Raw genomic sequence first — 72089 nt, forward strand, 5'->3', positions numbered from 1 at the left:
GTAAGCTCTTTACAGAACTCTTTCTAATGGCGAAGAACCGGGTAAGATCATTGTATTACAATCTCCAAATATGCTTCCTCAGTATCCCACCTTCTCTTTGCTGATGACAATATGGTATTTTGTCAAGCCAACATGTATGACTACAATAATCTGGTGGATATCTTAAAAACCTTCAGTACTCCCTCTGGTCAACTTATTAACTTTAACAAGTCTATGATTTTCTTTAGCAAAAATACTGATGAGAAATTGAGTACTAGTACAAGCATTATTAGGGGAGTTCTGATGATTTATTTTGGAGAGAAAAGAAAATCTTGGATCTCCCCTCTTTACAACCAGAAACAAGATCACCTCATTTAGATCCTTTGTGGATATACCATATAACAAAGTGGCTGGGTGGAAAACTATTCATCTCAATCATGCTGACAAAACAACCCTCATCAGCTATGTTATTTCAACCTAATGTATATATCAAATGAATTGCTTCAAACTTACCAAGAAAACTTTCAAAGACATCAACAAGTTTCAGAGGGATTTATGACGGGAAAAGAACCCTGGCAGTCGAAAGGCTACTATCAATATGCCGGAGATTCTATATGAGAATCAAAAGAACTAGGAGGTCTGGGCTTCATGAACATGGAAGCTTTTAGTAGTGCTGTGATCGCAAAGATGGGTTGGAGATTTACCCAAGACAAAAACTCTCTTTTGTCTCTCATTATGTCAGTCAAGTATATAAGAAACAAGAATATCCTCAACATGGATACCAAGGCCCATGATGGGGAATATTGGATCGATAAAGGACTATTAGGAGGGATTGAAAATATTCAACAATATAGGTATTGGCAAGTTAGAAAAGGTGCTGACATAAAATTTGGGAAGACAAGTGGATTGGTGATGAAAAACGGGGGTCTAACAACCACACCAAATATTTCGTTCAGCAATCTGTATGGACTAACTTCAATATAATTCCAACAGAATCAACTAGACAGTCATCAATCAAGGAAAAACATCCAAGAGTTATATCTCAACTTTTTCAATACAATCTGCAATCGAACAGATAGAAATCTGTGAGCCCGATTGATATGAGAAATAACTTGAACGGTATCAAAAACTAATGTTCAAGTGTCAATCAATTTCAATCAACAACCAAAGGTCGGATTTACCAATTGATTGAACCACGCACAACCTGTGATATTTCAATTATATAAACAAATATAAGGCGGAAAAGAAATAACACATACGCCAGAAGTTTTGTTAACGAGGAAACCGCAGATCCAGAAAAAACCCGGGACCTAGTCCATATTTGAACACCATATTGTATTAAGCCGCTACATACACTAGCCTACGACAAGTTAACTTCGGACTGGAATGTAGTTGTACCCAAACCAAGCCTCACATCGACTAAGGTATAGTCGCTTTCTTTACGCCTCTGAATCCCAGCAAGATTCTACGCACTTGATTCCCTTAGATGATGTCACCCATAACTAAGAGTTGTTACGACCCAAATTTGAAGAGTTTATAAACAAATCCGTTTCCCACAGAAAAGTCTATTCTGATAGATAAATCTGTCTCCCACGGAAATACCTACGAAGTTTTTATTCCGTCATTTGATAAATCAAGGTGAGCAGGAACCAATTGATAATAACTTAACTATATGGTAGTATAACAAGTTATTGTGGAATCACAAAGAATGGGAAGAAGATCTTTGTCATTACTTTTTATATCTTACCTTTCAGAGATAAATCTCGAGCCAATCTTATAGACGATAGTACTCAGTACGATAGAACAAGTAAGATCAGAACACCCGACCAAAAAGAAAATAGTTGGGTCTGGCTTCAAAATCCCAGTGAATCCTTTAAGTCGTTAACATATAATGGTTTTAGGAAAAACCTAGGTTAAAGGATAATCAACTCTAGTACGCAACTAGTATCACACAGAAGGTGTAGAGATTCGGTTTCCCAGTTGCTAGAGTTCCCCTTTATATAGACTTCAAATCAGGGTTTGATAGCTTTGAAACAAAGCAATCAATATTCACCGTTAGATGAAAACCTGATTTAAGATTCAATCTAAGTTTGCTTAAAACCAAAGCAATATCTCTCCACCGTTAGATGGTCTTAGCTTATTACACACAAATGGAATATACCTTTATTTAGATATGGATAACCATACCTAAACGAGTATATTGAGTTGGCTCAACAATAGTTAACCGAAGTTATCCATATGAACAATTTTCTATTAACCACATTCATCTAACACTTCTATATCAAATGAATCTAATTGTGTTACTCATAGAGTTGGTCAATTGTTTATATTCTCATAGAAGTATACAAGACACAATTGAAACAAAATCGGATTGATTCAAGAGAATCAATTCATGAACATTAAGCCATGGTTTGCAAAGATTGCATTCCTTAATTTATAGATGTATTTGTTCATGAGTATGAAATCATATTTAACCGATTTTATAACTTAAACCAAATTAGTTTGCAAACGGGTACGCAAACTTAAGTTCCGGACATTGGTATTATCCGACAGTTCGCAAATGGGTATATTTACTGTCGTCCCAGACCTAACTCAGGTAAAACCGTTCGCATACTGGTATGCATACTTGGTTTCCGGACCTGAATCATACCACAACATTTTGCATACTGGTATGCATACTGGTATGCATACTGTGTTATATCCAGACAATGGTTAATTATTCTAAACTCCAATTTCAATCATTGAAACATCCTTAGAAGACGACAATAACTGTCTCACACAAACTATTAGCTTACAAGTAATTTTCAAGTGATCGAATGATCAATACAAAACATTCCAAGTCTACATCAAATGACTGTCTCACACAGATCATGTAAGATGTTTCAAGGAAATTGTCACATTATCATCTTTTGACTTATTATTTAGTTTCCAACAAATATATTGTTTCCAACTAAACTCGTCAAGAATAATGATGAACGTAGCTAAAGCAAAAAGCTTCCAACACATATTTAAAGAAAGATATAAGCTAGTTAAACTCAACTCGAATATTAAATGTGTATAATATAAAGTTTATATAGCTATACGACTTAGTCTCAATAGGAGATAGAATAGAATAGACTTCTGAGTGATAGATAAGTTTTAGTCTTCACATACCTTTTGTTGATGAAGTTCTTCCTAATTCTCCTCATTAGATCTTCGTCTTCAATCTATGAACGTCTTGAAGTCTAAAGCTCTACTACACCTTCTATAAGTAGACTAGAAATCAAGACTTATAGTTTTGATCACCTAAACTTGACAAACAAGCTTGAGATAACAACGCTTGCGAGTTCGACCGAGTAGTTCTCTAACAATCTCCCCCTTTGTCAATTTTAGTGACAAAACTATCAATACATATGGATTACAAAATAAATAAACTTTGTAGCATCTCATCCAACATGCTTGGTTTCCTTGGTTCTTCGACATTCCTTGAATTCTTCGTCACTCCAAGTACTCCAGTGATTCTGAACGTGTTCAACTCAGCATCATTGTTGTTGAAGATCCGTAGCTATAACAATACTCAACAAGATTTTTTTCGCATTGTTATACAGTGTCATAGTATTATTACATAGCATCAAAGTTCAATTGTATCACAACTTTGAAAATAATACTACGATGATATGTATCACTCCCCCTTAGTCAATACTTCATCTCATAATGAAAACCACTCCCCCTTACATAATGATCCGTAAACCATATGTATGTAGTGTGAACTACAAAATAATTCTTCCCCTTTTTGTCAATATAAATTTGAAAAGGCACGAAAACTAACGGGATCATAATGAAATTCTCATGAAGATACTTCATGACTAAAAGAGAACATATCAACTTTGTTTCGATGATTTCACATAGTTGAAACTTAGTGTATTCATCAAGGAGTTTATAAAGATACAAGAAAACTCCTATAATATTCCACAGTCGTACTCCCTACAAAGATTTGGAAATTAAGCACAAGTTCAATTAAGAACTTTCCCCCATAAAATGTCATTCCCGAAAGAACAACAAGAGCGACCTTATTTTTACGAGAAAAGAAGGATTTCTTTGGACAAATTGATACTAAACAGAAATAAACTACTACTATTAGAAACAAATGTGGAATTGAAACAACACTTCACTGAAACTCCAAGCTTTTATTGCCCAAAAGATATTGATAGATCCAGGGGCAAGAAAAAAGCTATAAATCTAATGAAACAAAACAACGCCAATAGACTTCCATAAGTGTTGAAACGTAGCAGTATCTAGAGGTTTGGAGAGAATATTAGCCAATTTTTGTTCGGGAGGCACAATTTCCATGTTAATGATACCATTTTCATATAGATCTCTAATAAAATGATATTTGATGTCAATGTGCTTAGTTCTTGAGTGCTCAACAGGATTCTCAGTGATGCGAATCGCAATAGAGTTATCACAAAAGATCTTCAGTATTCCATTGTCAATTCCATAATCAACAAGAATTTGTTTCATCCACATAAGTTGAGTACAACATGAACCTACATCAATATATTCTTCTTCATATGTTGAAAGGGATACATAGTAGAAACCCCCAGATGTACTCTTTCTGTTTTCCACGCATCCTGCCCAATCAGCATCTGAATAGGCAGTAAGATCAGTGTTGGTATCAAAAGTATAAGATAGACCATACCCGATAGTGTGTTGAATGTATCACATGATCCTTTTTGCAGCTGCAAGATGAGATTCCTTTGGATTATCCTGAAATCTAGCACAACAACCAACACTAAAAGCAATATCAGGTCTAGTAGCTGTGAGATATAAAACACTTCTAATGATAGATCGATAGAGTTTTTGATCAACATTGACTCTTTTCTCATCTCGATGTGGTTTACCAATGGTGGGCATAGGAGTCAGCTTTGGAGTTGACTTATCAAGATCGAACCTTGTAACAAGATCCTTAGCATATTTTTCTTGAGATAAGTAAATTACATCCTTGTGTTGGTGAATTTCTAATCTTAAAAAGAATTTTAATTCACCAACATTGCTCATTTCAAATTCCATTCCAAGAGATACTTGAAAATCTTTTGCAAGTTTCTTGGATGTTGATCCGTAGATGATATCATTTACATAAACTTGAGCAACAACCACATCTTTCCCACTCCATTTGGTAAAAAATGTTTTATCAGCTCCACCTCTCGAAAACCTTTCCTAAGAAGAGAAGTAGTTAGTTTTTCGAACCATGCACGAGGTGCTTGTTTTAATCCATATAATGCCTTTTTGAGCTTAAAGACATGATCAGGAAAGTCTGGACTTTCAAATCCCTTAGGTTGAGCAACATAAACCTCTCCCTTTAAACATCCATTTAAGAATGCGGATTTTACGTCCATTTGAAATAAATTAATCTTGAGAAAACAAGCATGAGCTAATAACAAACGAATGGACTCAAGGCGTTCCACATGAGCAAAGGTTTCGTCATAGTCGATACCTTCAATCTGTGAATATCCCTGAGTGACAAGTCTGGCTTTATTTCTGACGATGTAGTCAAATTCGTCTAACTTGTTCTTGAATATCCATTTGGTACCAACAATATTGATATTGGAGGACAAGGTACGAGCTCCCATACATCTTTTCTTTGAAATTGGTTTAACTCTTCATGCATTGCATTCACCCAAAAGGGATTACTAAGAGCTTCATCAATATTTTTCGGTTCTATTTGCGGTAGATAACAACCAAAATTACAAATATTTTGAAGTTGTCCTCTCGTCTTAGCAGTAGGATCTTTTCCTCCAATAATACTATTAGTATCAAGATTCTTTAATTTCAACCCATAGGTACCGTGGAGGAGCACGTTCTTGTTCAACAGGAATAGCCTGACTAGGGCTTTTCTCCTCGTCACTAGAAACGTCAGGATCAGCAACTGTTGGAACAACTTCTACTGATTCTGGTATTTCCTTGACTTTCTCAATTGTCTCCATTGTAGGAAATTCAGAAGGAGAGTCATCATGATGAAAAGTGCTCAGATCATCAATGATAACATTTGCTGATTCCATCATAACTTGGGTTCTGAGATTAAATACTCGAAAAACATGACTGCTAGATGCATAACCAAAAAAGATACATTCATCGCTTTTAGAATCAAATTTTCCTTTCTGTTCTCGATCTTTCAGAATTGAGCACTTACTTCCAAACACTCTGAGATAATGTAAGTTGGGCTTCTTACCGTACCACAACTCATAAGGAGTATTTAGAGTCTTTGACCGTAGATAGACACGGTTGATCAAGTAGCATGCTGTAAAAACAGCTTCTCCCCAAAACTTTAACGATTAGTTTTTGTTATGGAGCATTACCCTTGCCATTTCCTGAATGTTCCTATTCTTCCTTTATGCAACTCCATTCGCTTGTAGAGTAAAGGGTGGTGAATATTGTTGAATAATTCCCAGTTTTTCACAAAATTCAAACACCTTAGTGTCCTTGAATTCAGTTTCACGGTCGCTTCTAATTTTCTTTAGCTTGCGACCCTGTTCTTTCTGGATTCTATTAACAATAATCTTGAATTCATCAAAGGTTTCATTCTTGTGAGCTAAGAATGCTACCCAAGTGAATCTGGTGTAATCATCTACCATAACTAAAGCACACTTCTTCCCAGCAACAATAGGTTGTTGTATAGGACCGAAGAGATTCATATGAATTAAATCAAGTGGAGCTTTAGTGAGAATATCTCGAGACGATTTATGTGGAACTTTCGTTTGTTTACCCTTTTGACAGGCACCACAGACACCATCAGTCTTAGCATTGATTTTGGGAACACGTCTAACAAGTTATTTGTTGATGATCTTAGTTAGAAGGCGTTAATTGATGTGACCAAAACGTTCATGCCAAATATATGTAGATTCCACCTTAGTCAAATTGCAACAATTACTAAATTGAGCATCTAAGAGATAATAGTTATTTTTACCACAAGTTCCCTGAAAAATTACTTTTCCAGTCTTGTCTACAATGTCACATCCATTCGCATTGAAGATGCTTTGACAGACTTGAAATCCTTATTTTTTGTAATTTCTGCAACAAGATCAGAATTGATCCGCATTTGTTCATCCAACTTCGTCTGGAGATTAACTATCTCTTCAAAACTTTCTCGAAGATCAAAGTTTTTGATATAAATTTCGCAATGAAGACCATCAATTTTCCTTATCCATCGTTGTTTCTCTCGACAAAGATTTTTGATGATTTTTTCTAGATCAAAACACTCAACCTCAACGGTGGTTTCTAGAACACACTCGTAGTTGAGTAGGTCTAATCCTGGTGAAACGTTTATAGAGACTTTATTGTCCATAGAGTTAGATTGCTACAAACACAGACTTATGAGGTCTTAAACGTGTTTGCCTGCTCTGATACCAATTGAAAAAACGGGGGTCTAACAACCACACCCAATATTTCGTTCGACAATCTGTATGGACTAACTCCAATATAATTCCAAGAGAATCAACTAGACAGTCAGACTCAATCAAGGAAAAACATCCGCTAGTTATATCTCAACTTCGCAATACAATCTGCAATCGAACAGATGGAAATCTGTGATCCCGATTGATATAAGAAATAACTTGAACGGTATCAAAAACCAAAGTTCAAGTGTCAATCAATTTCAATTAACAACCAAAGGTCAGATTTACCAACTGATTGAACTATGCACAATATGTGATATTTTAATTATATAAATAAATATAATGCGGAAAAGAAATAACACAAACACCAGGAGTTTTGTTAATGAGGAAACCGCAAATGCAGAAAACCCACGGGACCTAGTCCAGATTTCAACACCAGACTGTATCAAACCACTATAGACACTAGCCTACTACAAGTTAACTTCAGACTGGAATGTACTTGAGGCCTAACCAAGTTTCACACCTATTAAGGTACAGTCGCCTTCCTTACGCCTCAGAATCCCAGCAGGACTCTACCACTTTATTCCATTAGCTAATCTCACCCACAACTAAGAGTTGTTACGACCCAAAGTCAAAGACCTTATAAACAAATCTTTCTCCCACATAAAAGTCTATTCTGATAGATAAATCTGTCTCCCGCAGAAATACATACGAAGTTTTTGTTCTGTCTTTTGATAAATCAAGGTGAACAGTAACCAATTGATAATCCGGTCTTATATTCCCGAAGATTAGCCTAGAAATATCAATCACCTCACAATAATTTAACTATATGGTAGTAGAACAAGTTATTGTGAAATCACAAAGAACGAGACGAAGATATTTGTGATTACTTCTTATATCTTACCTATCAGAGATAAATCTCGAGCCAATCTTAGAGGAGATAATACTCAATACGATAGAACAAGTAAGATCAGAACACGCAACTGCAGAGAAAATAGTTGGGTCTGGCTTCAGAATCCAAATTAAGTGTTTAAGTCGTTGACCTATAATGGTTTTAGGAAAAACCTAGGTTAAAGGAGAATCGACTCTAGTACGCAACTAGTATCACACAGGAGGTGTAGGTATTAGGTTTCCCAGTTGCTAGAGTTCTACCTTATATAGTCTTCAAATTAGGGTTTGATAGATTTGAAACAAAGCAATCAATATTCACCGTTAAATGAAAACCTGATTTAAGATTCAAGCTAAGTTTTCTTAAAACCAAAGAAATATGTCTCCACCGATGGTCTTAGCTTGTTATACACAAATGAAATATACTTTCACTTAGATATGGGTAACCGTACCTAAACGTGTATATTAAGTTGGCTCAACAATAGTTAACTGAAAATAGCCATATGAATACTTTTCTATTATTCACATTCATCTAACACTTCTAGATCAAATGATAGTCAAATGAATCTAATTGTGTTACTCATAGAGTTGTTTAATTGTTTATATCCTCATAGAAGTATTCAAGACACAATTGAAACAAAATCGGATTGATTCAAGAGAATCAATTCATGAACATTAAGCCACGGTTTGCAAAGATTGCATTCCTTAATTTATATATGTATTTTTTCATGAGTATGACATCACACTTAACCGATTTTAGAACTTAAACTAACTTAGTTTGCAAACGGGTACGCAAACTTAAGTTCCGGATGTTGGTCATGTCCGACAGTTCGCAAACGGGTATACATACTGTCGTCCCGGACCTAACTCAGGTAAAATCGTTCGCATACTGGTATGCATACTTGGTTCCCGGACTTTAACAATTAAAACCTTTTGCATACTGGTATGCATACTTGGTTTCCAGACCTGTTTTGCATACTGGTATGCATACTGTGCTATATCCAGATTTTAAACTCCCATTTCAATCATTGAAACATCCTTAAAAGACGACAATAGTTGTCTCACACAAACTATTAGCTTATAAGTAATTTTCAAGTGATTGAATGACCAATACGAAACATCCCGAGTCTACATCAAATGACCGTCTCACACAAATCATGTAACATGTTTCAAGGCAATTTTCACATTATCATCATTTGGCTCATTATTTAGTTTCCAACAAATTAATTGTTTCCAACTAAACTCATCAAGATTAACGATGAACGTAGCTAAAGAAAAAAGCTTCCAACACATATTTCGAGAAAGATGTAAGCGAGTTAAACTCAACTTGAAATATCAAATGTGTATAATGTAAAGTCTATATAGTTATACGACTTAGTCTCAATAGGAGATAAAATAGAATATACTTCTGAGTGATAGATAAGTTTTAGTCTTCACATACCTTTTGTTGATGAGGTTCCTCTAATCTCTGCTCAGTAGATCTCCGTTTTCGATCGATGCACATCGTAAAGTCTAAAACTCAACTACACCTTCTATCCTAGTCCGAGACATAACTATAAGTAAACTATAAATCAAGACTTATAGTTTTGATCACCTAAACTTGACAAAAAAGCTTGAGATAGCAACAGTTGTGAGTTCGACCGTGCAGTGCTCTAGCAGGTGACCCTAGTATTTACTTCACCTAACCAGAAAACTGTCCGGATGATTGTATATATCCTGGTGAAGCATCTCATCACTGACCCTGGAATTTTGAATTATAATAAACAACATAAATGGTTGAACCGGAAGGAAATGCAGGCTATTAAGTAGACAAAGATTTACTCTGGAGATAGTGATGTCATATGTGATTTAACTGAAACAAAAGCTTTGATGTAAAATCTCCCTATACTTCTAAGATTGGGGGAAAATACAATCAGGATTCAAATCTTGCTAAATGGAGTAAGATTTGGAATATGGACACAGCCCCAGCTATAAAACTCTATCTTTGGAAATGTGCCATATAAGATTCTCCCTACTAATGCTAAGACATGTAGTATTTTGCACTATAGTGATCCGTATGCGAAATCCCGCAAAAGCGGGGAGGAAATTATGATGCATCTCTTCCTTGAATGCCCCTTTGATGTTCAAGTGTGGTTTGTACTGTTGAGTCATAATCATGACATTGGAGGAAACCAAACTACATTCCTTAGTTGCCTAAATTCCTAGATAAGGAAAAATAAACAATAAAATGATATTTATGCTACTACTTGCTGGTTCTTTTGGAAAGCGAGATGTGCTTTTAAATTTGACTCAACTATTTTAAATGCGAAGCAAAACGTTAAAAGCATCATCATCCACCTGAGTGACATAAAAGAGTGCATAATAATCCTAACCACACATTAAATAACCATCATTATAAGAGATCTGACACTATTCAATCAACTAGCTACACCTCAACTAACTTGGGATAATATGGAGTCACATAAAGATTGGTAATATCCGATTCATGGCAATCATAATAACTATATTTCTCTAACTTTATTTTCTTTTGCAGGGAAACTCATTGGGGTTAGAGGAAATCTCAGACACGAGGGAATGGATGAATCAAGCAAAAGAGCTCAAGATATTTTAAAATATATAAAATAAATTTGACAGTGGAAGTCGAAGAATAATTTATCCTAGATTTTTTAAAATATCTCTACCAAGAAGCAGTCACCAGTTTTCGGGGTTTTTAAACCCAAAATCCCTCTCCATTTATTTTCCAGATTGATCCACAAGATTACAGGTATCATAATTATATTATACCTTTGGTGTGTGAGAAACTCTACATTTCTATAGATTTATGATCTCGCATGAGAAGGCACAAAAATCCGCCAACTTCATGAGATTTCTAAGTTCTCTCATCTTCACCTTTGTAAAGCTCAAGATATCATCTGCAAAGAGAAGGTGACCAAACATAAAAATGACTTGATTTTTGCAATCTTAAATATATAATCTTTTTCGACTATTCATGATGTAACATAAATGACAGGACATCCATACAAATGATAAAATGAGATGTAAAAAAAGGTATCTTTAACAAATTCCCTGGGATGTGTGGAACACTTTTCCTGATGATCCATGAAGCAAAACAAAAACTGTGGTTATTCTAATATATGAATATCTAAGGTCACACCAACAACGTGTTCGGTTCAGGAAATTCAAAGCCTAGGAACTCAATTCCGAGGGAATAGCTGCAATTCCCTGAACCGAACATAGTTTAGAAACCCATAATCGGATTCTCCAGGAATCCAATTCCCCCGAAAGGGTCGTTTTCCATTGCATCGATTCGAGAATGGAATGGAATTGCTCTTTACGACGGAATTGAAGGTTAATATATACAAAAGACTAAAATACCCTCAAATACAGATTTGATCAAACATCTATCTGGTCAAACATTTAATCCATATTTGATCCAATCATCAGTTGGTTTTAAGATTCAATCAGATTTTCTGAAACCTTCTCTTGGATCTGTAACCTATTGCAACTTATTTGAGGAAATTAAATATCAACAATCCAAAGTTGTTTTCCAAATTTATTGGAGGCTGTTAAAGTCATAATACATAGTATATTCACATGTCTTGGTTCTTTTGTTAGAAAACCTGAAACGAACACCAAATTTCCAGTCAAGGAATTGATTCCCTGTAATCCTATTATTGGAATCGTATTACCCTGTAATATGATTCTTTCTCTTCCCATTCTCCCAAACGAACACGCTGCAAGGTCTAGAAAACCCATTTTTCAGAGGATCTTAATCAAGAAGGACCATTGGACTCTGTCAAAAGCTGTGCTCATACGTATTTTGAGTCCTTGGTATCTCATTTATGTTTTCTTCCGTGTCTTCTTGGCATGCATTATTATATGAGCAATCAAAATATAATCCAAAAAATTTAGGATACTATTCAAAGTTTTGGATACCGTATGCAGATATCTTATCGGATATCTTCTCCTTATTGATACGTATACGGAAATAAAAATATCATATAGGATAATTATCCGATATTCTATAACTGAATATATATAAGTAAAAATACTATTATAATCTAAATTAACTTAAAATTTTGACATGTGCTGATGATTTTATTTGCAAAGAAATGAAATAATGACGAAATCATCAAAATTTACTGGGTGTTACAATTGTAGAATCACGAAAAGAAGTAATTAAACACACACAATCTAATTGGACGTTCTTCATTTTTCTATGGATCTAGTTTCTGGATAATTATCAGATATTATATGATATTCGTTAGTCTTAACAGAGTAAAAACAAAGAGGAATTTCTAACATCCGTCGAATAATTATCGGATACGAACTCGTTAATGTAGATTGTGGAATTTGGATAAGGGTCTAAAGCTAGTATCATTTCAGGACCAAAGTTAAAATTGTACTTTCATAACTGGGGTCTGAGCTAATAGTCGTCTTCAAAGCTCAACAAGACTAAAATGAAAGAGGATTGAAAGTAAAAAATGATCTCTTGAGACAAGTTCAATCCTCATCGCCAAAAGACAAGATCAGCCCTATAGGAAAAAACTCAGCTCTCACGGTAGAGACTAAGCCCTTGGCCCCCAATGCACCCACAACCACGATTTCTAATATACGTCCCCGAGGGACACTGCTGGTCGTGATGCGGTAACTCCTAGCGCACATCCTTTATGAGATACTGCTGGTCACGTAGGTTCTGTAGAGCGTAAAATGTCCCCGTTTGTCTTATGAATTAGAAAAATTATGACTTCAGCATGTCTTCGCGAGATGTAGCTGGTTGCGATTCCATGATTCCTAGTATACATCCTCGACGAGATAATGATGGTCACGCAGGCTCTGTAGATGCATTAAAAGTCCCTGGAGGATTTATGGACCAAAGAGAAGACATGAGTGTCTCCTGTAAGAACGACTCACCCTATTTGAGATCAACGAATGATTCCTGGTACATCACCGCGAGATACACTGGTCACGTCTACTCTAGGCTATGAATCGACTAACTGAGGATTCCGGATAATTCCTAGGACAACCCCAGTGAGATACGCTGGTGACTCTTCCTATGCGCCATTTCGAAAGACTCCTAGAACATTCTTTCGAGATACACTGGTCATGTCATCCCCATTATACGGACAAAATTGGCTCCTACCACATCTATGCAAGACGCTGGTCAAAGAAAAGTGAACCAAGATCTCATAGAGACGTTATCAGGCATGCAAGCCTCCCCTTTCTCTCAAACATGTCCCAGCGGACTTCAGAGAGCGCGAGCCAAATCTCAGACGGCCTCAATCGTGTGAGACAAATATCAGACGACATCAACCGAATAAGCCAAAGTCATATGGCCTCAATCACATTAACCAAAGATGGCCCCATGCTAATCCGATCTGATCCAACTCATCAGAAAAGTCTTATACAAGCATAAGACTCAGGCATAAGCCTCACCTAGGGCTCGGGCTTCTTTCTCAGCATCTCAAATACACTCACGACAAGTAAATTGGGACTGAATTGCACATGTATACCCAAAAATGTGGATAAGATCCCTTGAAATCCCTGTGCTCAACAAAGGGTCCCACAAACAATAATAAAGTTTCCACGTGATAGATATGACTGGCCATGGATAGGGGGAGGCCAATCTCGGCTCCTCTCACACTTTACACACTATTTCTGATGCATCCCCTGTTTTTTCACGTGGCTTTGCCTAGTCACTCTCACAAATCAGATAATATCTCCTAATCCTATCCAATACCGTCTATAAAGAATATTTATCTCTCTCAATATGTCATCACAAAAGCTGACTCAGCCACACATAAATGGGGGGATATCAACTAGGATTTTGGTCTGGCGGTCTACGACACGTGTGAGAAATTCTCGACTTATTTCTTACCGCAGAAGAGCTTAAAGACGATGGAATAAAGAAATAAACTCAGCCTAGTTTATCTCTATATATTTCTGAAAAAATGAGAAAAGTGCTCCGCACGGCAAGCAATCCATGCATATCTTCATAGACCTGAGATTAGAGAATTCAACTATAAATAGATCCTCTACTTCTCCAAGTAAAAACACAACTCTTGGATAACTTCTCAGAGCAACTCTATGATCTCCGTCTTCATCTCTTCTTCAGTCCCTAAGACCAGATCTAACCTCTTCTGCAACTGAAGCAGCCTTTAAATGGCCATTGTGCGTGGTTTAGGCGAAGATTATTCGTGCTCAACCTCCCGTAACACACGTTCAGAAAACTTAGAATCCTACTTTATTCTCTCACTGCTTTTAGGTAACTAGATTTTGCCGACCACAAAGGAAGGTTGTTCACTTAGTTATAAATCTCAATCATGGTCACTATTAGGAAGGAATCCGATTTCATCATTCCAAACACAAAAAAGTTCCTTTGATTCAATATTAGTAAATCTACCTCTGACGTGCTCAAGAGGGTTATTCCCTACCTACACTTTTCTCTCTCAGACGAGCGTTTCACCTTAGTGAATAGATTAGTGCGTCCCGGATCACCTGGATCTCTCCCTGCATAATGAAATGCCCCAATAACCTATTTCTATGTAAATATACTACTTATCCTTGAAAAAATTGGGTAAGGACCAAGGCGAGCTCATGGAAACTCAATAGAATAAAGATCTCAAATCGGCACCCCGACTTATCTGAAAACACTTGTCGAACGACCAGTAGGGATACATCCAAAAAATCTAGATCGAGTACATATTTCCCAAAGAAGAAGTATCAAAACTGGTGAGAATAGCACATACGTGATTCACTCTGCAATCGGCCTCTCCGGAGAAGATATGCACATAATTACCAATAAATTACCAATGGGATAAAAAATTTAATACATATATAACCACATAATAACTAATGAGTCTGAAAACTATGATAAAAAAAATAAGGTTCATGGTTCAAAGTTTTTCTCAACTGAATTCCCTAATAGAAACCAAACAAATAAGGATACTAAACTTAAATATAACAAAATTTACCTAGTGATATCCGCCATTTATAAATACAATAATCAAAAGGTAATCATTTATGCGTCGTATTCAAGTCCAACAATCTTCATTAACTGGGACCAAGTGATATTTTGTCTATGATTCATGCATCCGTTAGAAAAAAATTAAGGTTGATGTCAAAGGTGCATCAAGGTATAATACAGTTCTGTACCATTAATAATCAACATGTGTACAAATATGTACACATTAGCAATCCACATGTGTACAAATATGTTTACATCAACATGTGTACAATTATATGCACATAAAAAATTAACATATGTACTACTGTTTACACCCCAAACATGTATACAACTTTAATCATATATGCAAGTTATGAAGACCAAATAAAAAATTGCAAAATTGTAGCTTAAAAAAGAGTCAACATGTGTATAACTATGTACTACGAGCTCCCTGTTTAATTGTTTTTTCATGCCCTCCATCATTTTTTTTTGTCTTATCACTTCAAATGAAATAATATAAAAATCAAGCTTCACATTTATCGTATTTAACCCACTGTGCATAGAAAAAAGTAGTCATCATAACTCAATTCTAAACGATAACAAAGTAACGAGGGAAAAAGAACTGCAAGTTCTTACCACTTGTTGATGGTGGATTTTCGACAAAGGTCAAAATCGTAAAATCATGATACTGCATGTTTCTGGTACGGCTTCCGGCATGTGACGATTCATATTTTACGAGACATGATGAATATGTTTCTCGAAAGGCCTCCACTAGCTGAGCGTTCGATACCTCTCATTTCATCATGCCCTCTATGTAGAATAACATAATTGGGCGGTTCTCCGTAAGATTGAGAGCTATAACGCCTTCAGGACATCGGTGACTCGTTGTTCCCTGACTACATAGAGAGACTCCTCTCTTCATAGAAGAACGATTGGTCTCCGTAAGATTGAGAGCAATAACGCCTTCAGGACGCCGGTGACACTCACTGTTCCCTGATTATGTAGAGAAACCGTGTATAGATCCAGGTGGTTCTCCGTAATATTGAGAGCATTAACGCCTTCAAGACTTCGATAACACTTGTTGTTTCCTGACTATGTACCTTTCAGAACGGTATGCTGCTTTAACTGGATAATATCCCTTCTGCAATAGATTAATTCTACCATGACATTCACAACTGAGTTCCTAGAAGATAATCTATTTTATCTCATTACTCCAATTTCATGATTGAATCCATGGCTGATCTCATGAAATAGTAATAGATAATTTCATTACTCTGATTCTGTGGTCGAATCCACGATCCCATGGAATAGTAATACTCGTTTTATTATTCCGAATTCATGGTCAAATCCACGACTAATCCTATGGATTGATAATAAATAACCACTCACTTTTATTACTCAGTTTCATGAACTAGTAAGAAATACTCAACAACCGGGCATCTGAACTATCACTGAGTAAGCCCCATAAAATTGGGCAAGTGTACTCAACAATGATGCACGAACGAGCACCCAAATGCACGAACGAGCATTCAAAAATATGGACAAATGAGGAATCCTACACTGAATAGGAGAGAGAAAATATTATTAAAATAATAAAGTGGCACCTATGGGATCGGGCACACCGGCCGGCCGGTCCCCCACGCCCTTTTTCCTTTATTTTAATTATACTATTATTTTCATGAACTCATGAAAACTCCTTTATTCTAGCAATTTTCCTTGTTTGAGCAAAACTCATGGTTTCTCCATATTTTCACGGTTTCATGAAAAATAATAAAAATAGGGAAAGATGTTGCGGGACCATGCAACCTAGCCGTCCGGCCATGCCCTAGCCGTGGCCGGTCCCACACCTTACAATCCCTAGTCTTTCATAATTATTATTTCCCTCATCTCATGAAACTCCTCCGTTTGAGCAAAATATCATGATTTCTTCATATTTTCTCAAATATTGCTCAAACCATGAAAAAGCCAAAAACCCAGATGGTCACATGACCGACTAGGCTACTCACGCCAAATATTAAAATATTATTATTTTCCAAATTTTGATCAAACAAGCAAAAGTTCTACTTGCTCATTCGAGCAAAATCAAGAATTTCAGTCAAAGATCGAACTCTTCTGAAAATTCAAAATATTGCTCAAACGCACATCAGAAAATACCGAAGCTCTTAGTACTGAGACAAAAACATTATGGTGACACCGGCATGCTTCCTTGACCGACCAAGGCCGGCCCTAAGGCTTGCAAGGAGCCGGTCCCACACATTCTTATAATTTTGACCTAATTTGCTCAATTGCTCATATTGGGTCCAAACTCTTTCCAACCAACTTGGAATTTGCTCAAATAACCATCCGCTGGTCCCACGACCACCAAGGGCCGGTTTTTACCTCTTGGTCGGTCCCTCACTTTTCCATAATTAGGTTTTATCACCTAATGCTCAATCAAGCACTATTTCAATAAATGATGAATCCGATATTTAATCATCATTCTTTCACCAACTGGCCAACTAAGGACCTGGTGCACGCTCACTCGAGCACTTGGGCACCACATGGACTCCCTCATTCCATGTGGTCGGTCCCTCCCTCACTCATGACCTATTTTCAACAATTCATCAATTGACGAACAATTTTCAAAAATTAGGGTTTTGAACAAACGCTCCATAAAATCATCATTTTGAGCAAGTTCAAATACTAATAAATTTATGTTGATCCAGCAATCAACATCTGAATTAATTACATAATATTCGATAGTCTTATTATATTAAATTAATATTTTATTAGGTCACGTCACCAATAAATAATTCGTCAAATTGAGCAATACTTGCTCAGTTACTCGAATATTGATCCAACTATCAATATTCAGTAATTTATCAGCAATTTGTCGAATTGAGTAATACTTGCTCAGTTGCTCGAATATTGATCCAACTATCAATATTCAATAATTTATCAGTAATTTGTCGAATTGAGCAATACTTGCTCAATTGCTCGAATATTGATCCAACTATCAATATTCAGTAATCCGTCGCTCAAATATTGATCCAACTATCGATATTCAGGGGATCAGTTGCTCGAATTTACAATATTTGCTCACACGAGCAATATCTAAGAACGTTGTTCAATCCATAAATCATCGAGAATTCGATCACTCATGCTCGATTCAACAAAACTTAGACTCATTAGTCAACAACTGACTAATAAAATACACGTTTGTCATGCAGACTCCACGATTCGTGAGACATCAATCAGGTCACATGGTGGGATATCAATTAGGGTTTTGGTCTGGCGGCCTACGGCACGTGGATTCACCCACGATGAGAAATGTGAGTAAGTCGTGAAAACGGTTGAAGGAGTTAGCAAAGTAGTGGGTGGACGATTAACCAAGTATCTGCACGACCTGGAACTGGTTTCACCACAATTTCCCACTTCCCCACTCTTTCACTCAAGAAACCGTCACACTTACAAGGATCAAGGTGTTTACTATTCTGACAATATAAATAAGTATCTGAATCCATGATTGAAAGACATCATCCGTCTACACATAATTTCTCGAGAAATTACTCTCAAGAATTCTTCAATCTCCCAAAACTTATTCGAACTCATCAATTCATAGAAAATTTGCAGAAACCTTCAACACATCCACAATCCTTGATCATCATTGATCCCACACAACTCTCAGCTTCCCTCCTAGAGATCAACCCATCTCCCTCTTTGCGATCGAATTGATTCTGGAACGACCATTGACTTGGTTTAGGTCGGAGTCCTACAGATTGATCTCTCGAATGTAAGCACTCCCTTTGCAGTGCATCTGTGTGAGATTGAACAGTTTGCTCGGTTGAGGAGTCTCGACAACACGCTCGTCTCTTCAATTCCCTAAAAAACCAGCGAACCGTTTTCCCCCATCTACACCACTGTATTATTTATGTTTGTTTTAAGCCCCTTATTTGGACTCTCAGAAGGAACGCAAAAGAAATGAATTGTCTTATCACTTCCAATGAAACAAATTAAAATCAACCGAAACAATAAACAAAAAATGATTCTGACTATCTTAAAGTCAAAAATAAACTTAAACAAACCAGTGTACAAATATGTACACCTTTACAGAAACCTAACAAATTCTAGCATCCATACCCATAGGATATGTCATCAATTTATTACAGGGAATACTACACCTCTACAAAAACCTAACAAAATCTAGCATCTGTACCCACATGGAAGGCCATATATTCATCACAAAGCATTTATGTATACAAACATGTATACATCTACAGAAATATAAGAAAATCTAGCATACATACCCATAAAAGAGGCAGTGCATTCATAATAGAGCATACTAGTAGAAAAATGTGTACACATCTACATAAAAATAACAAAATAATGCATTTATTCAAACAAAAAAACACATGCATTCAGAGAATTTCAGTGTAATAATATGTGCACATCTACCAAATAGAGCATCGATTCAAAAAAAGCCCGTATAATCATTGAAAACGCAGGGGTACCAAGTACACCACTAATTTTTTCGTTCGACAACCTGTATGGACAAAACCTAATACAATTGTAAGTAGACCAACTAAATGATCCTTGACAATATGTATATAGAGTTTATATCTTTAACCTATTTTCAATCAATATGTATACAGATAAAGAGTCCGTGAACCTGGTTGTTAAGAAGAGTACTTGAACGATCTCAAAAATCAATATCTAGGATCAGTCTCGTAATCGCTCACGTATCTACTAAGATTGAATATGTACAACTTGCGTAAATCAAATTATAAAGATAAATAATATAATGAGGAAAACGAAAAACACAAGACACCAGAAATTCTGTTAACGGGGAAACCGCAACTGCAGAAAAACCCTGGGACCTCGTCCAAATTTGAACACCAAACTGTATTAAGCCGCTACAGACACTAGCCTACTATCAGATTCCGGACTGGAATGTAGTTGAAACCGAATCCGACCTCTAAGTGATTCATTTACAGTTGCGCTCTTTATGTTTTTTGAACCTCGCAAGGCTATATGCAAGTTGATTTCCTTAGATGACATCCTTTGCATCTTAATAGTTGCTTCAGCCGAAGTGAAGACTTTTGATACCAATCCGCCTATAACAGATAATCCTATTTGATTTCCGATTAGATCAAAGATCAAGGTGAGGAAATTTGTTTGCAATAGACAAAGCTAGCAAACCTCACAAATTCGTAACTTAAGACTTCTGAAGAGCGGCCTAGATTCTTAACCACCTCTCAAGAACATTCTTCAAAAGATCAACTAAGATAAGTTTTCAGATATATATCTTAAGGAATCACAAAGTCTGAGACGAAAAGAAATTTGCGATTACTATCTATCTTGACTTAAAGAGATTATGAAAACCTCGATAACATAAACTATCGAAGTAAAGATACTCGGGCTTGGATTCACGAATCCCCAAAGGGAAGTTTTTTATTCGTAGATCTAATTATGTATTTCAGAGGAAACCTAGATCTATAGTGAACGACTCTAAGAATCAACTAGGACACAAAGTGTCAGAGATTACTTTTCCCAGTTGAAAGAGCATCTCTATTTATAGTTTCCAAAAACCAGGGGTTGCTTAGAATTCAAGCTAAGATAACTTGGGAATCAAGCAAATACTTTTATATCTTGAAAATACAATTGAAAAATATACACTAGGAACCGGTTCTGGAAACGTGTATAATGATTAGTCGGTTTGGAAAGTATGCCAAACAACTAAAGTAATTTGATGTTCATTTGAACACCTAAAGTTTAATCATGATGTACATACATAAGTTTTTGAGTGATCAATGAAGTATTGGAAATGATTGAGAGAGCTCTAGTAATACTAAACATATTTTAAAAAATAAGTCTTTGAGTATCTGTTAAAATCTACTAGGGAAGTTGGTACAACGGGTCATGAACCGTTAGTCTTGTTCACGAGTCAGGGTGCAATAGTTCGTGAACCGGGTTCGCCAACCCTACAAGACTACCGAACTTAGTTGAGTACGGTTCGTGAACCGGGTTCGCCAACGGATAGCTTATAATACCAACTTTAATAAATCAGTTCACAGCGGTTCGTGAACTGTTCCCATATGAACTTACAGTTTGCGAACTGGTTCGCCAACCCTCTAGTATTTCTGAAACTCAGATATCTATAGTTTGCGAACTGGTTCGCCAACCTATCCTAAGTAAAAATATTAGATAGTTCAATATTTCTCTCTAACGATGTTTGAAACATTACCACATGATAAAATCATTTCATTGGTAATTTTCAATTGATCCACAAATTAATTCACATAATAAATTGTTAAGAACTAATGTTGTTAAGGATCGCTGAACATCTTTGCTAGAATCATATTTCGAGATTTTTAACAAGACAAGCTTGACTCGAAATTTGTTATTTGTAAATCTATTAGAAATCATACAACATCGTCTCAAAAAGATAGAATGATAAGATAGTGAGTAAAATATAATGGTTCAGTCTTCACATACCTGATACAAAAGTTCTTCAAATGTCTTCGTCGATCTTCAGTCTTCAAGGATGATGTATGATACTCAAATACCAAATTCTAACCTAGTCTGAGACTTGACTTAGTAGACTATAAATCAAGATATAGTTTTGATCATCTAACATTGACAACAAGCTTGAGATAACAAAACTTGTTGATTCAATCGAGCATTGCTCTAACATTTATCACATAACGTTTTAGTGTACAAACATGTACACATCGACTCTTTAGATCAACCAAAACACAAATAATAAATCAACAAAAGATTTAAATCACATATAATTAAAATATCTCAAAAACCGAATCAACTAACAAAGAGGTTTAAAATCCAAAAATTTGATTCACATTTCAAGATATAAGAGAAATAATTCTTCGAATCAAACTTAAAATCACCATAAACTGAAACATATATTGTGTACAAGAAAGTACACATTCTATATAATAAAAACATAAAAGAAATCAATTACTCTATGAATTAATAACCATGAATAACTTTCAGCGTGTTGTAAAAACACAAAGATGAAGAAATCAAAAAGATCTGTATAACATATAAAGTTCTCAAAGTCGAATAAACTAACACAGTGGAAGAAATATATGATGAAGAAACAATGACAAAATCAAAGTTGCATGAAAAATCAAAACCTAAGAAATAACATAATCAAAATCAAAAAAAGAAATCCAAGATCGAATCGATTTCATATCTTGCATTCAAAAAGAAATCAAAACCTAACAAATAATAATTAAAAAATACAAAATCAAAGAAGAACAAAAGATCAAACATCAAAAACTAACCTGAGATTGAAATATGATGAAGAAACGAGTTGATCCAACAAAACCACCTCCAAAATTTCTCCCAGTCGTTTTTTTGTTGTTTTTTTGATAGGCTAAAGCCGGACCCAGACCCCTACCCAGATCCACTCAGTTGGACTAGCCCCACTGCTAGACCCAACCCCGCCGAACCCCTCTATACAACTAATTAAATACAAACCTCTACTACAGTGGGGAACGAACCCCTGACTTCCTCCTTACTGGAGTTGATGGGATACCACTGAACTTTGCTCTTCGACCCAAAAGGAAATATTTGGACTAACGAATGTTGGGCTTAGGAGCACAAGCATCCAAATCCCAAGAAAATATAGAAATGATTATTACAAAAGCTTTATCCAAACGTGGTTCAATTTTCCCATCAGATATGTGGTTGGACCAAGTGTGAGTTTAAGCGAATCACGCCTTCGAACCCCATGTCAATCAGACTAGTGTCTTCTCCTATACAAATACAGCTCTCACCTCCGAGCTTTGACCCTCAGTTTCCCTACCTTCTCCGAGTGTCGGGAAATGAACGAACGATATATTGTGTTTCCTGATATGAGATATCCTTCGTATAGGACCACGACCCAATCTTTTGATACAAAGTATGTGATAAGGGATGTCAAAGAAGAGAGTAAAAAAGGACATTCTTGTTTGACTTGGTGTCGACTATCGAGGACAAGCGCATTGACTTTCCATTGTAGACCTTAACCACCTCCATAGAGAGCCACAGACACCAGGAAGTCCAACCCACCAGAAAGGCCCACTTGCGAAACAAAGCAAAAATTGTCCACTGGCAATGCCTAACGAGGAAAATAGACGAGCTAGGCAGCTAGCTAGTGTTGGAAAGGAAAAGTCTATCAGTCTCGTCGAAAGACAGAGATTATTTAGATGTTTTTCGAAATATCTTGACCATTCCAAGCCAGATTCTGAAACTTAAACCCTGGATTGGGTAACGAAGCAGTCAGGGGAAGGTAAGGCCAAATGGCCAGAAATGACAACACGAGCTAAGGAATTAGAGTAGACCAAGAAAACCTTTAAACCAGTTCCATTATACTTTAAGGTGAGGAAACTACACCCCACCTGAACTAAAAGGTGTGATTTCTTCATTGATTTCCGTTATACATGACATTCATCAGCTCCAGTGCTCCATACACTAGACTTGCATGCATCTAAAGGCCTCTTGACTAAACTACTGGAGTAGAACTGAAACTGGACTCTTAAAAGCAGTTGTTGCACAGTTGACAATTCCCACAGAGACGATCAAATCAACCCCAATTTTTTTACGCCAACAATCCAAAAAATGATACCAAACTAGCTTGAAAGACCAAGTAAAACAACAAAAAATACCGCTGCTAAAATCTGAATTAATTCTACTGAACTTGTTTCCGTAGTATTTCTGATTCTTCAACTTCCAGTCTTTGACAGACAAACGTCACTTGTAAACCCTGTTCCGCATTGAAGATCTGGTGTGGAAGAAAAGTTGATGGAAGAGGTTACACTGTTGACTTAATATGATAAAACTATACCCATAAAGAATATCTTTTTTTACCAAACTATACCCATAAATAGGGCTGGCAATGGATAAATATCCGCCGGATATTGGCCATACCGATAAGGTTAAGGTTAAGGGTTATCGGATATCGGATATCCGATAACATCCGACGGATATCAAAAATCCAATTCGATAAGGTTAAGGTTAACCTATCGGATATCGGATTTTTATCCGTTAATATCCGGTTTTGTTGGACAGAAGCAAAATCTGAAATTTAACGGAATTTTCAAGTATTTAACTTAACTGAAAGACAGAAAAACCCACACAAACACTACTCCAGTGTCTCAGTCACATCACACATGAAGAAAAAAACTACAAACACCCAACCAAACAGTCTGCAAACTAAAGTACACAACAGCAAAAGAGAAAAAACCATGTCTTCTTGTACATAGACTTAACAATAATGTCAAACAACTTGCTAGTGATGATCTTCCTTGGATGCCTGGTTATATGTTGCATCATTGCATCAACTTCAGTCGATGACTTCCATATCTGCATTCACAAACAATCAATTAGAAAAGAAAAACAAATAGTCTTAAACATGAGAGACATCTTCTACACTGTAACACCAAAAACTGAATTCAAAGCAGTTTAGGTTGTCATATTATTGGTTGTTCCAGTACTGGTCTCCGCGGAGTGTTCATGTGACGGAAATGGGGAAAAACGAAACAAAAGAGAAGCAAACATGGTTTATACTAGCAACAAGGTTTAAACGAAACAAACGAAACAATATATTCTTTATGATAAAAGCGCATTTGCAGGTGGAGTTATACTAGCAACAGGGTTTATACATGTTTGTCCATACTCATGCTACTCATGGTCATGCTCATGGTTATGCTTTCCTTGGTTGTTGCAGAAAATGAAAGATTCAATTGTTGTTCGATCAGCTAATGGTACATGATGCATCACAGAAAAGCAAAGGAAAAGAACTAAGCAAAGGAAAAGAAGATTTACCTGCATCAAAGAAGCCTGGAAGCCAATCACTTAAGCATAGAAGTGCTTGGACTAATTCTGGACTTAATGAAGCTCTGTGTGTTGTTAGAACCACATATCAGTTGTGAGACTACATTTGGAAGTCAAATTCTCTAACTGTAATTGCAATTCACCTTTCATTTCAGCGTAACACCTCAACACATCAGCTTTACTTGTATTCCTACATGGCATTCTCGCAGCTGGGTTCAAAGACTTAACAAAATCTCTAAAATAGAAATGCTCAACCATGTTAAGTGGGTAATCATGTTTAGCAATCATTTTAGCAAGGCAGTTCCTAGTAACTATTGGATCATACTTGTAATTAAGTAATTCAACTTGGTTAGTGCCTGCTTTTTTAACTGCAGTGGTAATCTTCATCTGGCCTGGCTTGTTTTGAGGCTTCTGGGGACAGATTATTAGATGTTGAGCCAAGCGGGTAGTTCATTGTTCACTACAAGCAGGTACCAACTTTTTGCAATGATGACATTCACCCATAAGGACAGCCACTTCCTTACACGGGTTATCTTTATCGGGCTCTACAATGATTTTCCTAGTGAATTCATCCCATGAAGGTGACCTTGTTGTGCGCAATTTCTTCAATAAAGCAATAACAAGTGGATGATTTTCATCTGCTACTTCTGCTAATGATCTCTTATTACTCGAAGAAGGTGTTGTTGAAGCAATTGTTGAAGCAACACTTTGATCTTCTTGTTCTGGCTGTTGGGAAATTGGTTGACTGCAACTTGGAGTTCCAACTCTATTGGATGCTTTTTCACTTTGAGACATTCTGAGAACAACGACAACCCAGAAATAAACACACAGTTCATGAGTTTATTAATGTACATATGACATAAAAAAGGATTAAACAGAAACAATCAGTTAGAAAGAAAAACAAATAGTGATGCAGACAAACAAACAGTGATTCCAAATAGTATAAAAATGAAAGTAGCAGGGGCAAAATCTCACAAAGATTTCTTGAAATCAGTTGACATATTAACATAGAAATGACAAAATTAAACTAAAAGGAAGATTCAAATTCCTTTGGAGCAACAACAATATATAGCAGCTTAAGGGTATCGTTGGTTGATATAAAATTGATAATCAATCAAACAACTCAAAACCCTAAATTCAAATCAAATCGAAAACCCTAATTTCATCTGAATTCAGTTGTAATAAAAAAGCTAAAAGAAGAACATGAATACATGATTGATTCTAACAGTTAAAAACAGATATATTCAAACATCAAACATGCAAATACGCAATCGATTTGGGGGAAAAAAAAAACTAACTTCGAAACAATCGATTAGATCATGACTAGTGACTTACTTCTTGAGTGAGAGTCTCTGATCATCAATATTATCGACCAAATCACGATCAAATCGATCACTCAGTCCCTCTCTCTCGATCAAATCACGATTCACGAATATCTTTCTGAGTTTTCTGTGTTAGAGAATGAGAAAAAATGAGTAACACTAAAGAGTCTGAGACTTTGATTAGGTTATTCTCCCGACAGATAATACCTAGGGGTAGGAAATTACAAGTACACCCCTAGGCTATCGGATGTCGGATATTAACCTAACGGAAGGACCCCAATCCGATTCCGATAAGAGGTATTATCCGATAGCTTATCGGATTCCGATATCCGATATCCGATATGTCGGATTAAATCCTATAGGATGTCGGATTTTCAGAAACGGATCCCGGATTTCGGCTATCCATTGCGAGCCCTACCCATAAAGAATATCTTTTTTTACCATATTTCACCATTTGAATTATGCTCATAACTCATCATTGTTTGGCAGCGTATGTGGTGGTGGTTGGGCAGTGGTGGTGGTGGTTTGGGGGTACTGGTAATTGGAGCGGTGCTGGGATGGTGTTTGCTGGTGGTTGAAGTAAACACTGATGGTGATTCACATGTCTAAGATATACCTTAACTAAATCCTTGTCTCAGTGTCTGCTCATTAGAAGGTGCTGCTATCCGTCTAAGTTATAATCTCAAGAATATTTTTACTTGTTATTATTCTTCTTGTGCAAAATATTGGATGCACCCTTTCAGGTTGCTTGAACCTACCTGTGTAAGCAAACAATCCATCATCTCCCTGTGGGGTGTCATGCTATTAAAGGCTGAAACAGCTGATGATTGCGCCTACAAACTTATACCGAGCGAGATACAGTTGTCTCATCTCAGACGGATAAGGAATCTAAAATCTGACTCACGTGATTCATCTCAACATTCATTGTACTGTGTGGCCAATTTGTCGTTAACCCAGTTTTAGAATTCTTCTGGGATATGCTGATCAGAGAAGTGTAGGCAGCAATATCAGAAATGTGTCCCTTCTCACTTCGCAGTTTATCAATATCCATCGAATCTCCTCCACTGTTGCAATGCCCTTCCAGAAGAATATTATAAGTAATGTCATCTGGCACTACTCCCAAATTATGCATATCATCCAGAAGCATCCTAGCTTTTTTCATCTGCCGTTGCTTACAGAGTCCGTTCATAACAACATTAAAAATTGCAACACCTGGGACACGGCCACTACTCTGCAACTCATTGAGCAATTTGGAACCCATTTGAGCATCACCTTTCTTGCAAAACCCGTGTATCACCATGGAATATGTTGCTTCATCTGGTCTCAGACCTGCTCTTAACATCTCCTTTAAAGTCAGCTCCGCATCTTCCACTCTTCCTTCCTTGCAAAAGCCCGAAACTAGTGCTGTGTAAGCAACATTATCAAGCTCTATTCCTTCCCTAATCATTCCCTTCTTAATCTCAAGAGCAGATTCTAAATACCCTTCCTTGCAATATCCATCCATAAGTGTAGTATACGTGATCTTATCAGGCTTCATGCTCTTGTCCTTCATCTCGTCAATAATTTGCATTGCTCTTCCTAAATCACCTACTCTACAAAGTCCATCAATAAGTGTGTTGTAAGTAATTAAATCTGGTTTAACGCCCTTCGCCAACATTTCCCTGTACATATCCATTGCTACCTCAATGTTATGTTGTTTACAGTTCCCACCAATTAGAGTAGTGTAAGTAACATCGTTAGGATTCAATCCTCTTGCACTCATTTCCTCTAAAATTTGATTTGCCTCCTCCATTCGATTACCTTTGCACAACCCATCGATCAAAACACTGTACGTAAACACATCAGGAGACACTCCTCTTTCTGACATTACTCCTTTCAGCTTAAAACACTCCTCCAAGTTTCCTATCTTACAGTACCCATTAGTCAGCGTATTGAAACTAACAACAGTCGGGTTCAAACCTCTATCAGTAATTTCATCAAACACTTTCCGGGCTTCTTGAATTCTTCTCTCTTTACAGAACCTATGCATGAAGATATTAAAAGTATAGATATTTGGTTGAAATCCAGCATCTAAAATCTCAGTATAAAACCCCCAAGCGACTTCAGGTGTCTCCGACTTCATTAATTTATCGAGAAGCTTGCCACAAGAATGATAAGGAACTCGGAATCCATTCATTTTAACTAATCGAAAACATTGAACTGCATCTGATACAAAACCAGAATCAATATACGCATTCATCAAAACATCAAATACCATATCATTTTGATGCGGACCTCTGTTATCAAGAATTACAGTGAATAAAGATGAAACTGAGTCTTTTCCTTTTCTAGAGATGATGAAACTGAAAAGAGATTGAGCTTCACTGAGTATATTGTGTGTACAGAGGAGATTAGTCATTGCACAATATGAAGCAATGGTGTGACGAAAACCCTTTTGAATGGAAACCCATTTGAAGAAAGAGAGTAGTGAAAATGGGTCTAATGAGAATGGGTTTTGTGTGATCAGATCGGTGATGTGATGAGCTGTGAGTGAAGGAATGAGTTTTTTAAGGGAGGAATTGAGAGGTTTTGATGGTGTGTCCTTTATAGCTTGAGATATAGTTGTGAGAATTGGATTGTGATGGTGTTGGTGTGATTGTGGTGGTGGAGAGTACCAGGTGGAGAAGAGAATTAACTGTGATCTTCCAAATTTCAGTAGAGAAGAAGGATGATGAAAAGTGAGAAAGTACTGGTTTATGGTTCTACTAGGCTTCATGTAGAACATGGTCGGATCAGTTTACTTTCGTTCCTTAATTTTTTCTTTCTTTAAGCATATATATATCTTCCTCTTTTGGAGTGTGCTCGATTTTTAACGGGGTGGGTATCAAAATTCATACGAGGGAGATGATTTTTTAGTTGTCTTATACAAATTTTAGTACCCTTTCCAAAAAATTAGTATCCTATTAGGAGTCATGGTCTCGAAATAGTTAGAAAAAAATGCTATCCTATTACATTACTGTGGGGCTATAGGAGGCTGGATTTTTGGGGGCTTAAAATACTAATTGCAACCCAAACATGATGGGGAAGACCTAATCTATGTGAAGTATCAAAAATTTCCATACCCTTAAATAAATCAAAATCTAATTTTTTTTAATCAACTATCTTCTCCTTCTTCTCCTCTTCTTAATCATATATCATGATGAACATGATGATCATAATATCATCGTGATGAAGATGATAATCATAAAAAAAACTTAAATCTATTATTCTTCTTCCTCTTTTCTTCTTCTCCATCGCATCACGATGTCATAAAAAGAAAAAACTAAGAAATCCACCATTTATCTTTGCTTTTGATTGCCAAAATGCTTCGATTCGATTAAATTAGAGTTAAAACACTTAAATTTCTGAAACTGTTTATGGTTGGGAGTTCTTAATTTCCCAACCGTAAATCTTAATTTACGTCTTAAAAAATAGGATTTCCTGGCCATAATTTGGTTTACGGTTTGGACAATTAAAACTCACGGCCGTAAAATGTTGTTTACGGCTAGGAAATCCTAACCGTAAGCGATTCTGATAATCACGAAAAGAAAAAACACATAGGTTGGATTTCCGTTAAGATTTCTTATCCGTAAATCAGAAATACGATCGGAAAATTAAAATTCCCAGTCGTAGATGTCGTTTTCGGTTAGAATTTCCTAAACGAAAATACTCGATTTTAGAATTTAATACCCGATTTCAAAATGAGTATAAGTTATTACTCAATTTCAAAATGAGTATAACTCTATACTCGATTCCAAAAAGAATATAAGTTCGTACTCATTTTAAGACCGAGTATAAGTGATTCTTTGGTCATTTTATGACTACAAGTATATACTCAATCTAACTGAAGTAGTTATGATAATCACACAAGAAAAAAAGACAGAGGTCTGCTTTCGGCTAGATTTTTCCAGCCATTGTAGCGCATTCGTCCGGGTTTCCTAGCCGGAATTATTAATTACAACTAGGAAAAACTAGCCGCAACTTTCTCTGATAATAAAAAAAAATACGGGTTGAGTACGACTAGATATTCCAAGCCGTAACATGAGCTTCAGATGGGAAAAATGCTAGGAAAACCTCTCGTAATTTGAACCTAGCCGTAATGCAGATAAGGTAATCCTGGAAGAGCTTACGGCCAGAAGTTCTTCGTTTCCCAGTCGTAAACGTAAACAACAGTTTCCGGATTGGAATCCTTTTATTCATAACTGTAAACACTATTCACGGATGGGTCGAGTACTATATCCCCACCGTAATTGTTGAAAAACCCAGATGTTGATCTGTCATGTACCAAGGTACAATGACAGGATAAATACTTGATTCAGAGAACCAAGTTTCTCTGGTTCCGAAGAACACAACCTAAAATCGTCAAACAATTGATTTGATTAAAATTGGATAAAGAGTTCATTACAGGTTCAGAAGATTAAATACCACTCACCCCCTACCTAGCATCCAACGGCTACACAGCCTCCAGGTGGTTACATCTTCCCACACCCTTACAATTTATAAAGGCACCCAATAATAAGCTAGATACGACTAATAAGCCTAATACTAAGTATTGACACTGAATGTGATAAGGGAAACCCTCTTCTCATCATGTCGGTACATGAAATTCCCCACTCCTTGAAAACATCCTTGTCCTCAAGGATGAGAACTAAACTGCCACACCCTCTTTTCATCATATCGGTACAACATAATATCCAGATGTGGTTGTATATCCAAAGACGGAATGAAGTATAGCTTGTTGTCAGCCGAAAGCGCTCATTAACAGTGTTGAAGTCGCAACCGTAGTGGTTCTGCAATGGTCCAATAGCCGTGATGCTAAATAAATGCCTTGTAAGGTCCTGAACTACTACATCAATGCATAGAGCAGGGAGAAACCTTCACTGAAGTATCGAAAACAACGTTTGGAAGGTGTAAGCAGCAACCTAGAACTATAAACATGAATTCTAACAAGTTCAGCTACTAAACTTACAACATGAATCAAATGGGGAGAGACCCTTCCATATGATGCTCGAAACAAAGGACCATAACATAGTAAATCCCAATACATGAAGAAGTGGAGTCCCAAAAATGAATTGCAAACCCAGTAAACAAGTGGGAAAACCAGATAATATTGCACAAAACTGAACTATAATCCCAACAAGCAATCCACACTTCAGCTGCATAAGAAAAATTGTCACTCCACACAAAGCAGGACTTATATCAAACCGTCTGAAGTTCACCCGTATATACCCACATAAACATATATAAGCATGTTGAACACGCATCCATAGAAACATCAAGAAACATTTGGTAAAAAATTCCTTTCGCGACATTTGGACAAGTAAGTTACTGCTATTACTAACATCACCAGATGAAGCCAACACCATGGACATAAAATTCCTATGCCACAGTTTCAGTCGGTGCTCAAACATAGAATCACGTGTAGTAAAACAACAAATCCATATCATAAGGTTGATCTCCTTCCCACGATCAAACACACTGAGGCTAGAGTCTACAACAAGGGAAATACATACATCAACAAACAATTTGTAAGGAACCTTACCCATTTGGAGTTGCAAGAGGTAATCAGTTCCAACATCCCACAAATTTTCAGGCACGCTCTCAGTAATTTGACAAAAGAACACCAAAGCAGTATCAGTAAAACCACCAGTAATTAACAAACAAGTAACTGTTTCGCTAAACAACTCATCTGGTTGATAACTGTATTTGCTAATCAGCTCTTGAACAAGTCTCCTATAGTGTCTATCCAACAATTTGAAATCCACAGAAAATTTAGAATACCTTCCCATAAGTTGAATTTCTTTCCCACGATCAAATACTCTATTTAAAATGAGTTGCAAGAGGAAATCAACTCCAACACCACTGAATTTAATAGCTTTACTCTCAGACATTTTATCAAACAACTTCCTATCACCACTAATTTCAGCCTCATTTACGAACAAAAGAACGAGTGAATCCAGTAATTGAAAATCCTTTCTAATCATCTCACAACCCAAATTCCCATTTAACTTATCATGTACAATCAACCCAGGAAAAACAATCATACAAGAAGTATCATAACAGAATTTATCAACAGAATCAGAAAAACTCTTAACATATTTCGATGCTTTTCCGCGATCGAAAATGCTACGAGAAGAATTGGGAATAATAGAAAAACGCTTACCAGTTAGTTTACTGTGGCTAATGACCAATTCCTTCGAGAAGTCAGGTATCACAACCTCAGAACTCATAATTTCTTTAGATTGAATATTCAAAGCATCCGACAAATCATCCTCTTCGTCGAAGAAAAACGAAGGCATGGGAATTTCGAAATCTCGACAATCACCATCTTCTTCAGTTTCAACAAAGAAAAATTGAGGTATCAATTCGAATTAGAGAGAATTCTTTTCTTCATCAACACCAGGAGGATTTGATTTGATTTCCGCATATGGAGAGATAGTGAAATCCCCAATTGAATTAGTAAACTCTTCCATGTTTTATGGCTGATGTGGATCGATTCCAAGCAGATTTAGAAGAAAATTCATTTGGATATTCAAATCATTCACAACTAACTTCATATTGGCAACATTAGATTTCAATTCAGAGATCAATGCACCTTGTTGATGAACTATGTTTGAGAGATCTGTAATTTTTTGTGTGGTAGCCATGGATACAGGTTCCGGGAAAGGAGTCTGATACCAATTGTCATGTACCAAGGTACAATGACAGGATAAATACTTGATTCAGAGAACCAAGTTTCTCTAGTTCCGAAGAACACATCCTAAAATAGTTAAACGATTGATTTGATTAAAATTGGATAAAGAGTTCATTACAGGTTCAGAAGATTAAGTACCACGCACCCCCACCTAGCATCCAACGGCTACACAGCCTCCCGGTAGTTACATCTGCCCACACCCTTACAATTTATAAATACACCCAATAATAAGCTAGATACTACTAATAAGCCTAATACTAAGTATTAACACTGAATGTGATAAGGGAAAACTTCTTCTCATCATGTCGGTACATGACATTCCCCACTCCTTGAAAACATCCTTGTCCTCAAGGATGAGAACTAAACTGCCACACCCTCTTCGCATCATGTCGGTACAACATAGTATCCTGATGTGGTTGTGTCTCCAAGACGCAATGAAGTATAAATTCTTGTCAGCCGAAATCGTTCATCGACAATGTTGAAGTCGCAGCCGTAGTGGTTCTGTAATGGGCCAATAGCCGTGATGCTGAATAAATGCCTTGTAAGGTCCCGAACTACTACATCAATCCCAACAATAAGCTGACCATCTATGTGAAAGGTGGAAGGTGTACAACTGGTCTTACTTTCTGCCTTACAATCAAGCAGTAGACCTGACATCTCGGTAGTAAGAGAATAATCAAGTAACAAGCTTGTTTTCCAAAGGTAAGCATGCCCACTCTGGTCAGATTTCACTGCGTGGTAAGCACTAATAAAAACACCACTTGAAGCACCACTCTTGGCTGCTGAGGTATGAATAAGAATCCACATGTCTTCATATGACACCAAGGAGATTGGAGTTGCCCTGTGTTTTCTGTCTGTGCAATTTGAATAAACTCCACTCTGAACTCGTACATCATTGTCTACCCTTAGTGGAAGTTGCATGAGCTCCAACACAATTGCAAACACAGTCTCGTCTTTAGATACAAATATATGAGGGAAGTTCCCCATCAATACTCTACCTCCCAGAAGTTGAATACGAATATAACTCTTGACTGTAAGCCATACATTAAACTTCAAGTGCTCGAGAATATCAACAAATCTCATCATTACATGTGTGAATACCAGTACCTCACTGAGCGGAGCATCACCATTTGACACAAACTTCCATATAGCAGGGTAACAAGGAAGATAATATTCACTCGAATCCAATTTAGAAAAAATTGTTAGGTCCTTGCAGCAACGAGTAAAATACCAGGCAGGGAAAATGGGTGCAAGGAACTACAAATGGACTTACTACTTGCAATATAATTCTCTTTTGAGTCTCTAGTCTTCCACATACTGCAGATGAAAACCAATGCAAAAGCATGTACAAACCACTAATAATACTATACACCTCTTCAACAAACAATAATGCAATTAAAACATAGTCAAGGCTGCCCATAAGAAATCCAGTTGGTACCCATGGTCTAAAACAAACTCATAAATAGAAGTCCCACAATAAAAATCCATGAATTTATACCCATCAAACGCCTTCCCACGATCAAATAAGTAACACATGTAGTCAAAGTACATATAAAAACAGTTACCACTATTCAGACTCCACATGTGAATATGGCCATATAATTCATGTTGATTACAGTGTAAGAGGATAGGTGCAGTCCTTATTACAAAGTTCAGAAATACCTGGACACCTTCTTGTGGAATACTATGGTTACAAAGGAACTGAGAAGTAGGAAATGGATAGAGCAGGGAGAAACCTTCACTGAAGTATTGAAAACAACGTTTGGAAGGTGTAAGCAGCAACCTAGAACTATAAACATGAATTCCAACAAGTTCAGTTGCTGAAATTACAACATGAATCAAATGGGGAGAGACCCTTCCATCTGATGCTCAAAACAAAGGACCATGATCCATAGTAAATCCCAATACAGAAAGAAGTGGAGTCCCAAAATGAACTGCAAACCCAGTAAGCAAGTGGGAAAACCAGATAATATTGCACAATATTGAACTATAATCCCAACAAGCAATCCACACTTCAGCTGCATAAGAGAAATTGTCACTCCACACAAAGCAGTACTTATATCAAATCGTCTGAAGTTCACCCGTATATACCCACATAATTATATATAATCATGGTGAACACGCATCCATAGAAACATCAAGAAACAGTTGGTAAAAAATTCCCTTCGCGACATTTGGACAAGATACTGCTATTACTAATATCACCAGATGAAGCCAACACCATGGAAATAAAATTCCTGTGCCACAGTTTCAGTCGGTGCTCAAACATAGAATCACGTGTAGTAAAACAACAAATCCAGATCATAAGGTTGATCTCCTTCCCACGATCAAACACACTGAGGCTAGAGTCGACAACAAGGGAAATACATACATCAACAAACAATTTGTAAGGAACCTTACCCATTTGGAGTTGCAAGAGGTAATCAGTTCCAACGTCCCACAAATTTCCAGAGACACTCTTGTAGATGGGGGAAAACGATTTGCTGGTTTTTAAGGAATTGAGGAGATGACCGTACGGAGGAGACTCCTCGAACCGAGCGAAATTTTAAACCTCACACAGATGCACCGCTGCAAAGGGGGTGCTTTAGATTCGAGAGATTAATCTGTAGTACTCCGGCCTAAATCAAGACAATGATCGTTCCAGAGTAAATTCGGTCACAAAAGAGGATGGGTTGATTTGTAGGAGGGAAGCTGAGAAATGCGTGGAATCAATGGTAATCAAAGATTGTGGGTGTGTGAATTCTGAATATGATAAGCTCTGAATGATTGAAATTGCTCAATTGAGAGTAGTTGCTAAATTGATGAGTTGATGATCTCGTGTTGTCAGTTTGACATGAGATTGATGATACTGATGATGCTGATGATTCAATCATGATTCAGAGACTTATTTATATTGCTGGAATTTTAGACACCATGATCCCATGAAGTGTGACAGTTGATGGAATCAAGGAGTGGGGAAGTGGAGATCGTGTTTGAAACTAGTTGCTCAACGTGTGGAGACTTGGTCGATTTTCCACCCACTACCTCGTGAATTCCTTCAACTGATTGCACGACTTGCTCACATTCCATCGTGTATTTGAACACACGTGCCGTAGACCGCCAGACCAAAACCCTAAGTGATATCCCCCCAAGTGACACGATTGACGTCTCGTGGTTTGTTAGTAAATTGATGACTTCGTGGTTTGATGGGACGATGAGTCCATGTAGTTGCTGAGTGTCGAACATGATGTTCTGAAACTCATGAATTGAACATGTCATGAGACAGAGGTATAATTCTTACGATGAAGTGAGCAAGTATTGCTCATTCGATGGATCGTTGAATATTGATTGTTGAACCAATATTCCTTGGTTTGAGCAAATATTTATCATCTGAGCAAGTGTTGCTCATGTGATGAATTGTTGAATATTTGATCGTCTGAGTATGTGTTGCTCATCTGATGGATTATTGGTAGCGCACCAAAAATATTAATTAGAATACTGGTTGTTGAACCGAGCATAATTAATAAAATTAATGACCACGATGCCGTCGTAAAATTATTAAGGTTGGAATTTGGAATGATGATCCTTGGATTCAGAAACCCTAATTTGATCAATTGATGATCAATTCATGGTTCGTCAGAAGTTTAACCATAGGACGAAGGAGGGAGCGACTATATGGGACCGTAGATCAACCATGTCTTTTCCATATGCTCAGTGAGCAAATACGAAGAACTCCTGAAGAGTTGACGATTTGTTGGTGGAAGAATGATTAAATGCTGGCTTAATCATTTATTCAAAAATGCTCGTCTGAGCCTTAGGTGAGAAAACCTAATTAATTATGACGAGGCGAGGGACCGACCATGGAGTCATGAAACCGGCCCTGGGTTATCACGTGACCTCCTGACGATCACTTCATGAAAATCCAAAGTGTTTGGAAGAGTTTTGGACCTAATACGAGCAATTGTGCAAATTAGGTCAAAACTGTGAAAATTGATGGGACCAGCTTCCGTGAGCCAAAGTGCCAATCTTGGTCGGTCAAGATAGCGTGCTCATGTCCCCAAGGGGACCGCGTCTCAGTCCTGAGAATTTTATATTTTCTGGCGTGCAATTAAGCATCCATTCGAGAAAATATGCCAAAATTAGGGTTTCGACGAAACTGAGGAAAACACCATGAGATGATGAAAAATAATTATAAAATATGGAATGAGGAGGCGTGGGACCGTCGTGGTCAAGGCATGGTCGGCCGGTCGTGACCACGGTCCCGTGGTGCCTTTTCCTTAATTTTATAATATTTTGATGATTTTATGAAAAATTCATAAATTTTGAGAAATTTGATGAATTTAGGGAGTTTCCATGAATTGAAGGAGTTTTCATGAGTTCATGGAAGCAAAATATTAAAATAATAAAAACACGGGCGTGTGGGACCATGGAGGCATGGCCGGCCGGCTATGGAGCGGTCCCACGAGTTTTTCATAATTTTTTAATATTTTTGATGATTTGAGGGAATTTTTCCTAATTTGAGAGAAATACCATAAAATCAAGGAATTTGATGAATTCAAGGAAAAATAGGATAAATAATAATAAAATAATAAAGCAAAGGGCGTGTGGGACCGGCTAGTGGTTCGGTCCCACAAGTTTTCATAATTTTATTTTATTATTATATGATGATTTTTGCAAAAAATACCATGAAATCAAGGAGTTTTTCATGAAATTAGAGAAATAATAATAATAATAAAATAATAAGGAACCGTGGGGTGTGGGGCCGGCTGGGACCAAGGCATGGTCGGTTGGCCAATGGTCACGCCCCACACTCCTTTCCTTAATTTTATATTATTTGTTATAGCTTTATGGAAGTACTATGAAACCGAGGAGCTTTCTCGAGACGAAGGAGATTTGATCAGATGAGAGAATTTTCATCAAATCATGGAAAATAATAAAAATGTATTAAAAATATAAAACTGGCGTGGAACTGACCACGGCACGGTCTGTAGGTCGTGTGTCCGTGTTCCCAGCACCTTGGTCAATATTTTTAATTATTTATTATTTTCTTCCCTATTTTGCATAGGTTCATCGTTTCGTTGTATTTTGAAATACTCGTTCGTGCGGTGACTGTTAGTGTATCGTCGTTGAATACACTTTCACCATTTGAATCGGGGCTTACTTGGAGGTAGCTCAGACTCCCGGTTGTTGATTATTTATTACTAATTGTGGAATTCAGTGGAGAATAATTCACAAAACTGAGTAATAAGATGTTTATTATTAATTCATAGGATCAGCTGAGGATTCGACTACTGATTTAAGTTTTTTTGATTGTTGTTGTAGTAAATAGGATTCGTTTCAGACCTCTGAAGGAAATGGAATTTTTAGATTTAATAAAAATATATATACAAAAATATTAACAATGGGCGAGACGTACTGGGACTAAGGAATTGGCCGAATTCACTACACAGGGTTCATTCATATATTCTTTGACAAATAAAACTCAATAAAATTAACATGGACTCTGATTTTTCCAAGATAGATTCTTAAAGAATTGATTGTAAGTCCTAAGCATGATGTATCAAGACAACTAAGCTAATCATACATCATCAAATTAAATAATAACCAATTAATTCAAATCATATTTCAATTTTAGATTAATGTAAAAGTCATAAAAAAGAATAAAATAAATTACCCCAAGGATGAAATTCAGCCTCCTCCGTCGTCCCAGCGTTGGGTTTTAGCTCCTCATGATGAAAACACGCTCAAAATATATTTTTATACCTCAAATGGTGTTTACAATGGAGAAAAAAGGAGAAAATGGTGTAAAACTGTAATCTGCGACGCAAAAAAAGCGTCACAGAATGAACGATAAAATACAAGTGTTGCTGATGTTTAGACTGCACTGCGACCCACGGCTGTGCGTCTTAGACACTGTTGATAAACCACTGTCCTTGCGAGTCTGTTCTTCGTGTTCTTGGTCAGCAGCAGCAGCAGAAACAAAGTTTCATCAACTCTTGATTTCTGCTTCTCTGGACCTTCTCTCGACCCCAAACTCTCGACACCCCTCTATGCTAACCCAAGAGTTATATTTACACACCTTTGGACCAAGAATAACTTCTCATTAATCCAAAAAATCTTCCCATTACTCGGCAGTGAATGAAAATATTCCCGATATATTTTTTTTATTCTTCTGACTTGTTACGGGATTTGTTTCCTGGTTTATCTCTTTCACGCGTCTTCTCTGAGCTGTAGAATTTGTTTCCAACCAATACAGTCGACCCATGCACGTATCTTCCATCCAAAAATTCCGAGAATAGAATATCTTCCATGTTTTGAGAATATCTTCCCTGTTTTGCATCCCACGATTATCCAGCCCAAATAACTCGATTCGAACACCCATACCATCCCTGTTAGGCTATAGCAGGTCCAACCCAATGAAAACTAGCCCTTGAATCTCCTTATATCACGTCCAAAATTTTGATGATTTTGTAATATTTTGATGATTTTATATCCCTGTCAAGGCATGGTCGGCCGGTCGTGACCACGGTCCCGTGGTGCCTTTTCCTTAATTTTATAATATTTTGATGATTTTATGAAAAATTCATGAATTTTGAGAAATTTGATGAATTTAGGGACTTTCCATGAATTAAAGGAGTTTTCATGAGTTCATGGAAGCAAAATATTAAAATAATAAAAACACGGGCGTGTGGGATCATAGAGGCATGGCCGGCCGGCTATGGACCGGTCCCACGAGTTTTTCATAATTTTTTTAATATTTTTAGGTATTTTTGATGATTTGAGGGAATTTTTCCTAATTTGATAGAAATATCATAAAATCAAGGAATTTGATGAATTCAAGGAAAAATAATAATAAAATAATAAAGCAAAGGGCGTGTGGGACCGGCTAGGGCATAGTCTGCCGGCTAGTGGCCCGGTCCCACAAGTTTTTATAATTTTATTTTATTTTATTATTATATGATGATTTGTGCAAAAAATACCATGAAATCAAGGAGTTTTTTTATGAAATTAGAGAAATAATAATAATAATAAAATAATAAGGAACCGTGGGGTGTGGGGCCGGCTGGGACCAAGGCATGGCCGGTTGGCCAATGGTCACGCCCCACACTCCTTTCCTTAATTTTATATTAAATGTTATGGATTTATGGAAGTACCATGAAATCGAGGAGCTTCCCCGAGACGAAGGAGATTTGATCAGATGAGAGAATTTTCATCAAATCATGGAGAATAATAAAAATGTATTAAAAATATAAGACTGGCGTGGAACTGACCGCGGCACGGTCGGTATGTCGTGTGTCCGTGTTCCCAGCACCTTGGTCAATATTTTTAATTATTTATTATTTTCTTCCCTATTTCGCATAGGTTCATCGTTTCATTGTATTTTGAAATATTCGTTCGTGCGGTGACTGTTAGTGTATCGTCGTTGAATACACTTTCACCATTTGAATCGGGGCTTACTTAGAGGTAGCTCAGACGCCCGGTTGTTGATTATTTATTACTAATTATGGAATTCAGTGGAGAATAATTCACAAAACTGAGTAATAAGATGTTTATTATTAATTCATAGGATCAGCTGAGGATTCGACTACGAATTCAGAATAATAAAGTGAGCATTACCATTCCATGGGATCGGTAGATTCGACTATAGAATCAGAGTAATTAAGATTCATCTATTACCATTTATGAGACCAATAATGGATTCGATCATGAAATCAGAGTAATGAGATAATATAGTTATTGTTATTCTATGAGATCAAGTCGTGGATTCGATCATAGAATCAGAATAATTGTTTATTGCCATTCCATGGGACCAGTCGTGGATTCGACCATGGAATAGGAGCAATCGTTATTGCCATTCCATGGGACCAGTCGTGGATTCGACCATGGAATAGGAGCAATAATAGATTATTATGGGAATTCAGTAGTGAATGTCACGGCAGAATTAATCTTAATTAGGAATAATTAACTTTGTGGCTCTATACTAGCGGAGCAAGATGTCTAGGAGCATTAATTATCCCGATATGAGCTTGTCGGTAAGTCATATCCTTTATATAGTCAGGCTAAACTCGTTGTTTGTTCCTGAAGACGTTATCGCTCTATACTAGCAGAGCAAGCTGTCTAGGAGCCGTCCATCTCGTGATACTATATAGAAATAATCACCGAAAGTGTTCAGCATTCATGAGATATGTCGTTGTCCAGTCGTGAGACTACATATCTACATGTACTCTGAGAGAAAGTACTCTCCTTTGAGAATTCGATGAGAGACCCATGTCTCAATACTCACGTCTGATTGCTGGATCAGAGCTTCGTATAATTATGAGTTTACGATTTTAGCCCTTGTCGAAAATCCACCATCTACAACTCTCAGTAATTAGACGAAAGAACACAAATGCAGTATCAATAAAACCACCAGTAACTAACAAACAAATAACTGTTTCGCTAAACAACACATCTGGTTGATAACTGTATTTGCTAATCATCTCATGAACAAGTCTCCTATAGTGTCTATCCAACAATTTGAAATCCACAGAAAATTTAGAATACCTTCCCATAAGTTGAATTTCTTTCCCACGATCAAATAATCTATTCAAAATGAGTTGCAAGAGGAAAGAAACTCCAACACCACTGAATTTAATAGCTTTACTCTCAGACATTTTATCAAACAACTTCCTATCACCACTAATTTCAGCCTCATTTACGAACAAAAGAACGAGTGAATCCGGTAATTGAAAATCCTTTCTAATCATCTCACAACCCAAATTCCCACTTAAATTATCATGTACAATCAACCCAGGAAAAAAAATCACACAAGAAGTATCATAACAGAATTTATCAACAGAATCATAAAAACATTTAAGATATTCCGATGCTTTTCCGTGATCGAAAATGCTACGAGAAGAATTGAGAGTAATAGAAAAACGCTTACCAGTTAGTTTACTGTGACTAATGGCCAATTCCTTCGAGAAGTCAGGTTTCACAACCTCATAACTCATAATTTCTTTAGATTGAAAATTCAAAGCATTCGGAAAATCGTCCTCTTCGTCGAAGAAAAACGAAGGAATGGGAATTTCGAAATCTCGACAATCACCATCTTCTTCAGTTTCAACAAATAAAAATTGGGGTATCAATTCGAATTCGAGAGAATTCTTTTCTTCATCAACACCAGGAGGATTTGATTTGATTTGATTACCGCAGATGGAGAGATAGTGAAATCCCCAAGTGAATTAGTAGACTCTTCCATGTTTGATGGCTGCTGTGGATCGATTCCAAGCATATTTAGAAGAAGATTCATTTGGATATACAAATCATTCACAACTAACTTCATATTGGCAACATTAGATTTCAATTCAGAGATCGATGCACCTTGTTGATGAACTGTGTTTGAGAGATCTGTAATTTGTTGTGTGGTTGTGATGTAATTTTAATTGTTGTAGAAAAAGTGATAATAAGATTCGTTCAACTCGGACTTGATAAGATTGGGTTCTAAACTTAAAATAAAAATAGAAAATATATATACAAAAGGTTTGTCACAATGTCTAGAGAGACTGAGACTCAGGATTCCACCAAATTCCATTCATGCGACTCAAACAATAATTCCAATCAATTATAGTTCAAATAATAAAAATATGGACTCTTGTTATTTGCCAAAAATAGATTTTTGAAAAGCAATGACTGTAAATCAGAAGCATGATGTATCAAAAATACATAGACCAAGCATACACCATCAAACGAAATCACACCCATGCAATAAAAATCATAAATCGATTAAAAATCAATGCAAATAGTCATAAAAGAATTATTAGAATTACCACATCCGTGAAATAGGGCTTCCTCCGTCATCCCAGTGTTTGGGTTTAGCTCCTCATATTAATCACTTGCTCAAAATACATGTTTATAGCCCAAAAGTTGATTAAAGGAATGAAAAAGTAATAAACAGACAGTTTGCAACGTTTATAAGCGTTACAGACTGACTGTTTTCTGTTACAAGCGGAACTGTTACAGAACGATAGAAGCTAAGTGCTGTAGAAGAACGATAGTTTTCTGCGACAGTTAGGTGAGAGTCGATGTTCCTCGTGTTCTTCCTTCTACACCAGCAGAAACGAATGTTTGTAACTCTGATTTTTGTCTCCTGTGGTTCTCTAAATTACCCCAAACTCTTTGTTCCCCTTCTACATGACCCAAACAATCTATTTATACACCACAGGACGATTAAATCTCTCCCAAATCGCTTCGAAATCTCTTCTCTCCTTCCTTGGCAGTCACGGCAATAATATCTTCCCTAATTCGTTTCACGTGTTTCTGAGCTCTCCCAATTATTTCAAACTCCTCCTTAGATAGAATATGTATTTTTGGAACGAATTTCTTGCCTTTAATCTCTCTGAATGTCCAAAAACAAACTCGACAGGGGTCGTGTTTCCTTTTTTACTCTGTTTCCTTTTTCCGGCAATTCCAACCCAATTAGATCGATCCAAACGCATTTATTAAACCTATTTTGCTCTATCAAGTCCATCCCAATCAATTTCCAGTGTTGAATCACCCTGAAACTCGTTCAAATCTTCAATCCAAAATCAACAGCGTCTGCATGCATTTTCCCCGCCAAAAACCGTTTTAAACGTGAAGAAGAAGGGTGTCCCCCTATCCAGTTTCGGTGTCCCTTTAGCACATGCCTAGAAATGGTTTACCCCTTATGCAAAGAGAGAGTCCTAATAGAAAATGTCCTCCCAGGTGCCTTTAACAACTTTTCGAGCCAATTTCGCCGCAAAAGCTTATTTCTCCAAAAACACCTACAAAGAGATAAAATACCAAAATAAGTAAAAAAATGGGTACGAACAATATACACAATAGAGATGAAAATAGACATATAAATGCGTCTATCAAATACCCCCAAACTTATTATTTGCTAGTCCCGAGCAAATCAAAACTACAATATAAAATCCTAACTCACTGTCGCAGGCATCGTCGATTGCATTTAGCGTATGCAATAAGCCTTTAAACCCCTAGGTGTCCCTAGTGGCCGAGTTATAGTCTCGGGAGGGCTTACTAGAGATATACCCATAAAACCTTTACTCCAGACCCTAGCTATCTACAACAAACCTTGGAAGGCACTAAAGAATCTCCTTGGTTGGCATACTTATTGACCACAGGAGAAAGTACCCTGATGCGAAATTCCAATTGTTGTACACGAGTTTGCACTCAAGCATACTAAAATTCATAATAAGTGACAGAGCCCTACTCATATAGTTGCACTATGGACATCATATTCGGAGTCAAAACTAATCACATGGATAGATCAAGAAGATGGATATAGAAAAACATAGATGGTTTTGATGTTTACTAAGTGAATGACGTTTCCCATATCTGTCTGAAGGCCTCCGCCAAAATGAACCTATCCTAATGGATTGAGATATTAGTCTGACTAATATCAACACACTGGCATATACAAGGGAACCAGTGGTCGATAACCTAACTCTAGGTCAATACAACTGGCATATACAAGGGTACCAGTGGTCGACTTTATTGAATTTATTCCTTTTGGTCAAATGGTCTGGTCTCAAATTTTTTTTCTTTTTTTTTTCAACTTTTTGGTAACTACCATTTTTTTTTCATGGTATCTCAATCACTCTAATTCACCCTAGCATTGGTAACAACTTGAATCATGGGCACCACCTATCACTTAGAGAAACATAGTTTAAAAATAAAATAAAAATAGAAGTGAAAAGGACTCAACGAGATATGGTGAAACTATCATGTTATTTCTAACACCTGAGCTCTGTGCTTTTATGAATAGACTCTTCTAGATGTTGCCATCTAATCAGATTGGTTCCTCAATTCCTACAACCAAAATGCTTCCATCCACTTAGATTAGTTAGTGCAATCCTAAATAGGCATAAATTTCTAAGCTCTAGAGTTTATTTATTTATACTGCAACTAAAAAGTTCCTCCCATACCCCCAAACTTAAATCTAACATTGTCCTCAATGTTCTAAAGATGAAATTAAAAGCATGAACAAGGAGAAACTGTTACCATTTGAAGCAAAAGAGATAAGGAAAGATATTACCGTGTCGCATGAATGTTGGGTTACCTCCCAAGAAGTGCTAAGTTTAAAGTCTTCAGCCAGGCTAAGAAAGGATTAGTCACCTCATAGAATAAAGTAATAGCCGAAATTTCTGTGGGTCATCAAAACCAAATAGCGCTATCACAAATAAAAAAAAATGCAACCTGCCAAGAAAATTAACAAATAAAGAGCACCCTTGTCTAGTTTCCTGTTTAAGACAACTACATATAACTGTGGTTCAGGTTCAGGTTCTATAACTGGTTCCAAATAAAATATTTTCAAGGGTTGGAATTCCTCAAAGCTAAGATCCGGTTCAGGTATTAGAGTCTGAAGAAACTCAAGTAAAAATTTAAAAGCACATAATAATAACCTGAATAATTGAGGATCCTTAAAGTCAATCAGTTTTGACTCACACAATCGACCACGATGAAACTGGTGGTCTATCTTAAGCAAATGTATAGACCGTAATCTCTTAAAGTAATTAGGTTTAGTATCAAAACTAAATAATTGACACATCTGAAATTTATACGTTCCTACAATTGGTTGAAAAGTATTTGGTAGGAAAATAAAGTCGATCTTGGTATCATAGCCTGGTCTAACCTCATCAACCAGAGGATGGGTTTCTAACAACTGAACTTCCTTATGGACATCACTAGGTTCAGGAAAACGTGCATGAAGATAATCTTGTAAAATGGTTGAGGCACATATGTCAAGTCCCAAGTGAGAGACCTTTCTAATAGTTAAAGCACATGGAGAATGATAATCACCCCCAAACTTAGAGTTTTCAGTGTCTCTAGAAATACTAGTCACAACGTCCCTAATTTCAAGGTCATTAGATTCCTGAAAATGGTCAATTTATTCTTCTAAGTATGGTTCATCCTCACTCATCTCTACGAGTTCACTTTCTTTGTATAAGACTAATGTTTCTAAATCGCTAGACTCTAAAACAATATTCTCAGAAAAAACTCGTTCCTCCAAACCATTATCGGCTTCGTAATCAAAAAGAAATACTACATCGTCTAAAACGGGGGTATCTCTAGTCACATCCTCGTCCTTTTGAATATGTGAATAATCATTAAAATTATCGGGATCTGAACCAGAAATAACACTATCATCATAAAGTTCATTTGGAGTAACAAATTCCTGATCACTATGCCTACATATTTCAAATTCTTCCTCAACACTATCCTCATCATAATCATCATAATAGCATGAAAATGGTTGAACCTCATCTAAACAAGTAGTGTTACCAATTTTATCCTCGTCATCTTGATTATGCAAATAACTATCCTCATTTTCAAGGGTACTATTGGAATCACTGTATTGGAAAGTAAGATTATTTCGAGCATGTCTTTCGTTCGTCTCAGCCATCAACTTGAAGGATTCCTCTATAGAAAGTTCTCTTTCGTCATAAACTAAGTTATTCATCTCAGCGAACTTACGTGTCGACTCCTCAAATTTCCTGAGAGACTCTTCTAGAGAAGGAATAGGAACTGAATGATCATAGAAATGACTACTTTTCAAAAGTTTGATTGTATCCTCTAAAGACGAAGAACTAGTATTATAATCTTCTTGCTCGTAAGACTGATGCACATGCGGATAGTAATTGGGCTCACTATGGTATGAACCATAACCTTGAAAACGTTTGCGTTCCCAAACACTATTCTCACTATGGTCATAATACTGATGATGTCCATATTCAAATTCGGGTATATATTCATTGTATTGGCTTCTATCATACCAGTTCGACATTCTTAATTGCAAGGAAATTCTAGACAATCACAAACAAGGCCGACTCGACTCCACCAAAGCAAACCTAAAGATTTCTAGCAAACAAAAAGCATGATGGCTCCACTTAGATTGTTTCTAGACTAGCTTCTATCTCTCGAAGGGGAATTCGTTATAATTTGAGCAAACCCCTCTGGAATCAATCTGAGTCAAAGTAAGTTGAATCAAGGAGAGGCAAGCTCAGTGGAGCTTTGATACCCAAGGCCTCATCGCTATCACAAGGCGGCGCAGTCACGCATTCAGCTCACAGAAACCATCATGAACTTCGAGGTGTGCTTAAGAAAGTAACCAATATCCTTCGAAAATTTTTCCTAATAAGCGCGTTACCCTATCGGTCTCTTTCTAGTCAAGTTTTAAGCTTGGGTTCGCGTTAGGTTTCGTTTTCCTAAAGCGGACAAGAAGGAAGTGGTGATGAAATCCGAACCCTTATCTTGTATTGGCCTGGCCTTGCCCTTTACTAGGAATTTAAAAACAGTCCAAATTCGTCCTCAATCAATGAATCACCTTAAGGAATACAGTAACTCGCTTACAGGAGATTCAAGAGTGTTTCGATGGACTTACCTCCCGTACCAGACGGGGGATGAACCGTTGAAGTCGACTCAGGCCACCGACTCCGATGTCAGTGTACGAACCCAAGGGGCCGAGACAGTATTGTAACTGTCGTCCTTCCCTGCAAACAGTTTATATTTAATCTTAACCCTTCCGCAGGGTTTTAAAAAATAATGTCCAAAAAGTCCAAAAATAAAAATGTCCAAAAAGGAAAAGAAAAATTACCAAAATAATACCCTATTTACAGTTTCTAAAAAAAAAAAAAAAAACTATGTACAAAATATTCTTCTTCATTCCTTTCGGATTCCTCTTTTCTTTCCTTCATTTATAACACTTTTTCTTCCCTTGTAGCTTCGCTCCAAATCTGAAAAGAATCGAAAAATACCAAAGGCGTAAAAGAGAACAAAAATTCTAAAAGAAATAAAATAAATCTAAAACCTAAAACCTAATACAAATCCGCGTCGGCGGCGCCAAAAATTGATGTAATTCTAATTGTTGTAGAAAAAGTGGTAATAAGATTCGTTCAACTCGGACTTGATAAGATTGGGTTCTAAACTTAAAATAAAAATAGAAAATATATATACAAAAGGTTTGTCACAATGTCGAGAGAGACTGAGACTCAGGATTCCACCAAATTCCATTCATGCGACTCAAATAATAATTCCAATCAATTATAGTTCAAATAATAAAAATATGGACTCTTGTTATTTGCCAAAATAGATTTTTGAAAAGCAATGACTGTAAATCAGAAGCATGATGTATCAAAAATACATAGACCAAGCATACACCATCAAACGAAATCACACCCATTCAATAAAAATCATAAATCGATTAAAAATCAATGCAAATAGTCATAAAAGAATTATTAGAATTACCACATGCGTGAAATATGGCTTCCTCCGTCATCCCAGTGTTTGGGCTTAGCTCCTCATATTAATCACTTGCTCAAAATACATGTTTATAGCCCAAAAGTTGATTAAAAGAATGAAAAAGTAATAAGCAGACAGTTTGCAACGTTTATAAGCGTTACAGACTGACTGTTTCTGTTACAAGCGGAACTGTTACAGAACGATAGAAGCTAAGTGCTGTAGAAGAACGACAGTTTTCTGCGACAGTTAGGTGAGAGTCGATGTTCCTCGTGTTCTTCCTTCTACACCAGCAGAAACGAATGTCTGCAACTCTGATTTTTGTCTCCTGTGGTTCTCTAAATTACCCCAAACTCTTCTTTCCCCTTCTACATGACCCAAACAATCTATTTTATACACCACATGACGATTAAATCTCTCCCAAATCGCTTCGAAATCTCTTCTCTCCTTCCTTGGCAGTCACGGCAATAATCTCTTCCCGAATTCGTTTCACGCGTTTCTGAGCTCTCCCAATTATATCAAACTCCTCCTTAGATAGAATATGTATTTTTTGGAACGAATTTCTTGCCTTTAATCTCTCTGAATGTCCAAAAACAAACTCGACAGGGGCCGTGTTTCCTTTTTTACTCTGTTTCCTTTTTCCGGCAATTCCAGCCTAATTAGATCGATCCAAACGCATTTATTAAACCTGTTTTGCTCTATAAAGTCCATCCCAATCGATTTCCAGTGTTGAATCACCCTGAAACTCGTTCAAATCTTCAATCCAAAATCAACAGCGTCTGCATGCATTTTTCCCGCCAAAAACCGTTTTAAACGTGAAGAAGATGGGTGCCCCCATATCCAGTTCCGGTGTCCCTTTAGCACATGCCTAGAAATGGGTTACCCCTTATCCAAAGCGAGAGTCCGAATAGAAAATGTCCTCCCAGGTGCCTTTAACAACTTTTCGAGCCAATTTCGCCGCAAAAGCTTATTTCTCCAAAAACACCTACAAAGAGATAAAATACCGAAATAAGTACAAAAATGGGTACTAACAATATACACAATAGAGATGAAAATAGACATATAAATGCTTCTATCAGGTTGCCATTCCAGGAAAGGAGTCTAATACCAATTGTCATGTACCAAGGTACAATGACAGGATAAATACTTGATTCAGAGAACCAAGTTTCTCTGGTTCCGAAGAACACAGCCTAAAATCGTTAAACGATTGATTTGATTAGAATTGGATAAAGAGTTCATTACAGGTTCAAAAGATTAAATACCACTCACCCCCTACTTATCATCCAACGGCTACACAGCCTCCCGGTGGTTACATCTGCCTACACCCTTACAGTTTATAAAGACACCCAATAATAAGCTAGATACTACTAATAAGCCTAATACTAAGTATTGACACTGAATGTGATAAGGGAAACCCTATTCTCATCATGTCATTACATGACATGATCCTGATTTTGAAGGATTTGAATCAACAAAATTGTGAATATGAGAGGTTTACAAGGATTTTATGACTATGTTCTTGATGTTTTTCATCAGTTCCAAAATTTTCAAAAAAAGTTCATCAAAATCATCCTTCTTTCTAAATCAAAAAAAAAAAATTTCCAAAAAATCTAATCAGATGATTAGTTTAGTTAATCATTCACTAATCATAATTAATTTAGTTGATCATAATTAACACTAATTAAATTGAGAGAAAATTAGGTATCATATAAAATAGTATGATAAGGGGTTATAGGAATTACTACTTCATGACCCTATAAGCCCAAATTCCCATCCTTTTTAAAGCCCCAATAATAGAATTCTATTAGAAATGGTTGTAGGATTAAAGCTTTTAGTGACAATTGGATAACAAATTTTTCTTACCCAATCCGCAATTCCTACCCAAAGCCTAGTTATGATGTTGGTGATTTCCTTGATGCTGTCGAAAAAAAATGGGATTCAAAACTTGTGCATAGTCTTTTTTACCTCGAGAAACTCCACCAAGATCCTTAATATTAGAATCCTAGTTTGGGTAAGGACACTCTTACTTGGCCATTTATTAAAGCAAGCATACTTACTTTTAAATCGGCTTGCTATGTCATTTCAAGTTATTATAAGAACATTTGGAAATCCATGTCCTTCCAAAAGTGTAATTATCTATGGAAGAGTCTAGAAATCATCCTACCATTACGAGGAACTAATTTCTCTAGGGACTAAGTTCTCTCTTTTCCCTTTCTTCTCTTTTTTCTCTTTCTTTCTAAAAAGATTTAGAGTCTTTTCATCTTTCTTGTTCAGATTTGGTCCTTTTGGACCAGATCTGAGCAAGAATTTATTTTCAATTGTAGATTTTTGTAATAGTTTATCGAATAAGATGCTTCTACATCAATTTTTCTGTCTTTTGACATGTTTCTTCGCCGTTTATGGGTGATTTTTCTTCGTCGTTGTGGGGCGAGTTCTTCGACTTTGATGACTGGTTCGTGGCTTGCTACTCTTGATTCAAAAACATCAACGATTCTATATACAAGTTTATGGGCAAAATACTCCTTCCTTCCAGGAGCATCTCTTTTCAAGGATGAATACAATCAAATCTAATGGTCAGAATTATTTTTGGAATATACCATCATCTCTCCCTTATACATAATCAAACATTGGATATCTCTGAGGTTTATTGCTCTCTATCTTCATGATCTACCTGTAGTTGATATCCTTATTTGTATTAGGGTTTTGACTATCTTGATATTTTTTATGTATTTTGATGTTTTTGTTGATCTTGTAAGAGAATATGTAATCACTATTTTGATTTGAATAAATTGAAATTTGTTAATTGACCAAAAAAAAATAGAAAAGAAAAGAAATCATCTTACCACTGAAACTACTCTACTCGGATATAACTTAGAACCAACACATACATTGTTGTTTCTGTGATAGTATACCTTTGAATCTATAGAGCATATGGTGTTGCATTATTATTTTTCAAGGAATTTGTGATCTCTGATCCATAATGGTCCTTTAGTTCTATAAGATGTAGATACTGACATATCTGTACAAGAGCAGATTCATAAACGTCTAACTAATCGTGAAAATGTCAAAATTTTGAGTACCTTATGTTAGAACAACAATTTGATTCTAAACAATGAAATTTTTTTAACAATTTTTGAACCCTAGACATTTTTTTTTAATTTTAAAATTTATAATTCGACATATTTAACTAATTGGAAGCCTAACATGTTAAGCTCCAAGCATCGTACTATTAACAATAATTGAACAAGTTGCCGTGCTAGCCTACCAGCGAGCCTCATGAGGAACCAAGATGAGGGAGCCAAAGCGGATAGTATGGCTATGGTTGTTGCAAGGGAAACAAGCTAACTCTACCGTTCATGTCAAACTCTGTAATATTGCGCCATCTGGAACTTGAACTTGGGACCTCATGGAGGGCATGAAACCAGCTGAGCTACAAGCCAGTTATTTGAAACAGAAGTTTCATCTTCTAGTATTGCATTCGCAATAAAACCTGGTGGATGTGAAGACCACACTTTTATAATTCTAAATTTCTAGGCATGCATGGTCAATGTATCAGCTGGCTTATTACACTCTCAATTGATAAATCTGCAATACCATAGTGGGTTATGTTAGAGCACTGCTCGGTTGAACCCACTAGCATTGGTATGTCAAGTTAGTTGTCAGTTTTAGTTTCCAAAATGCATTCTTGATTTAGCATACTAAAGATAGTTTCGGACTAGATTAGGTCTAAGAAGTTGAATGTAAGCTATCCTTAAAGGATGAAGATTCAAGATTGAAGACTACAAGAAGAAATCAACAAGTACTTCATCAACAAACGTATGTGATTGATTTCATTTGGATTGTTGTTCAATTCTACCTTTCTAATCTATCAAGATATATGCTCACTACATGGAACAATTCCGATGACGGCAAATTTACGTTTATGTATATATACTTGAGGTTGTTTAATTCATGACCTTGGTGATAATAACCTTTATCCCTATAAAGGATCTCATGTTATAGTGAATGATCTTTCGATTCCAATGAGCCAAGAATCACTCAATTTCGAGTTATAACGATAAAGTTATGAGTGATTTAAGTTCATTAGTTGGAAACATTCCATGGGCTTTGGAGTGGTCCGCGAACTTGGGCCCAATACGTGACTAAAAGGGATTTTTGGTCAAGTTGGTGATGTTTCCTTATCTAGGCAAGTTAGCTATTGGTCCAAACACTTTTGATTACCATATTAAAGTGTTTGTGATTCCTTCCTAAGTTAAAATGTGATTTATTCACATAAATATAATTTTTTCTAAATAAGTTATTTATTTAATTATTTTGGTAAGAGTTTTAACTTAGGAAAGACTCCCATATTTAGGAGAGTCTTGTAAAAGGAAAATAGCTTTGCTTAGCTTCCAAGATATTGTTCATTATAAATAATGAGTTCGTGAGTTTACACGTTTTTCATCCCTTTGGAAAATTGGCGTAAGCTCCGCAGGTTGTTTTCCATGTATTCCGTTCTTCGTGAACGAGAGTTAGATAAAAGTCTTTGTATTGGAGATCACAAAGCCAAGTTGGATTGAATCTTCGTGATTGATCATACAACTTGTAATCTAGGTTTTTCACCTCTTGTCTATTCTAAGGTTTTCTCTTCTGATATAAAACCATTCAAGAGTTGTTGATCATAAACCCTAGGTTTTGATAGATTTCAGTTTACGATCGTATACCAACACTTGTTAGTCGAAATCGGAGACTAGAAATAAAAACTTCTTTTGATGCATCTCGTAAAAATCCTTGAGAAGTTTTAAACAAGATATCTCTAGATTTATTCTAGTTGTTCTTGAGGTAGATTTATTAGGGTTTTCTTAACTTGGAAATTGATCTTTGGAATCACTCAAGTTTACTTACGGAAATCAGTTTCACGGACTCCTTGTGTGCATGCATACAGATTGTAAGTTAAAACCCTAATCTACAAGTTTGTTTTGATATTACTTTTACCTGGTAATTGTTTTCATCAAAATAAACACAAGATTTCGAAAACCTTGATTCACATCTAAAGGGAAATCAAACCGGTGTTTTTGTGCAAACAAAATATCGAATCGTATCAATCGTGGTGGTGTATCTTCTAAAGAGAAACTTGGGTTATGCTAGAAGATTTGTGTGAAGAATTTCTAAAGAGAATCGGTATTCTTCTAGGAGTTCTACAAGTGCTGAAGAAGGTATTACATCTATTCCGAATAGGTAGCAGGAAATTGGTGTAACAGCTTATTATCTGTGTGTGTTTATTCTGGACTAGGTCCCGGGGTTTTTCTGCATTTGCGGTTTCCTCGTTAACAAAATTTTGGTGCCTGTGTTATTTCTTTTCCGCATTATATTTTATTTATATAATAGAAATATCACAGGTTGTACGTTAATATCAATCAATTCTTGTATCCGGCCATAGAGTTGTTGAGTTAATTGATAGACACTTGAACATTGGTCTTTGGTACCGTTCAAGTTAATCCTTTTATATTCGATCGGGCTCGCAAATACCTATTTGCTAATTGCGGATTGAATTAAGAAATAGAGATATAAAACTCTTTGATATACTTTTTATAGTCTAACTGTCTAATTGATTCTCTTGAAAGTATATTGGAGTTTTTCTATTCAGATTGCCATATGAAATATTAGGTGGTGTTGTTAGACCCCCGCTTTTTCAATTGGTATTATAGCAGGCAAACACGCTAAGACTCATAAGTCTGTGTTTGTAATAATCTGATTCTATTGACAGAGGTGTTATCTCTATAAACGTACCACCATCCTTCGATGGCACAAACTACCTATGGTGGAAAATTGTTATGCGAGCTTTTCTTCAAGCACGTGATTTTCAAACATAGGTATATATAGCTAATGGCTATGATGCTCCAGTCCTGCCGAGATACTTGCTGCAAAGCAAAATTCCGACGGTTTGAATGCCATCATACATGCCATTACCCCAGATATTCAGCACCACGTGACTACGTGCAATAAGTCTAAAGATGCTTGGGATATCTTAGAAACCGTATTCGAAGGGAATGCCGCAGAAAAAGAAGCAAGGTTTCAATACCTAGCATATGACTGGGAAAACCTTCGCATGTCCGATGATGAAACATTTGATGAGTTTAATCACAAAGTGTCTGAAATTGTTAATGCATCTTTTGCATTGGGTAAGACTATTCCTGAAAAGGACATTGTGATGAAAATTCTCAGATCGTTACCATCTAGATACGATTCTATGAAATATTCCATTGAAGAAGCAAACGATCTTCCTACACTCTCCAGAAATACTCTTGTTGGAAAGTTAAAGATCTTTGATAATGAACACTCTAGAAAAGAGGTGATTTCTCTTAAAGCTGCAAACGATTCTGAATCCTCTAAGGATAAATCTGGTTCGCCAGATACTAAGGATGTTACTCCTCGACAATTTAGAAAATTCTTGAGAGACAGGAAAAAGAGTTTTTCTAAAGGTGCAACATCTCCTAATGATGATGTACACAATGCTATAACTGTCGAGGTTTCGAGCACTTGTCTACAGTATATCCTAGCTGGAGCCGTAGACAATTGGCATATGCAGTATATTTTCCTACTCTTGATGATGTACCTGAATATTATAATCCTCAAGAGCTCATAGGCAAGGTTGCATTAGCTTCTGGAAAAATTCTTTCGGATACTGATTCTGATTCTGACGAAGAAGTGTTCCATGTTGATCCAGTTGCTAATAATCTTCTTAAATAATGTCATCGGAAACTTTCGGAAGCTGATAGTACCATTTTCAGTGAGAAAGTTAAATATGACAGACTTCGTAGTCGGAATAAATACTTGCAAGATAAAATTGATTCTAGTGGTGCAAGAGATTATCTCAACGAAATACGAAAGCTTAAAGAAGAAATTGCCGAAGGTCGAGATCGGGAAATTACTCTTCAAGAAAAGCTAGATTACTTGGAAAACATTGAGATGAACTTGTTATTTGATTCAAAACGATAAGATCTCAAAGTTCAATGTGAATCATCCAAGAATGATCTAGTTATTGCACTTGAGAAGGTCAAAAGTTTGGAAGAAGAAAACTTGAGCTTAAAAGAGAGTTTGTCTAGAAATAGCAGCTCAGATAAATTAAGCTCGATATTGGGAGCATGTAGAATTCATCGTGATACACAAGGATTGGGCTATGAAGGAATAGACGCTCCTAGTATTTGCAAAGAGGTAAAATTTGTCAAAGCTAAATATTCTTCTCAACCAAAACCTTCCATGGCTGACAAAAGTAGTATCTCTACCAACTACGGATGGAGAAAAGAAGAAATCCTGCCAAGCTCCAAAGCAAGCACATACACATTCAGGTAATACTAAACATAACTTTTTCCATTATATTAAACATTGTTTTTATTGTGGAAAACCAGGTCACTTGCAAAGGAATTGCAGATTTCTTAAACGAGATAAAACCAGATATGATTCTGTCAGGATGACAAGATCTGATGTTCCAAACTGGAGAAAAACTGAGTCTCATAATATCAGTTCTTTCAGTATTCCCCCAAATAAGTTTCACAATTATATTGGGGAGAAAAAGAAATACGTTGCTCCAAAAGCTGCTCAGAAATGGGTACCAAAGAAAATCAATAAAGCAACGAGTACTATTAAGAAGGATCTCCCAGACAAGAGTTTGACAAGGGATAACATATTAAAAAGGTATGGAACATTTATTGAAAGTATCAAGGAAGTTTTAAAATTCCTAGAGTCCATGCATGATTTTGTGCATCCTCGCCAAGAAGCCTTAATAAATGCGGTGAGGATTGCAAAAGAATTGGGGCGCACATATTAAGTTGGGAAATTTCTGAATATGTGGAACAATTTATTGTTTCGAGCTGAGTTTAACTCGCTTATATATTCCTCGAAACATGCGTTGGTAAAGCGTTTCGCTTTGATCAAGTTTATCTTCATCTAGTAACGAAAGTCATGAAAAGTTTCAATTACTGTGAGAATTGATCTGACGTGAAACAGTCTGTGAATAACGGCTATATAACGTCCTCTGAGAATGTCTCAATGATTGGAATGAGAGTTTAGATTACATAACCACGTATTCCTTAATCCGAAGTTTTCAAACTTTGTTGATTGAAAGAAACCGGAGGAATTGGATTTGTCAAGTCCGCGAACCCAGTCCGCAACTGAAGGAAGTTCTCGTACCGAGAATTTCTGCTGGGTTTTCCGAAAACTCGTTTGCGCATTTAGTCCGCGAACTGGCGAAAGTCTCTTTGCGAGATTTTCTGCTGAGTTTGGAAAACTCTATCGGTTGTCTTAAGTTCGCAAACTTGTTTTTGAGCTTAAGTGGTTATGATATGAAGATGTGCTCTGAACATGAAACTTAAATTACTAAGGAATGCAGTATGCAAACCATGGCTATAAAGTTCATGAGCCGATTCAATCGAATCGAATCATCTTTGTTTCAATTGTGTCTTGTGTAGTTACATAAGATCTCATAGTAATTGAAAAACTCTCTAACTAGTTTGTATTGAAGTCAATTGAACTAGTTATGGTGAAGAAGAATATGGTTAGTTACCACATGTATGAGTCTTAATTATCTAACTTGATTTGTGATTGAAATTCTTAAATATAACAGGTTAGAAGCAATTATCAAATCCATGGATGTTGGTTTTTATTGTCAAAGAATCTCTTTCATACTCTTATGGTAACCATTCTTGGTGTAAATCCTTATGGAAATTATTATTCTTCCTTCTAAGCATATCAATTCTTGTTCATAAAATTTTGTATCTTAGAAAAGATGATCACAATATTTGATCGTCATGATTACATATTGTGTATTATTACCATGAGATAGTTCTTTTGTTCAGTAACTTGATCTCATGAGAGACTTTCAATGATTGGTTCTCAGTTCGCATCTCCTTGTGAGTTTTATAAAATCCAATTTTTAAATCCTTATCTATGGAGTAAGGTCACTCTTGTTGTTCTTTCGGGAATGGCATCTAATGGGGGAGAGTTCTTTTGAACTTGTGCTTAATGGTAATATCTTGCGGGGTGTGTGGCTGTGGAATTTTATAGGTGTTATCTTGTATCTTAAAACTCCTTGATGAATGCATTTAGCTTCGGCTTTATGATTGCATCTAAATTAAGTTGGTATGTATTTTTTCTTTTAGTCTATGAAACGTCTCTTCTCGGAAATTTCATTAGGATCTCGTTCTTGTACCTTTGCCAATTTTATTGACAAAAAGGGGGAGAATTAATGTGTAGTTCTACTACATATACATATGGTTTTCGGATCATTGTGTAAGGGGGAGTGGTTTCCATGTGAGATGGAGTATTGACTAAGGGGGAGTGATACATATCACCGGAGTATTATTGTCAAAGTTGTGATACAATGAAACTTCAGCGCTGTGTGATAATACTATGATGGATCTTCAACAAGTACAGGATGAACACATGAAGATTTGAAGAACCAAGGAAATCAAGATTGTCGTTTTTACTTTTAACAAGTACATGCCATATGTAAAATGGTTTTGTCACTAAAATTGACAAAGGGGGATATTGTTAGAGCACTGATCGGTTGAACCCACTAGCGTTGGTATGTCAAGTTAGTTGCCAAAATGCATTCTTGATTTAGCATACTAAAGATAGTTTCGGACTAGATTAGGTCTAAGAAGTTGAATCGAAGCTATCCTTAAAGGATGAAGATTGAAGACTACAAGAAGACATCGACAAGTACTTCATCAACAAAGGCACATGATTGATTTCATTTGGATTCTTGTTCAATTCTACCTTTCTAATCTATCAAGATATATGCTCACTACATGGAACAATTCTGATGACGGTAAATGTACATTTATGTATATATACTTGAGGTTATTTGATTCATGACCTTGGTGATAATAACCTTTATCCCTATAAAGGATATCATGTTATAGTGAATGATCTTGCGAGTCCAATAAGCCAAGAATCACTCAATTCCGAGTTATCACGATAAAGTTATGAGTGATTTAAGTTCATTAGTTGGAAACATTCTATGGGCTTTGGAGTGGTCCGCGTACTTGGGCCCAATACATGACTAAAAGGGATTTTTGGTCAAGTTGGTGATGTTTCCTTATCTAGGAAAATTAGCTATTGGTACAAACATTTTTGATTACCATATTAAAGTGTTTGTGATTCCTTCCTAAGTTAAAATGTGATTTATTCACATAAATATAATTTTTGCTAAATAAGTTATTTGTTTAATTATTTTGGAAAAAGTTTTAACTTAGGAAAGACTCCCATATTTAGGAGAGTCTTGTAAAAGGAAAATAGCCTTGCTTAGCTTCCAAGCTATTGTTCATTATAAATAATGAGCTCGCGAGTTTGCACGTTTTTCATCCCTTTGGAAAATTGGCGTAAGCTCCGCAGGTTGTTTTCCATGTATTCCGTTCTTCGTGAACGAGAGTGAGATAAAAGTCTTTGTATTGGAGATCACAAAGCCAAGTTGGATTGAATCTTCGTGATTGATCATACAACTTGTAATCTAGGTTTTTCACCTCTTGTCTATTCTAAGATTTTCTCTTCTTATATAAAACCATTCAAGAGTTGTTGATCATAAACCCTAGGTTTTGATAGATTTCAGTTTCCGATCGTATACCGACACTTGTTAGTCGAAATCGGAGACTAGAAAGAAAAACTTGTTTTGAGGCATCTCATAAATATCCTTGAGAAGTTTTAAACAAGATACCTCTAGATTTATTCTAGTTGTTCTTGTGGTAGATTTATTAGGATTTTCTTAACTTGGAAATTGATCTTTGGAATCACCCAAGTTTACTTGCGGAAATCAGTTTCATGGACTCCTTGTGTGTACGCATACTGATTGTAAGTTAAAACCCTAATCTACAAGTTCGTTTTGATATTACTTTTACCTAGTAATTGTTTTTATCAAAATAAACACAAGATTTCAAAAACCTTGATTCACATCTAAAGGGAAATCAAACCGGTGTTTTTGTGCAAACAAAATATCGAATCGTATCAATCGTGGTGGTGTATCTTCTAAAGAGAAACTTGGGTTCTGCTAGAAGATTTGTGTGAAGAATTTCTAAAGAGAATCAGTATTCTTCTAGGAGTTCTACAAGTGCTGAAGAAGGTATTACATCTAGTCCGAATAGGTAGTAGGAAATTGGTGTAACAACTTATTATCAGTGTGTGTTTATTCTGGACTAGGTCCCGGGGTTTTTCTGCATTTGTAGTTTCCTCGTTAACAAAATTTTGGTGTCTGTGTTATTTCTTTTCCGCATTATATTTTATTTATATAATAGAAATATCACAGGTTGTACGTTAAGATCAATCAGTTCTTGTATCCGGCCTTAGGGTTGTTGAGTGAAGTGATTGACACTTGAACATTGGTCTTTGGTACCTTTCAAGTTAATCCTCTTATATTCAATCGGGCTCGCAAATCTCTATTTGCTAATTGCGGATTGAATTAAGAAATAGAGATATAAAATTCTTTGATATACTTTTTATAGATCGAGTCTAACTATCTAGTTGATTCTCTTGAAAGTATATTGGAGTTTGTCTATTCAGATCGCCATACGAAATATTAGGTGGTGTTGTTAGACCCCCGCTTTTTCAGGTTATTGCTTAACTTAATCTTGATACTAAGATTATGAATTAATTCTCCCAAGCTACATTCTGATGGTTGCCGTTGGATGCATCTGCTATCGTCTGTGCATATAGTTCAAAACACATGTAATGTATTTTAATATATTCCACCCATTCCATAGCAAGCAGCAAAGCTCCACATTCAGCCTGCTCTGAGTCTAGGTATCTGTCTGCATAGATACACTTTCCTTGTTCAAAAGTACCTGCAAAATGGCGAACAATTAGTCATATTATAGTATGATGTATATTATTAATCTTTTTATATGATGCATCACAACAGAATGAGAAATATGGACAATCTGGTGGATTCAAGTGTGTTATTTTTCTGTGGAATTTGTTGAGCAGTAATTGCATTTCTTCGCTTCATCTTCATAGATTTTCTTGTACTTTCGTTTAAGAGATGAGTACATGGTTTTATGTATTGAAACACACAACAACAACGAGCTTTCCAAATCTCCCGGGTTATATTTGCCATTTTCACTGTCCCATCATCATCCAATGTATTCATTTGATCTTTGAACCAAGATATAATCCAATCAGCTACATTATCACCATTGCGATGTATATTTTGACTTGCTCCTGGGATTGTTGACCAGAATGCTCTTGAGAAGGCACATTCCATAAGTATGTGTTTAGTAGTTTCTTCTCCATTGTTGCATATTTTGAAAACTCCTCCCATATAGATCATAACCATAGCCATTCTTTCGCTTGATGGTACGATATTCGTAATACACTTCCACTGGAAATGCTTCACTTTTGGTAAAGTAATTAAACTCCATAAAGTTTTTCAGAATCTTGCAGTCACTTCACCGTATTGACTGACACCATTGTTCTTGATTTCCATTAGCTTTTAATAGGTTGACTTAACCGTGAACTTACCATTTCTTATTAGAGTCCAAATTAACCCGTCGTCATTAATTATAGGAATACGAATTTGAAGAATAATCTTTGCATATGCTTGAGTAAAAATTTGTTGCACCAGTTGTACTTTTCACGCTTTGGGTGTCCTTATCAATAAGTACTGACATCGATGTGTAATTCCTTTCTTTTTTACTTGAATTTACTGGTACTGGAGGAATGTACTTTCTGGGTAAACAAACATCCTTCCATATCTGAACTTTACTGCCATCACCTATTACCCCAAAACTGTGAGAATGTACAAACTACATGACATTATAAATAGTTATCCAGGCCCATGTGGAATTCTTCTTCTTCTTTGTGTGATGTGCATTTGTGTTTGGAAAATAACATTGTTTCAAAGCATTTGACTAAAGCTGATCTTTTTGTTGGCGTAATCTTCAAGATGTTTTGGCTAACAAAGACTGATTGAAGCAAGACAAACCCGAAAACCCATACCACACTGACATTTTTCTTTACCAACACTATGCCAAGAGATTAAGTAGGGGCATTTTCCATCTTTTTTTTATATCTTTTTTCCCCCACAAGAATTGTCGTTGAACCTTGTCCATTTATTTAATGGTAGTTTCAGGTATTTTAAAAACTCCTATATGATGTGATGACATTATGTTTAAAACAATCTTCACCATAACAGACCTGCCTACTTGATTTATGAATTTTCCATTCTAGTTCGACAATCTTACTTTCATTTTATCCACCAAACTTGAGAAGGATGTTTTTTTTCCTGTTTAGAAATAAAGGAATGTCCAAATACTTCTATTCAAGAGTCATTTTTATTTTTTTATCTTGATTCTTCTCAATAAGATCCTGTAGCGTCTTGAATATGTTTTGAGAAAAAAAATAGATAATTTTTGAAAGTTACGTTGCTGACCTGAGATCATGCTGAATTTATTAATAACTTCAAGAAGGTTATTTGCATTGTGGATGTTAGCCTTAGGAAATAAAATGCAGTCGTCTGCCAACAGAAAATTCGTCATTTGAGGTGCATTTTTAGAGATTTTTATACCTTGTGTCTTTCTCTCTTGTCCATCTTTAGCAAGATCCCTTGTAAGAACTTCCATTGTGAGCAGAACTAAATAAGATGATAAAAGATCACCTTTACAAATACTTCTTGTTGGTTTGAAAGACTTTGACGGAGAGCCATTGAGAAGAATTTGAATTTCTGTTGTACTTATACACTCTTACACTAATTGACACCATTTGCTGCTAAAACCAATTTTTGACATAATGTTGTTCAAAAAACACTACTTAACCTGATCACAAGCTTTACTCATGTCTAATTTTAGAGCCTTATAACCTTCTTAGTTTTCTTTATCTTCATACAATGTATTAGTTCTTGAGATATTGTTATGTTGTCTCCAATTTGTCTTCTCGGTACATAAGTTGATTTCATTGGAGAGATAATCTTTTCTAGATGTTGCTTGCCATGATTTTAGTGATGAGTTTGTATGTAGAATTGCATAAATAAATTGGCCGATAGTCTCATGGAGTATGGGGTAACTTAGTTTTTGGGATCAAACATAGATTCGTCTTGTTCATCTTGCGTAACATTTTCCCTATCTCAAAGAAACTATGCACCATTCTTTATACATATTTTTAAATAGTTGCCCAATGCGTTTGAAAAAAACCTGGTGAAAAACCGTCCGACCCTGGAGCTTTGTACGGTTGCATGCTTTTAAGAGCTGTAACTATTTCAGCTTCATCTGGAATCTTAGTAAGCTCAACATTATCCTCCTCAGATATACATTTGGGAAGAGTTCTGAGGACGTCATCATCATTAGCTGGATCTGAAATGCTCTGATTCCATGGAAATGATTAGTTAAAAGATTTTCAAGCTTGGCTCTGCCATTGCACCAGCTTCCATTTGGTTTTCGTAACGACTCTATTATATTTATCTCCTTTTATTCGTTTGCAGATGGAAATGGTTAGTGTTTTGATCAGCTTCGTTGAACATAGTGTCCCTGGACTTTTGTATGTAAAACTCTTCTTCTTGAGTGTGTCATTCTTCTATTTCCTTCCCCTTAGCTGTATCATCTAAAGAAGTATCAGACTGGAGTATGTCAATCTATTTTTTTCGAGACTTAAGTTGCTCATGGGTATTTACAAATGTAGTTCTATTCCAAATATATGGTACTCTTCTTGTCTCTGACAACTTTTTATCTAGAGAGAAACCTACAGAACCATTCAAATGCTTGACCCAAGCACTATTGATTTGTGGCTGGCATGTCTTGTCTCTTACCTAAAATTCAAAACAAATTTAAATTCTAGAATTAAGAACATCATTTGGAGTCATACTAAAAAATATGGGGCAATGGTCAGATCCTAAAAATGGAAGAAGTTTAAGACATGAACCAGGAAAATGAGTTAACCATTCATAATTTATAAGTGACCTATCCAATCTAGTTTTAACTTTTTATGTTCCACATTTATTGCTTGTTCAAGTGTAAGGATTCCCATGAAAACCTAGATTAGTAAGTCCAGTATCATAAATAGTTTGGGATACTGTAGAGATTTGAGAAGTAGATCCAGTGCCATTGACTCTTTCTTCACAATGTAAAGTGATGTTGAAGTCACCAATAAACATCTAAGGAGAAGATATGTTGTAGGTTTCACAAATATGTTTTATAAAATTCCATTGGTGTCTTTTTTCTTGTGGAAATGGTGACTTATAAATACAAGACAACAACCATTTTGGTTTAGCCGGGTCACTATAGACTATATAATGGATCATATTTTATCATTGTAGATAATATCTAAATCAAATCCGTATTACTAAAGAAGACAGATTCCTTTAGCTCACTGATGGCACAAAAAAAAAGGGAAACACAATGGTCTGACATAATTAAGGATTTTTTCAGAATTTATTATTGTTTCCCGAAGGAATATAATGTCTGCTTTGAGCATCCTGTTCAGATCAACTAGGTAGTTTCTAGTGTTTTTGGGTGCATAGCCATTACAATTCCATGTTATGATTTTCATGACTAGAGTATCTAAATGGTATGAGATAGTATATAACTTTTGTTGAGATGAATTGTATGAATAAAACTATTAAAAAAATAAAATGCAGTTTAAGAAAAATTAAAAAGGAATTTAAGTTTGAAAAAATGAAAAGATTTGTGGTATACTTGTGCAGTTTCTCCCTGATAATAATTTGTGGTTTTAGATTACATTGCCAAAGGATTATTATAAATCGTTCCTTGAACTGTGATGTTATCAGTACTAATATTTGTGTCATTCTCTATAGTAGTTGGTGGGTTAACATGAATATTATGTGGGTTCATTGATGGTTCATGGTTGAGAACAAAATTTCCTTTTGCTCTGCCTATGTGCATCGGTTGATTCTTCTTCTCCTATTTCTTCGAAAAATATAGTTGGATGAACCAACGTTCATCGTTACCTTCATAAACATCACCTTCCTCTTGTAAGATAGCTTCATATTCAGCTGTTGTTAAACTATCAAGATAAATTAAATTAAAAAGTTGTTTGTGAGCATGTTTCAGATCTTGATGGTCTATGACAAAATACCTGTCACATATTTTCTTCGGCTGTAGATCCCAGTGGTAACAGATCCACACATCTTCTCCCTCAATAGTTTTCCTCCATCCACCTCGATTTAGAGGTTTTTTAAGATCCACTTTTATCCTAGCTTTAAATGTATTCTCATGTATTGGTCTGCAGTTTTCCGGAGTAGTTGAAATTTTCCTCCCCATAAAATCAATGGCTTCATTAATAACACTCATGTTCAGATGCTCAAGTTTTAGATACTTGAACTGTATGTTGAATTCTTTGTGAGAAAACACATAATCCGTAGCTTTTGTGCCAACTACAAACTTCTAAATAGCAAATAAAGCTTCTCCAATAACCCAGTGACCATTTCTACTGACTTTATCTCGTTCATATTCACTGTTTAACCTGACAAGCATAAGGTTGTGACCGATAACACGAATTTTATTGTTCCTGTATCTTCTCCACAAAGTGTTGATGTCTTCTTTGATTACACTCATTTTATTTTATTTTCTTTGTACGTGATTTTTTCAATCATGTCATATGACCAATCTTCTGCAAATTCATTGATGGTTTGAGAGGATCCTATAAACCTTCTTCTTTCTACTGGTATCTCTATACAAATATATTCCTTAGTTTCCTTGAGAGTTGATTAATTATGTTTGCACGACTGTTTGAATTGGTAGCCCATTATATGATTCTTTTGTATTGTATAAGATATCACAATAGTTTTAGAGAAAATACCTCTGGTTTTGATAGAAGTTATAAGATGTTTTTGAGCATAAATATTCTTCCAAAATATCTTTAGAGATGGAAAAATATTCCGCTAATAATGCAAGAAATCTTTGATAGGTTGTTGAGAGTTTGGAATAAGCTTTTTTTGGTAAATAAGATTGACTCGATAATGATACTGTTAGAGCACTGCTCGGTCAAACTCGCATGCGTTGCTATCTCAAGCATGTTTGTCAATGTTAGTGATCAAAACTATAAGTCTTGATTTCTAGTCTCTTATAGCTAAGTCTCGGACTAGGATAGTAAGTGTAGCTGAGCACAAGGACTTCATGGCGATTCATCATACAAGTAGAAGGACTACTTAAGGAACCGGTGGAACTTCTCAACAAAAAGGTGTGTGGAGACTTGAACTTATTTGTCACTCAAAAGTCTATCTATTCTATCTCCTACTCTTTGAGACAAAAGTCGTATGATATATATATATATATATATATATATATATATATATATACTAGATTATACACATTTGGTATTTCGAGCCGAGTATACCTCGCCTATCTATATCTCGAAATATGTGTTTGTAAGCTTTTCGCTTCGACCAAGTTTATCTTTACCTAGTGACGAAAGACATGAATGTTTCAATCACTTTGGAAATTGCTTTGACGAGAAATGGTGTAACAACTATATAACGTCCTCCAAGAATGTTTCAATGATTGGAATGAGAGTTTAGATTACATAACCAATGTATTCCTTGAACCGAAGTTCTCGAACTTTGTTGATCAAGAAAACCGGAAGTATGGCAAGTTCCAAGTCCGCGAACTCAGTCCGCGAACTGCCGAAGTTCTCAAACCCGAGAATTTCTGCTGGAGTTGACAAACTACTTGCGTGAGCCAAGTCTGCGAACCCAGTCCGCGAACCGGCGAAGTTCTCATCCCGAGATTTTCTGCTGGAGTTTGTAAACTTTGTCCGGTGTCTTATGTCCGCGAACCTAGTCTGCGAACTTGAGAAGGTTATATATATCTAAAGATGATTTCTGAACTTAATCTTAAAATAATAAGGAATTCTTTTGCAAACCGTGGCTATTAAAGTTCATGAACCGATTCGAATGAATCAAATCATCTTTGCTTTAATTGTTCCTTGTGTAGTTACATAAGATTTCCTTGCAATTGAACAACTCTCTTAACTTGTTCATTTAAGTCACTTGAACTAGTTATGCTGAAGAAGAACATGGCTGTTATGAAATTCTCTCATGGTTAACCTTTTGGTAAACTATTGTTGAACCAACAATGTACACGTTTGGGTGCGGTTAACAAACCTAGAAGCGTACAGTCATTTGTGCATAACAAGATAAGTTTTCGATCTAACGGTTGAGAAATATTAGCTTGAATCTAAATCAGGTTTTCATCTAACAATGGATATTGATTGCTTTGTAACTAAGCCAAAACTGTGATTTGAAAGACTATATAAGGGGACATCTAGCAACTCTGCAAAACTAATCCCCACACCTAATGTGTGCTACTAGTTTGTGTGCTAGAGTCGGTTCTCCTTTAACCTTTGGTTTTCTTCTTCTAAAACCAGGTTAACGACTTAAAAACTTCATTGGAATTGTGAAGCCAGACCGATACTACTTTTATCGTAGTTGTGTGATTTGATCTTGCATCTTCAATCGTAATAGTACAATCATATTGATTGGCTTGAGATTGTTTGATTTCTCCGATATGCAAGATATAAAAGTAATCACAAACACCTTCGTCTCATTGTTTGTGATTCCACGACATCTTGTTTCGCTACCATACGATTAGGATTGTTGTGAGGTGATTGATTAATCTAGGTTGTTCTTCGGGAATATAAGACCGGATTATCAATTGGTTTCTGTTCACCTTGATTATTATCAAAACACGGAACAAAAACTTTAGGGTTTTTCTGTGGGAGACAGATTTATCCTTCGATAGACTTGTCTGTGTGAGACATATTTGTTTATTGTTAAAGCCTGCGATTTTGGGTCGTAGCAACTCTTAGTTGTGGGTGAGATCATCTAAGGGAATCAAGTGCGCAGTATCCTGCTAGGATCAGAGGCGTAGAAGTGCAACTGTACCTTGGATCAGTGGGAGACTGATTGGGGTTCAACTATAGTCCAGTCCGAAGTTAGCTTGGAGTAGGCTAGTGTCTGTAGCGGCTTAATACAGTGTGTATTAAATCTGGACTAGGTCCTGGGGTTTTTCTGCATTTGCGGTTTCCTCGTTAACAAAATTTTTGGTGTCTGTGTTATTTCAGTTTCCGCATTATATTGTTTATCTTTATAATTGAAATAATACAGTTTGTGCGTGTAGATCATCAATTGGTATAATCCAACCTTTGGTTGTTTGATTGTCATTGATCGATCCTTGGACATTGGTCTTTGGTACCGTCCAAGTCATTCCTTGTGTTTGATTAGGACTCGCTGATTTCTATTAGCTTGATTAAATCAAAACAAGAGAGAGATATTAACTCCTTGAGATACTTTTACATAGATTGAGTCTGACTGTCTAGTTGATTCTCTAGAAAGTGTTTCGGAGTTAGTCCATACAGATTGCTAACCGAAAGATTGGGTGGTGTTGTTAGACCCCCGCTTTTTCAATTGGTATTAGAGCAGGAAAACACGTTTAAGACATTATAAGTCTGTGTTTGTAGCAATCTGACTCCATGGATATTAATACTATCTCTGATGAACGCGTTACCAGAAATAAGAGTTCTATCTCGTCTAATTCTAAAAAGAAGGATTCTACTATCTTGTATATAGATAACCCTTCGACACCGACGAGACAGACTAACACCGACATGTGTTCTTCCGATAACCCTTCAATTGAACGGGAAACAGCTGAAGAGAGTCAATTGATTCTAAATCTTGCTAGAATCCAAGCTGATAGATTTAATCGGTTAAAACATCATGTTGATGTTCTACTTGGTGTAATAAGAGATTGAAATCCAAAGGAAATTTTGATGTTCAGTCATCATGTAGTCTCTTGAAGCTAGTCTCAGAAGAGATGCCTTGGAAATTGTACATCGCTTGAGTAAACTATCTATTTAAGGATGCTCAAAGCAATCTAATATACCAAGTACTTTTGACACAAAAGATGGCTCATGCTAAGAAGTAAAAACAGAAACCCCTTCTTGTAAAACGAATGTGCCTGAAGTCACCATCAATCAAAAAGGCTGCACATCAAAGGAAGGGAGAAAATCTCCTAACTATGTTTTTAAGACTGTAATATCTAATCATTCCGATGATCAGAAAGTACCTCTTGCCTGTGAAACTAAAGGGAACCTCTAAGTTGAAGAAAAACTCCTTGGATCAACTTCAACACACCTTAGATTTGATTCTTAAGGGTGTAACTGACATTCGTATGTCTAAACCAATTGGTTTTCGTATCTACCATGTGTATGTTACCAGGAAAGCCAGTTCAATGAGTTCCTCAAACACTCGAGAACAAAACAGACATATGAATAAACATCGTCTAAAGGATGATCGTGTGATGATCTCTGAAAATAACATTGCTCCTGTTGATAAAAGAAGTTCAAATGAAAGAATAAATATTGATGAAATGAGAGATAATCTGAAGAAGATAATGGAAGGGTATAAAGAATTCGTTAACAGGTTGTCTTCCTCATCAAACCTAAATTCTTTTGGTAAGAACTCAAACTATGTCTCATATTCTGATGACAGTAAGTTCTATGATAATTTCTCACATAACAAGGGATCATTTCCTTGTCTCAGAAGGAAAAATAAACTTGGCCATAAACACAAATCTCTTGATGAGCATGTTGCTCATACTTGTGCTAATTAATCACAAGGTTTAAAGAGCTTACTCATAAAAATCCTCTTGAGTAAGATGTGGTAGTAGGTATACTTTTGGTTGTTTGGTCTGTTGAGTGGAACTATTTTCTTATCGTCTATAGCTAAACTTGTGCATACCATTTCCACTTAAAGTATTTTTTTTTCTATTTTTCTTTCTTTCTTCGTTTCTCGTTGTTAGAAAGTTTGCCTTTATCTTGGTCCCTGGTACTAGAGGGCTTTACGTTTCTGGGTAGTTTTATACTCGTTCGGGTATCTTTACTCTGGCACGACTCAACTGTTTAAACCCTAAAATTCTTCCCTCAGGAAACCTTTAAATATTTACCCTAAGTTGCAAAGGTCGCTTACGCATACTCTAGGGTGGTTTCTGGGTTATCAAGTATGTCTTCTTCTTCATCTTGCTATGGTGGTTTTGCAAGAGGATTCCTTGACAAAGGAGTTGTTGTCGAATCTAAGAAGAAAAGAACTCTTGTAGATGAAGATCATCATAATTCTTCATGTTACTTTGCCTATGTTATGAGGATGATGAGAACGATGATATGATTTCTGTTGAAGTTGTTCACGACTTTCTTAAGTACTTTGGAGAAGCAAAACAAGAGCTCATTGCAACTCTGAAAAGTTTTGATGCATTGAAAACTGAGTTGGAAAAGGTTACTTCTGACATTGGTCTCATAAAGTCTTACATCAATGATCTTCGCAGAGAGAATCACCTCTCTAATGTTACAATGGATGCAGTCAAGCACAATCTCGAAGATCCCAAGTCTCATGAAGTTCCAGGAACGTCCATATGATCTTAGTGCGTGTTCGGACATTATGCTCGGATCTGTTTCTCTTTAGCTTGTTTATTGTTTCCTAGTATGTCTTCTTTTTGGCTTAGTTGTAAGAATAACTAGTGATTTGAATAACGTTGATTGTGGCTACACATAGCTATTATTTTTCATCTTCTTGCTTTTAGGTTTTTTGGTTTAAATTCTAAAACTATTTGGAGGATGATGTTTTGCAGTATTTAATCTTTATGATTTGTTATATTGCAATTTTTTATGGGATATTGGTGTTTACATCCATGAACTATGTTGTCCCATATTTTTTCAAAAGTAAATTCGTTCATGATCGGTATTCGTTTATTGGTTTAAGAATGAATAGACTCTTGACATATACAAAAGTTAAGCCTATATTGTCAATCTTTGACGGAAGATAGGTTAAAATCTTTTGTATCCAAGGATTATTGCTATTGTATATGCTTGTGCAAAAGAATGAATCCTTGTGTATTCCATGGTATTGATCTTCATTGATCAATCCTTTTTGTATTACCGTGAGGCTCCGTAATGTGTCTTATGTTGAGCACGATACAACGAAGTTGATTAATTTTTATTTGATTAGCTTTGGTGATTGTTCCGTAAGATACTTTATATTGAGCATTTTAGAACTAAATTAATCATCTTGTTGGTTATTTAGTTAATACTCCACAAGTTTCTCTTGTGTTGAGTATATGGACGATTAAACCAGACACTCTCTTGTATGGTTATCTTAGTCGTTGCTCCGTAAGTTTACTTATGTTGAGCACAATGAATTAAATTGATCACTCTTGTGGTTAATTTGATTATTTATTCCGATTAAATTAATCATGGGTCTTCTTGTGGTTAATTTAATTGAGTTTTTGGATATAAAAATCATTCTCATGGTTTTGGTGTCCAATAAAAATCCTTCTTTTCTCTTGAAATTAAGGTCGCTCGTTGTTGTTCTTTCGCGAATGACATCAAATGGGGGAGAATTCTTTTGAACTTGTGCTTAATGGTCATATCTTGAGGGGTGTGCGGCTGTGGAATTTTAGAGGGGTTATCTTGTATCTTTAAACTCCTTGATGAATGCTATTAGATTCGGCTGTATGATTGCATCTAAATAAGATGATATGTGTTTCTTTCTCTCAGTCATGAAATATCTCTTACGAAAATTTCATTATGAACCCGTTCTTGTACCTTTGCCAATTTTATTAAAAAAAAGGGGGAGAATTAATATGTAGTTCACACTACAAATACATATGGTTTTCGGATCATTGTGTAAGGGGGAGTGGTTTTCATGTGATATGGAGTATTGACTAAGGGGTAGTGATACATATCACCATAGTATTATTGTTGAAGTTGTGATACAATTGAACTTTGACACTGTGTAGTAATACTATGACACTATATAACAATGATCGAGACCGATGCTTTCTCATTGTTATAGCTACAGATCTTCAACAGCGGTGATGCTAAACTTACAACCTTTGGGATCATTGGAGTACTTGGAAGCGACGAAGATTTCGAGGAATGTTGAAGATTAGATATGTGGAATAGGAGTTACTAAAGTTTCATTATCTTTTTTGTATTCCATATGTATTGATAGTTTTGTCACAAAAAGTGACAAAGGGGGAGATTGTTAGAGCACTGCTCGGTCAAACTCGCATGCGTTGCTATCTCAAGCATGTTTGTCAATGTTAGTGATCAAAACTATAAGTCTTGATTTCTAGTCTCTTATAGCTAAGTCTCAGACTAGGATAGTAAGTATAGTTGAGCTCAAGGACTTCATGGAGATTCATCATACAAGTATAAGGACTACTCAAGGAACCGGTGGAACTTCGCGACAAAAGGTATGTTGAGACTTGAACTTATCTGTCACTCAAAAGTCTATATATTTTATCTCCTACTCTTTGAGACAAAAGTCGTATGCTATATATATATATATATACTAGATTATACACATTTGGTATTTCGAGCCGATTATACCTCGCCTATCTATATCTCGAAATATGTGTTGGTAAGATTTTCGCTTCGACCAAGTTTATCTTTACCTAGTGACGAAAGTCATAAATGTTTCAATCACTTTGGAAATTGCTTTGACGAGAAATGGTGTAACAACTACATAACGTCCTATAAGAATGTTTCAATGATTGGAATTGGGGTTTAGATTACATAACCAATGTATTCCTTGAACCGAAGTTATCGAACTTTGTTGATCAAGAGAACCGGAAGTATGGAAAGTTCCAAGTCCGCGAACTCAGTCCGCGAACTGCCGAAGTTCTCAAACCCGAGAATTTCTGCTGGAGTTGACAAACTACTTGCGTGAGCCAAGTCCGCGAACCCAGTCCGCGAACCGGCGAAGTTCTCATCCCGAGAATTTCTGCTGAAGTTTGTAAACTATGTCTGGTGTCTTATGTCCGCGAACCTAGTATGCGAACTTGAGAAGG

At 36.2% G+C, this 72089-nt stretch overlaps 1 protein-coding gene and 1 long non-coding RNA gene across 2 annotated transcripts; both read right to left on the bottom strand.

Annotated features, from left to right (window-relative positions):
* Positions 1-24323: 24323 nt before the first annotated feature.
* Positions 24324-26541, bottom strand: LOC113277305. The gene is made up of 3 exons (XR_003324848.1): positions 26335-26541; positions 24991-25795; positions 24324-24528 (listed from the first exon to the last, which is right to left on the bottom strand). It is a non-coding gene; the product is annotated as an uncharacterized LOC113277305 (long non-coding RNA).
* Positions 26542-26991: 450 nt separating this feature from the next.
* On the bottom strand, positions 26992-29114 carry LOC113277306 (putative pentatricopeptide repeat-containing protein At1g09680). Its single transcript, XM_026526431.1, has one exon. The coding sequence runs from the start codon at positions 29083-29085 to the stop codon at positions 27193-27195; it is 1893 nt and encodes a 630-aa protein (XP_026382216.1). The 5' UTR covers positions 29086-29114; the 3' UTR covers positions 26992-27192.
* Between the last annotated feature and the right edge of the window lie 42975 nt (positions 29115-72089).

Source organism: Papaver somniferum, chromosome 5 (genome assembly GCF_003573695.1).
Source record: "Papaver somniferum cultivar HN1 chromosome 5, ASM357369v1, whole genome shotgun sequence".
NCBI lineage: Eukaryota > Viridiplantae > Streptophyta > Magnoliopsida > Ranunculales > Papaveraceae > Papaver > Papaver somniferum.

Excerpts from the sequence above, each read along its gene's own strand:
- LOC113277306 (XM_026526431.1), bottom strand. The coding sequence starts at position 29,085 with ATGTTCTACATGAAGCCTAGTAGAACCATAAACCAGTACTTTCTCACT.